General features: G+C 40.4%; 1 protein-coding gene and 1 pseudogene across 1 annotated transcript; both read right to left on the reverse strand.

Moving 5' to 3' along the window:
• Positions 1-2,183: 2,183 nt before the first annotated feature.
• LOC122343039 (gastrula zinc finger protein XlCGF57.1-like) lies at positions 2,184-7,151 on the reverse strand. The gene is made up of 2 exons (XM_043237341.1): positions 7,041-7,151; positions 2,184-4,032 (listed from the first exon to the last, which is right to left on the reverse strand). The coding sequence occupies exons 1-2, from the start codon at positions 7,123-7,125 to the stop codon at positions 2,810-2,812; spliced, it is 1,308 nt and encodes a 435-aa protein (XP_043093276.1). The 5' UTR covers positions 7,126-7,151; the 3' UTR covers positions 2,184-2,809.
• A 14,183-nt stretch (positions 7,152-21,334) lies between these two features.
• LOC122342298 lies at positions 21,335-43,067 on the reverse strand (annotated as a pseudogene).
• Between the last annotated feature and the right edge of the window lie 29,022 nt (positions 43,068-72,089).

A 72,089-nucleotide genomic window follows, 5' to 3' on the forward strand; every position in this document is an offset into this window, starting at 1 on the left:
CACCTTGAGTGAATTAAGCCTCTACCTGACCTCTCTAAGCCACTACCTGACCTGCACTTCCCCTGCAGCACGACGAGGACACCAGTTCCCCCGTTTATTTGGACACTTTCTCCCTTGGACACTTTTTTTGGTACCTTGTTTTGTCAATAAAAAGCCTCTCCGAAGCCTGACGCCACGCACCCTGTGTCTGTCGTTGGCTCCTCCCGTCACACTGGTGGAGAATGCGGGCAAGGCGGAGCTTAGACGTCACAGTTGGGCAACATCTGATGACGTCACCCCCTCTCACTCGTACCCACGCCGGGATGGAGGAATGACGGAGACTTGCTCCCAGCCACCAGAAAGGGTAAGTGACGCTTGCTTTACTGTTATTTTACCCAGTGGTTGGTTGAGCTTGCCGACTAACTCCCGGTTTCTCTGTCCCGGTGCGAGAGGGGAGTTGGCCGGAGAGGAATCAACAAGGACACCAGTTCTCCCTTTTTATTCGGACACTTTTCCCCCTGGACACCTTTTCTTTTAATAAAAAGCCTCTCCGAGGCCTGACGCCACGCCCACTGTGTCTGTCGTTGGCTCCTCCCGTCACAATATTCACAAGTTAGATTTTAACATAGTGTATGATTTTTTTTGTGTTTTGTATGGATAGCTATCAAACTCAAAACTTCCTTGATCCCCACTCTTCCCAGTACATCTCAGAAGAAGAGAGTTTGGACTCGACTTTGTGCCCTTGCATCATTAGGTCTTTCATTGACCAGATTAGCTGCGGTATAAAGAAAGGTCCCCCCAAGACATATTATCATTAACCCTCAAATTCTGGAGGGCTCGCTTCAACAGACGGACTGCTGCTTCTGCTATTCCATTTCTTTGAGAGGAACTTTTGTACTACGTCTGGCTGCTTCCACTTCTAACTTTACTCTGTCTTGTGGATCTTGGAATCTGTGAAGAATTTTAAGAACAGACTTTGCTCCTATGAAATTTGATTCTGAGTCTGACCACAATTTCCTTGAATGTACCCTTAAAGCTGTAAATCTCTGATATGCTAGCAGAAATCCTTCAGTTGAATGATCCACATATCCACATGAACAGCTCTTGGGGCCATACAACACGATTCCCCAAACTTTTAGTTCCACCCTCTTCTTTACCTCATTTTTTACCACATAAGGTCCAAATAAATACAGGGTTGTGAACTCAAATGGTGCAGCTGGCTCTGTCTGCTCTGATGGAAGGCCTTCCATAGCCTGTCGGCACGTTTTGTTTGTGCCTTTCTGGAAGTCACACAGCCATATATGGTCTTCTTTGCTAGCATGCAGCCCCTTGACAATGCTTCTCAATATACTTTCTAAGTTTGGCTGCATAAACGTTACCACACAATTCAGCCTTAACTGCTTCCCCTTTCTGATCCAAAAGGAGTTAATTTGGCCTTAGATTCAACTAGTCTCACCTCAATGTCCTTGTCTGATTCCCACCTGAAATATGCCACAGCTCCATAGGTCTTATCACTTCCATCAGAGAATGTAATTCCCCACGGTCTTCCTTTCCAGCCTGCAAGTGTTGAACCTCTCACGAACGTTACCTTACCAAGTTGCTTATACTCTTCAAAGAACTTGATGACTTCTTCACTGAGGCTTTCAAACAGTAGTTTATCCTATATATCTTTGGTTAAGTTTCCACATCCTGCTTCCTGAAAGGCCTTTCATACAAAGGCCCGTTCCAGCAATTAATTATATCCTCAGTAAGCTTGATTGCTGCTCCTCACTCCGCCATTTCATGGACTTGCCATCCTGACTCCCTCTTAAGCTGCTTTTCTGTTCTCAGAATTGTTAGGCAGAAAATATTCATAGTTCTGGGTCTTTATCTATGATTAGCTCACCTTACCTCTTCTCTGACATGTCTTGGGTTTGAGCAGTATGGGCTGTAAAGAGAATTGATTAGAAACCTCAAGTCTCTGGCTTTGAGTCGTTTTTTCATCAGGAAAGCCCGATAAGCTTTAACCAATGTAGGTTGAGCCAGAAAGAGAATTGATTATTTCATCTCCCGAGTCTTTCAAACTAATTCTAGTAAAGAACCTTTAGGATATTGCATATGCACGAACCGAGACAACTTGTTCTTCCTGAGTCACATTAAAGATTTGCTCAAAATGAACAAATCGCTCAAGAACTGGTCAATATTGTTTGTCAGTTTGACCCTGATTGAGCAGTGTTGCCAACATCTTTTAATGGAAAGTACCTAAAGCCAACTTGAAAAGTCGCTAATTGACAACATATGTTAATTTGCATAAACTTGGAGATAATTCACATAGACGAGATGCAGAAAGAAAATTACTCCGTACCGTTGAATTATTAAAAAAATTAAACACAAGGTGTAACAGCCACTTTGAGTCAATTATTCCTTACTTAATTATCAAGTACATAAATAAGGCAGTGACATATTGTAGTTTAGTTGTAATCTTTCAACTCACTCACATTTATATGTAAAAATTTAACAGACTTGTTTCATTCACTTGACCACAACATGTGAAAGATCCCATGCATTTACTCTTTCCTTGACAAAACTGGGACAGAAGTGGTCGAAAGTGGACAAAAGAGACAGGGATACAGGAACAGTCTGAATTTGAGATCCTATCAATCAAAACACATTTTAAACACAGGTGAAAATAAACCCATGGCTGTTTTGAATTATATCAATGGTGCTTCTGTGAACCTCAAGAGTGTCTTGTTTCTGCAAGTCTTTCCACAATGATGGCAGAGCAAAGGCTTCACTCTGGTGTTATTACAAGACCCATGTCACACTGTTCATTTATCAACACAGTTCTCTCTCATATGTGAAACCTCATGTGGTGATTACATGCTGCTTTATTTTTGAAACTCTTTCCGCAGTGACCACATGTAAATTGCTTCTCTCCATTGTGACGATCTATGTGCCTTTTAAGGCTTCCTTTTTGGCTAAAATGTCTTCCACACTGTTGGCAAGTGAAAGGCTTCTCTCCGGTGTGAGTTCTTATGTGATCTTCCAAGTGTCGTTTATGATTAAACCCCTTTCCGCACTGAGGACATGTGTAGGGTTGCTCTCCAGAGTGAAGTCTCATGTGGTGTTCAAACTGTTGTTTTTGGCAGAAACTCTTTCCACACTCAGAACACATGTAGGGTTTCTCTCTATGAGTTCTCATGTGGACTTCAAGACTTTCATGTTGATCAAAACTCTTTCCACACTGATCACACGTGTGAAGCTGCTCTCCAGTGTGAATTCTCACGTGTCTGGTAAAGATTTCATTTTCAGTAAAACTTATTCCACACTGTTGACAGGTGAAAAGATTTTTTCCAGTGTGAACGGTTATGTGGGAGTTAAGGTTTTCTTTCCGGTTGAAACCTCTTCCACACTGTTGGCAGGTGTAAGGCTTCTCTCCAGTGTGAACACTCATGTGTCTGTCAAGATTTCCTTTTTGGTTGAAACTTCTTCCACACTGTTGGCAAGAAAAAGGCTTCTCTCCTGTGTGGATTCTTATGTGGTCTTCTAAGCGTCCTTTATGACTAAACTTCTTTCCGCACTGAGGACATGTGTAGGATTGCTTTCCAGAGTGTTTTTTCATATGGCTTTCAAAGCGTAGTTTTCGACGGAAACTCTTTCCACAGTGAGGGCATGTGTATAGTTTCTTTGTATGAGTTCTCATGTGGGCTTCAAGGTTTTCATGTTGATCAAAACTTGTTCCACACCGACAGCAGGTGTAAGCATTCTCTCCATAGTGAACTCTCATGTGTCTGTTAAGGTTTCCTTTTAAACTGAAACTCTGTCCACAGTGTTGGCAGATATAAGGCTTCTCTCCAGTGTGAACTCTCATGTGTCTTTTAAAACCCCCTGTTTGACTGAAACTCTTTCCACACTGTTGGCAGGTGAAATGCTGACTTCTTCCTGTCTTTTGAGTCCTTTTCCTTAAAGTCTTTTGAGTCTTTGAACAGCTAAATGTTTCTCCAGTTATTAAATCATGGTCTTTCTCGTCTATTTCATTCAGTACTTCACACTCCTCTTTTAGTGCCATCAGGTCTAAGGAGAAAAAAACACAAATAAATGTTAACCCCACTTTAATAAGAAAAACACAAGACATCAGAACATTAAATTATGTAAAGTGTCAAAGCTAACATACAACTACATCCATTATCCACTAAGAAACTGAAAAGGTGTTGCATGCAATCTGAGAAACTCATATTTTGGATGTCTCATTATTTAAGCTCTTATTATCAAACTGTTGGGTGTTTCTCAAGTAATCCCCTAACCTAAGCCCAAACCTAAAACTCATTATCAGGAAACAGGGTCTGTCTATAAACGCCCTGGTGTAATAACTCCAATTACTTTGTTGCAGAGACCTCCTCGCACGTCCCCACTGACACGGTACTGCCGACATGCACTGTATGATCTTAATTATTGCCAGATTAAAGTTTGGATTTACTTTTCTTGGTTTGTGCTTAAACTAACAGAAAACATTAGATGTATTTCCACTCTGTTTTTGTCAAATTTGTTCAAGTGAAATAATATAATCCAAATTTAAGTTTACCATGGTGAAGTTGGACATTCTGGCAGATATGATAAGAATTATAATTGGTGTTTATATGATTTATGACATCAACATTATGATACTTCCATCGTCAATATACTCACAACTCTTACAAATGACATGCTTTTATCATCTGACCGTGGTTATATCTCATTATTAGTGCTATTAGATCTTAGCGCTGCATGCAAAGCTATCAACCACCACATTCTATTGAATAGAAAACTATGTTGGCATTATATCGCTCATAAGTGAAATATGGAGAATCTCAAGGCTCAATACTAGGCCCTTACTTTTACACTTTACACGTTACCTCTGGGAGATATAATCAGAAGACATGGCTCTAGCTTTCACTATTATGCTGATGCTACATATTTCTTCACGGCCTGGTGATACACACAAAATTGAGCAACTAACAGAAGGCATAGTTGATATAAAAAACCAAACTGGATGATAAGTAACTCAATACCACATTCTGAAAAAACAGGTGCTAATTATTGGACCTAAAAACCCCACATATAATAATCTAGAACACAGTCTAACACTTGATGGCTGCTCTGTTAATTCTTCATCATCAGTTAGGAACCTAGGTGTGCAGTTTGACAGCAATCTTTCCTTTGAAAACTGTTTCTAGCATCTGTAAAACTGTTTTTCCATCTCAAAAATGTATCCAAATTACGATCTATGCTATCAACATCAAATGCAGAAATGTTAATTCCCCACGGTCTTCCTTTCCAGCCTGCAAGTGTTGAACCTCATGACCTTGAGGTTAGAATATTGTAATGCTTTATTGTGGTTGTTCTGCACACTTGATAAACTTTAGCTGCTTGATGAACAAATGCTTGATAAACAAATTTTAGAGTCCTTACTAAAACTAGGAAGTATGACCATATTAGCCTGGTTCTGTGAACACTGCACTGGCTCCCTATTAAAGATCAGGTAAATTGTATAATCTTGTTTATTACGTATTAAGCCTTAAATGGCTTAGCTCCTCAATACTTGAGTGGGCTCTTATCACATTATCGTCTTTAAACCTAATCTAACATAACTGCATTTGAACTAGATCATTGAACTAGAAATTAAGTGATGGTCATCTCACCAGAGGAGAACTGGTGCCAACTAAGCCTGGTTTCTCAGGGTTTTTTTTCTCCATTCTGTATGGATGTGGTTTTGGTTCCTTGCTGCTGACCCCTCTGGCTTGTTTAGTTGGGGACACATAATTTCTAGGGATCGTTGATTTGCAGAGTACCTGGCTTGTACTTTTTGCGGGTCTCTGTGAGGGGTGCTGGAAAGTGCTCCAACCAGAGACTCTGCCGTTCTTCTGGGGGACTTCAGCGCTCACGTTGGTGATGCTAGTGACACCTGGAGGGGCGTGATTGGGAGGAACAGCCACTTGATCTGAACCCGAGTGGTGTTCTGTTGTTGGACTTCTGTGGTAGTCATGGTTTGTCCATAACGAACACCATGTTCAAGCACAAGGGTGTCCTGACCCCTATAAAGTAGATCAACAACTCCCACCTCCTGCAGAGCTTTGACCGGATCCCGAGGGAGGGCTGGAGACATTGAGTCCGAGTGGACTATGTTCTCTGCCTCCATTGTTGACGTGGCTGTTCGGAGCTGTGACTGTAAAGTCTCCTGTCTACTGCCTACTGCCTGTCGTAACAGTAAGCCACGAACCCGGTAGTGAACACCGGAAGTAAAGGATGCCTACTTGTACTGAGGGAATCTGCTGACTTCGACTGGGGATATTGTCAGGTGGTGGAAGACTTCAAGGATCTCCTCAATCCCACCAATGCATCTTCCACTGAGGAAGGCTGCTCCTCCACATTGAGAGAGGCCAACTGGGCCCTAATGCCCAGTTTAGGGACACTAAACACTAACAAAACAAAAAACAAACAAAGCTACAAGCGCTCTCTTGGGTGAAACTATAACAATAACATATCTGGCAATCTCTGTGCATATTTACATTTGTGCTCTGGAGAGCATCGATTGTTTCTGATCAGTGCAGCCAGTCACAGACACATCTACTGAACCAGACTGAGATGAGTGACAGACAGTTTTTTTTAAAACATTTTAAATGTAAGTCACGTGAAGTTTATTTTAGTAAGCCTTTTTCTTCAAGCTTCTGAAAAATGAGCGCATCTTTTTCATAATATTAGCACCCCTTAATCTGTATATAATTCTAAAAGCTATCCGTCCCTTTTTTTTTTTTTGTGCAAACTATCACTTTAAAAGGTCCTACATTTGATATAAAAAATCTACAGATAGCTAGTTATATAATGGTACCATTTGGAATAACATTTTTTTTCTTAAACACTCCTCTTTGGACAGAACTTTTCTGTTGGCCACAAATAAAATAACTGACTTTTACCTCTGTAAATTAGTTTGTCACCAATTTAAAACAGCTGAAATCCTTTACAAAAAGAAAGCTGCAAGAGTGAACAAAAACTTGTGCCAAATAAGAGTTAACTTGGACAGTTCGGCTTTGAGAACAAAAACCAACCTGTTTGTTCTTCAGTTTCTTCATGTTTGTCTCTAAACGTTTCATCGATGCTCACGTCTTCCCTCTCCTCTTTAATAAACGCCATCTTTTAATAGAGTTGTTCTTTGTCCTGTTTAAGGTGAGAATAATTAACAGAAAGAAAAGAAAAGTTACATCTCACATCAGCTCCCTAGTTCAGTAGTTAGTGCACTGGCAAGAGATGACCTGATTAGAAAAACATTTAAAACTTTATTTTGCACTTTTGATTAACATTAGGTGTTTAATGAACAGTATACTACATTTAGTCGCTATTGTACTTTAAGAAATACTTTTTTAAGTATTTTGTGTTTGTTCTTGTTTTAAAGCAGCGATCGACGATTCAAAACAGCGAGTCATTTTGATTCAATTGACTCAGAGTTCCGAATCGGTGTTTACGATGATCTGAATCACTAAACAGAACTAAATCACACGCAGCGTGGATGCGCTTTACTCACGCACAATATTATTACAGAAAATATCACCCAATAATTATAAAGCGTGCCTCGTTTGTAAACCATATAGAATAGCTTTGGACCCGTTTGTATGAATTCAAACACTTTAAATGATGACCACAAACCTTTCTTCAGCTGAAACTCGGGCGCGCGACGCAGCCTTATGACGTCACGCCACCAGATCAAAATAAAAATCCCCAAAGTGTTTGAATATTTACATAAAGAAAATGCACACTCGTTCATTCATTCACGTATTTATGGGGACATCCATTTCCACAATTACTTCCTGTGTTTATTTATACATTTACTTAATTGTCTTATGTGAACATTTATTTTTTTATACCCTTCTTTGTCAGCAAGGGACAAGTTCTGACACCAGATATAATTAATCTGAACATGGAGCACTGTATTCAGGTTTTAAAAGCCCAAACTGAATGCAGTTTTAGGATATAACAGAGTTTTGACCATTTGCTGACCATTTACACCATCGTATAATAAACAGTAATAATAAAGTATTTATTTTTCCCTATGAAACATTTTGACTCGCCAATTTTTGCTCTACCAATCTGCACTAACTGTGAGTAAGTTTTTCTCTTTAGAGCGTTTGAAGGCAACTCAATAAAAACGTTCAAGCCTATCTGGTCTTAGCTAACGTGTGAAAGTGTGGCCACACTTTACCGTTTTTTCAGCGAGCCCTTTGCCTATCTGTATATCCGTGGGTCCCGTATTGCTCAGTGCCTCGGTAGATAAGTTTCCACTCGTTTAGCGAGTTGTGTCTTATACGGTTTTGTGGACCATATCTAACTGGGCCTGGCTAACGTGGTTTTGTTTGGTGTGGTTGTATCATTTTCTGTGATTGCTGTCTTAAACTATTATAAACAGATCCGTTGACATTGGTTATGTTTCACAAGACCTAAAAGTAGCTGCCTTCACTCCAATCCTTAAGGATTTTCAGACTAATTTCAGACCAATATCAAACCTCTCTTTTGTTGCTAAAACACCAGAGAAGGTAGTCTTACTTAGGAAAACATAATCTTTATGTTTCAATCTGGTTATCTTCCCAGAAACAACTGTTGTTAATGATCTCGTTCTGGTTTCTGATTCAGGTGCCCACAGCGTCTGGTTCTCCTTGATCTGAGGGCATCCTTTGGTACTGTCTGCCACACTCTACTTCTTTCTCAACTACCTGCTATAGGTTTTACTGGTGCTGCTCCTCAGTGATTAGGGTTTATATAAAATATCATATATTTTGGATAGACAGCAATTCGTTAGGATAGATAAGAATAGACCTGCACTGTCACTATTTCTTGTGACATTTTAATATTACTTGCACCTAATGTAATGGTCTAGTGACTCTCTCTCTCTCAATAGGTATATTTTAGGTTCGACACTACACGCAGATGTCACAGTTTGGGACATACCGGAGTTCGGAGGTCATGGTTCGATGCAATTTCGGTACAACTGGGAAAAAAACTTAATTTACTATGCTCCGTTTCTTTACTGGATTTTGACATCAAGACTTCAAAAGCTTGTTGCTTTTGTTTAAAGATAGAGACGTACCGTCATGCTCATTTGCATGTTGTTGTGGGTTTAGGAGAAAGAGAAACCAACAGTAACACAGGGAAAGTACTAAATTATTACTACATTACTATAGTAGTAAAGCGTTTATTATTCTCTCAGTGTCAAGTACTTTATCGTTTCATAAAATGTGTGCTCAATCTAAGAAAACCCAACACATGGCAGAAATGGTAGCTATTTTATATATCATATGGGTTCAAGCCATTTCCAAAACAGTTTTTATTTTGTCCATAGCTTGATCATAACAGACGTTATGGCGCTCTGAATTTGGCAGATAGCTATGGGATTTTTGAGAAAAATGGGCTTCCCTTCATGGGTTTAACGAGAGCTGTAGAGCTATACTTCATCATTACACAGATTTTTACAAAAAAACACCTGCAAAGGGAAATGAACTGAGCAATGTACTGCAAAGTTCGCTTTGAGAACGAAAACCAACCTGTTTGTTCCTCATTTTTTTACTCTGAATGTTTCTTTTGATGCTTATGTCTTCTCTCCCGTCTTTGCTTGTTCTTCAATGTCTTCATGTTTGACTCTGAACGTTTCTTCACTCTCCTCTTTAATCAACGCCATCTTTATAAGTGTGTGTGGCGTGGATCGCTTCCCAGCAGCGAGTTTGTCTGTGTGTCTGAACTATCCTGAAAAAGAAAAGAAAGAGATAAATCCTGGATGTGTCTTAATCAGCTCTTATGACACCATTTTACATGTATAATTTTAGAAGTATTATTATATTTTTCCAAATGCATTTATTCATACATTCTTCCCACGTTTATTCATGCATCAAAGGGTTAGCTCACCCATAATAAGCACATAAAGACATTGTGCCAAGAATAGATCCCTGAGGACACCACAAGGAAGGTGAGCTGATGGAGACACAGATCGTCAAAGTTTTATTAGACAGATCAGACCTAATCCAAGATACCAGACGGTTCTGATGAATGGTTCCAAAGCAGCGGCGAGAGGTTTAAAAGCACAAGCATTGCACTAAGAGATCGTTAAATCATTCAAAAGTTCTTACTGTAAAAGCTTTTAAATCATGAAATCACTCTAAAATGCATGCAAATCTTTGCCAGCATTGTACCTCAAAGGACCGTATTGTCCTTGTGGTACAATGTGTTTCTCACGTTTAAAGGGACTCATTTCTCCGATCTCCACCGCTACAGCCACGTGGGACCAAATTCGGCAACCCCTTTAAACTTGTCAACAGTTTGCCCTTGCCTTAGGCGAAAAGATTGAGCAATATTAAGTATTGCTTTTAACCGTCGCCACATAACATTAAAGTTAAGACAGAAGTTGATTTGAACTTGACAGAGTTGAGGTTTTGTTCGAAATCAGAGGGCGATTCATTCAAATGGATCCAAACACAGTGCTACCAGCTTCACTTTATTAAACCAGTTTATTTATTTTTAATGGCTACAAAGGGTTCTTGAAGGATGTACAGGTTCTTAGGTCTTTCAGGCATCTACTTCCTGTTGGAGCGTCAAAATGCACTTGAAAACGATTTGCTCTGAACAGCAGTCTTCTGATGGACCTCACCGAGGCATTCTCTTTCCTCCAACTAGATTAGGACCAGTTTTTACTCCACACATCTTATCGCCTCAACCAACTTAGAAAAACTGATAGTCTCAGGAGATCTAATTAATTCGATTCTTCTTCTGCTCGAGTCTATTTGTGAACACATTTATGCTTATGCTAATTATGTTCATGCTATTGGATAATATCGTGAAAGAAACAGTTGAATTAATGGAAAGCGCAGGCATGTTTAAGGAACGTTCTCCCACTGGTTATGGATTATTTGATTCCTCGTGACCGGTGGAGACAAAGAAAAGGTTTATAAGCATAACGTGTTTTTATTAGCAACTGTATTCTTGTGTATTAAGAATTGTTTTAGTGTATTAAGTACAAAACTAGAAAATAGAGCACTTTAATTACATTACGAAGTGTACTCGTTTTGTTTTTACCTGAAGTGACTTTCAACCAATCAAAACAACTAACATTTAAACATGAAAACCAGACTTTAAACGTTTTAAATCTAAAACCTAGCTGAAATAGTTTTTAAAGAAAGCGGCATACAAAACACCAGCCAAAGGAAAAGGCAGAGTTACAGTTCAGCTTGGAGAAAACCAACCCGTCTCACTTTCTCACGTTTGAGATGTTTCTTCGCTCTCCTCCTTGATGGACACCGTCTTCATCTGCTCCTCAGCATCTTCTTCACCTTTCACCGTTTCTTTGCTCTCCTCCTTGATGAACGCCATCTCTGTAAAACCGCCAGAGGAGATTTTCCGCGCCTTTTGGACACCTTCTCTGAGTCAAAACAAGAAAAGAAAAACTCGACCGCTTGCTCCATAGTCAGCACACTAGCGAGGGGGCGAGAGGAGCGCGAGCTTTAACGTTCACCGTTTTTAAGTGTGGCGATTCAAAACAGCGAGTCATTCTGTGAACTGATAGGTTTTTAATAGACAGAATTAATAATTAAATTAAAATCAGACACAGCGCTTTTTTTCATTTATCAGATAAAATCGTGAATTCTAACGCTTTAAATGAAGACCAAACCTTTCTTGGCTGAAGTGTTGAAATATTTAAAGACATGCAAAATAGCATGTTAAAGGTATTTGAAAAAAAAAAAATATATTGATATTTTATTATTAATAATTTTTATTTAGATTTATTTAAATAAGATTTATTTGCTTTGCTTGTAATTATGCTTGCTTTCAAAGAGGATTTGAAGATCCTCTTTCAGAAACCAACTAATAACCCCATTTTTAAAATGTAGTATTTTAATAGTCTTTAATAGTAATCAATTGCAAACAATTCACTCAACAAATATATAAAATATCACAATGCAATATTATTAAAACATTAAAGTGTCACGAACTCCTGAATTTGTAGTCGTTTTAACTATTAAAACATTGAATAAACCAATTGCTGTGATAAAACACAACAAACTGTGAATATGTTACTTTTAAAAGCTTTTATTCTAGAATCGCATTTCAGTTTATTTAATGTGAACCCAAATTATACCAGTTAAAGTTTAAAAACGATGTTTAATTAGATCCATTTACATTTGTATCTCAACGTTAACATTTAATTATCTAACAAGCGATACAATATGTAAAAGAATATATGTATATGTTTTATCCAGTGTGCCTGTGATTCATTTTAAACAACTTGATGGAAAAAAGTGATACAATGCAGCTTATATTCTCCATTGTGTGTAACTACACGAATCTCTATAGATTCAATAAATTTCAGAAGATTCAATAAATCTCGCTAGTAATCACCCTCACGTCTGTTTATCTATTTTCCTTTAGCTTAAACCTCAATGAAATTCACACATAAACATAACACCTCTGTCATGGTGCCATATGCAGTTTTTGCGTGTTTCAATTGTCGTTTACTAAAGCTTCCAGTGCAGTTTATTTTAATGGCGTAGTCTACGTGCAAGAGGCAGAGCCAAGCTCAAAGGTTGACTTAAAAACCTCTAAAACCTCCACACACACGGTAATAAGCGTGATTGAGGGTGTACAGGAATGCAGAAATTAAAGACTTATTTTGAATAGAATAACAACACAACCCTGTACATATTCAACCAGGTTTATTTGCATTTAATGTGATAAGTGCTTACCGTTACTCAACAAAAGTGCTCACAATGTTTAACTCATAATTATTCAAATAGAATAGAACCTGATCGCTGCTGATCCATCAGTCAATATTGCATGATTGTAATTTTCACATTATGGTTATGATAAACAGATGCATCCCTAATATATATCTATATGTGTGTGTGTGTGTGTGTGTGTGTGTGTGAACAGCATTCCTGTAATGTCTTAGTTTTTACCTGCGATTAAATATTTTCACTCACAGAATCAAATATAATAAAGAAAGTAGTAAACAGAACATTGCATGAAGAAATGGGGACAGAAGCGATACAGAGTCTGTGAAGCTCAAGATTGTCTGGTTTCTGCAAGTCTTTCCACAGGCGAAAGGCTTCTCTTTGTTGTTATTACATGACCCATGTTACACTGACAACATAAAATCAGTTAGGATGGTTTTCAGGGCCTGAAAATGGAGGTGCTACCGAGTGGAAGGAGTAACCCAAGCTCTCAAATGTGATCTGAACTCCCAAACTCCTGGAGGCCAGTTCTGAATCACACCTGCTCAGAGATGTCTAGTAATCCCGAAGAGCTTGATTAACTGGATCAGGTGTGTTTGATTAGGGTTGGAGCTACTATCCAGAGCTGTGACCCTCCAGGAATCAAGTTTGAGACCAGTCTTGGGACAACACGCCCAAATGCACCGCTTGGCTGCATTGAATTATATCAGGGGTGCTTCTGTTAAGCTCAAGATTGTCTAGTTTCTGCAAGTCTTTCCACAGAGCAAAGGCTTCTCTCTGGTGTTATTACATGACCCATGTTACATTGGCAGCATAAAATCAGCTAGGATGGTTTTCAGGGCCTGAAAGGCGTAACCCAAGCTCTCAAATGTGAAACCTCATGTAGTACTTAAGTCCTGCTCTATATCTGAATCTCTTTCACGCAGTGACCACATATGCAGAAGACTTCTCTCCGACGTTGTGAACTCTCATGTGCCTGTCGAGGTTTCCTTTTTGGCTGAAGCATTTCCCACACTGCTGGCAGGTGAAGGCTTCTCTCCGGTGTGAGTTCTTATACTTGGTCCTCAAAGCGTCCTTTGTAGTTAAACCACTTTCCACACTGAGGACAGATGTAGGGCTTCTCTCGCGAGTTCTCATGTGGACGTCGAAAGAACGTCCTGTTGATCAAAACTCTTCTCACACTGATCGTATGTATGCGGCTGCTCTCGGTGTGAATTTTCATGTGGCAGTGAAGGTTTCCTTTCCGGTTGAAACTCCTTCCGCCTCTCACGCAGCGCCATGGAGCTTCTCTCCGGTGTGAGCGCTCATGTGAAGCCAGGCTGTCAGACTGGTGAAACTCCTCCCACACTGCTGACAGGTATGTCAGCTTCTCTCGGTGTGAATCCTCATGTGTCTTTTAAGACTTACTCGATGACTGAAATGCTTTCCACACTGCTGGCAGGCAAAGGCTTCTCTCCGGTGTGAACTCTCATGTGGACTTCAAGGTGTCGATGTTGAGTGAAACTCCTTCCACACTGTTGACAGCGTATAGTTTCTCTCTCCTGTGTGGATACTCACAGACCTGTTAATGCTTTCTGTTTGACTGAAACCCTTTTCAAAAGCGGTTGGCAGGCGATATAACTTCCTCCGTCGTTTTGAGCCATTTTTCTTGAAGTCTTTTCTGTCTGTGAACAGTTAAAGGATTTTCCCCATTCATGAAATCACAATCTTTCTCACAGCAACCATTGAGTTCTTCACTCTTCTCTTCCAGTGCCATCGGGTCTAAGGTAAAAATATAAGTTAACTAGAGTTTCATGACACAGAACAACAGACATCAAAGCATACTAAAGTTTAAAAGGATGTTTTCTCATCCTGTTGTGAACCAAAATGATAATCTCGCCCCACAATTATCTAAGTTAAAGTTGAAGTGAATAACCAGTGTGAAATTGCGCTACTTCTTTCGATGATAAGCCATGAGTGAGGTTAATGAATGATTTTCCTGCCTGATACACCATATACCAAAAACAGTAATGTAGACAACTTTATTTATCTAGCCCTGAGGAACCCCAGTAGCTGGATGACACTCCACCTCTCCAAGATATCTGAGCCTATCAGAGATGTGAGACTCAAACCACTGGAGAAAAGAGTTGAGAGAAGGGTCACAGGATTCCTAGAGTTGAGGATCTGTGATCTGGTGGTTAAAAGCAGTACCCCATTACAACAAGATTTAGTATTGAAGATTAGGAATCCACTGTTGCCAATTGTAGGACAAAAAGTGCAAGGCTGCCTCTGAAATGTTCTGAAGCCAGATTGTTGGTTGTTAAGGAGGTTGTTCTGTGTGAAGCATGAGACTTGAGTTGAACACAGCTCGTTCAAGTGTTTTTGCAATGAAAGGAAGAAGAAACTAGTCGGTCTTAAGTGGTGGGGTTAAGACAACCTGTCTAAATGCTAGGGAAAAACACTTGGTGTGAAGGGGCGAGAGTTAATGATGTGAGTGAAAAGCCATGTTTCTGAATGACAGAACCTAAGCGTAGCCATGTAGACCGAGAAGAGAAGCGGTCGAGGGCCGAGCCCTGAGAACCCCAGTAGCTGGATGACTCTGACACTCACCTCTCCTACATATCCCAGCCTATCTGAGACTCAAACCACTAGAGCGCGGTTCCTGAGATGTCATTTGCCAAAAAGAGCTGACAGGGAGCATCTGGAATCTCTAGAGTAGAGGATCTGGGATCTGATTAATGATGTAGTGAGAGCAGGTACAACTGTAGAAGAAATGGCTTGAATAAGATGAAGAACTTAGCAAAGTAAGCCAGGGATGAGGGCAGAAGAGAGATAAATGTTTTGAAAAGCATGCAAGGATTGTCGTAGCTCATTATTAGCTGTAGGAGGGCAGGCGGTGTATAAAAACTCACACCTAAGGAAAATGAATTAAGAAGAGCGCCTTGAGAAGGAAAACAGACCTGTTTGTTCCTCAGCATCTTCGTGTCTTAATGTTGTTTCTTTTACTCTTCACTTCTTCCTCTTTTTATCGCTCCATCTTTACAACTTGTGGCGTCAGTCGGGTTTTCGTGTTTGAACACTTTGTCCTGTACAAGATAAGAATAATTAACAGAAACTAAAACAAAAGCAGCGAAGACATCTAGTATAGTACACTTAATCGACTACGATTCAATCAAGTGTTTTTTCACATTTCACATTAAAGCACTATACCCTGGCTTGATTTGTTCTGCAAAGCTTGATTTTAGCACACAACCATGTGACTGCTTAGTATTGTGATTCAAATCACGTTAAAAACACTTGATGCAGTTTCAAGTGTCACTAATCTACCTTGAAAGAGGATTCTTTAGCTGAACAAATGTTGAATGTTAGTTATTTTTGTATTTATGTCAATATGGATATGAGGTCCACTTAAAAAGCTAATATTAGGTACTTTTGTAGATATATATATATATATATATATATATATATATATATATATATATATATATATATGTGTGTGTGTGTGTGTAAAACAATGTCTGACATTGTTAAAATGTATTTATATAGACGTATTATCTTCCTTGCTTTTGTTCTTACAGCACAAACCGACTTATTATCTGAAATCGTTTAAAAGGGCTGGGTCGTCTGGGACTCAAACGTTTTTTCCCCTTCTGACCACGTGATGTCGCTACAGTGCGTACCGTGGAAAAACCTCGAGCAATGACCCTTTTCGATGCCTCCGTGCTCCGCAAGCTTCCGTTTGCCCATCACTATAGAATAGTTCAGTACCACAGCGTTTACAGTCGCTCCTTAAACCTCACAAAACGCGCTAAACGCGCGTCCGTGTGAACACAGCTAACCTTCAAACGACAGAGACACACAAACCTTTCTCCAGCTGAGCCGCAGACGCAGGAGGCGCGGCGCGGTCTTCTATAAACATGCACGCCACACCCGATCAAAATAAAGTTCCGTTCGCGTCTACAACGATGCGATATAGGAAATCTATGCGAATAATATAAATCGTCTCAGTGATATTGAGTTTTTTCTTGGTATCAATTATAATAAGAATTTTATTCGTTCATTTATCATTTCCTATTCATTTTTTCATGTTTATTCGCATGCACTTGATGTCTGATTTAGCGTCAACTGTTAGTCAAGATTCGATCAAGAAGCTTGTATAATAATATTTATGTACAAGTTTAGCTTGGAAAGTGGTTGACTCTGACTTGTAGAGTCATTTCAGGTGTGTGTTAGTTAATTAGCCTAAGTTTGATTAAGTTCAATGTTTTGACCTACTATGCCGTACCTTGTGTGTGTTGGAATGCGCCTCATTGTGGATTTGTTCTGGACCGATATTCTTCATCTCCGCATGCGTATTCAATGCTAAGTTTTGTGCACTAAGGTCAGGTAGATCTCTGAGCCATTTCGTTTGCTGGCTGTTCCATGGCAGAAATCACGCCGTATTTTACAACCAACAGGCAACCCGGGTGTCTACTACTAAGGGTACTGGTCTAGAGTCAAGTCAAATAACTGGCTGTAGCACTGTTTTCAGAAAGCAGTGCTGTAAACTTTGCATGTTTTTTTTTAATCCTAATCCGCACTTGTTGTGTTATCTTTGATTGATTAGTCAAAAAAAAAAAACCTTTGAGAAAATGCTTTGCCTGATTTTGAGAAATGATTTTTCAACACGGTGGTCTTTAAAGTTCTGCTTTATTTTTTGAATTCACACAAATGTCTTCAGTTCAACTCTCTCATTCAAAAGTCTCTCAGGATTACTACTTGAGACTGAGATACAGATTTGAAATGTTACACATTATAATGCATGTAATGAATGCAAATCAATTAATAATAGTCCAAACTAATACTGTTCAAGCTTCATTCAGACTATACAATTATATAACCTATGCTGGATAAGCAACATTTTTTAGATTTACTGAACATTTGGCGAGAGGTGAGGTTTCAGTTTTTTCTCTTATGTAATCACAAAGTGCATCCAGTTTTGTAAAGGGACTTCTCAAGTTCAAAAATGCAGGGTGGAGTTTGGCTTTTCAAATCTGGGCTGTTTTCAATCCAGGTATGGTTTCCCAAAATGTACTGCTCGGACTGAAAACAACAGTAAAGAAAAGCTGAGAAACTCATAAAATAAAACAATAATCTCTACATGTGGCCCAGAACACTGAAGCTCAAACCAGAACGACCTAGAAGAGTGTCGCTTTTTTTACATTTTTCTAAAAATCGCCATATTTAGAAACAAATATAATTGAATAGCCTACTAAGCGCGCCTACGCGAGGCAAATCTTGTTGTTTGCAAACACAGTGGGCGCCTACCTTGTATCTAGGTTTTGCATGTCTATATATTGGCCCATGATGAGGTAAGGACTTGTCTTTCTCCAAACCCAAGATTCCTTGCAATCGGGACCAAAAGCCAAAAGGCGGTCTGTTTTCCCTACTTGAACCACGCCAATTGCCTGCAGACAGAACAACGACTAGGAAATAATTCATTTAACACGAATCAGATACTTTTAGATGTTTCCCAGTGATCCAGCGGAGAAACATGGAAAGGATAATGAACCATACAATTCTTTTCAAGACCTGCACTCCACCTTTCATGTCATAGATGTGAATTGTGGGTTTTCAGATCCATCTCCTCCACTTTAACTTTATAAACTGTCAAACAGGTTGCGTTGTATTGTATTATTTGTAGTTAGAGCGGAGTACAGTCTGCTAAGTCATTGTGTATATAAAGATTTTCTGTGATTTGTATTTTAACTGTCAAGAGGATTGTGAATGAGACCCACAGAACTAAATACATTTACCATAATCCATGCCATGTTCACAGGCTTTATCCAAAGCGATCCTTGTCTTTGACATGTTTCCTCCTGGGGAACTGCAACTCCTTCTGTTTAAAATATAAATATACGTTCTTCAGAGGCGGAAAGTTCAGAGGTCAGAGAAACATCCAAAAATTCATCATGTTGAGAATGATATAAATCTCAGCATCATCAAGCGTAAAAGTGCTAAGCTGAGAGCTGGAGGAGAGCAGAATGACAGAAGAGGAAAGAAGAAATACTAAAGCAAAGGTAATGAGAACCAGCAGGATCTACCTCAGATCCGTAAAAACAAACTGGCTGTGACCCATAAAATGACCTGAACCAATTTAGAATAATCCAGGAACACCAACCACGTTTCCAATCGATTAGAAGTAAGCATGTGGTCAACCGTGTGAAGGCTGAACTGAGATCAAGTAGGGCTATTCTTAGGCATTTCTGAGAGGTTTTTTTAAACATGCGGGCGCTGGGTCTGTATTTACTCAAGCTGTAAGTGCTGAGAATTCTACAAAATGTACTCCTACTTTCCAAGCTTAATTGTAAAGAGTCATCAGTTTCCTAAAGCTAGAGAATCACTCTCCCAGAAGTTATTTAAAGGTGACTCGAGAGGGCTTGTGGATTTGCGAGGAAACCGAGATGTACGTGCACAAAGATACGAAGCAGTTAAATCAAATGGATTTATTTCCTCGGTTGTTCAAAACCAGGCAAAGAACATCATGCATTACAAGACATCAAAACCGACACAGTTTACTGCAAGTGTGCTCTTTAAAACAATCAGTTGGACAGCAAGATGTCATGAATCAGCTCTAAGACTGATTTTAATTCTACACTTCACTTAAAGCATGACTGTGATGCTTGATAAACTAACTTTTAGCGCAGTTTTGAGCCAGAATTTACACTTAAGTCCATTGTTAGCAGTGTTTTTGGAAGTAACTCTTAGAGAAGCTTAATAAATATGGCCCTGATCCTTCTCCAAGCAGGTCTTCATTACTAATATCATTTAATTAATCGCCAAAATGTTTCTATTAAATTGAACTCTTTGAGTTGCTTTCTCCTCTGGTGAAATCCAGGCACTGAGTTCACGGCACAGAATAAACAGGACTTTTAGTTTGACTCACTATTCAGACATAATCTAGCTTTCACAAAGTAGTAGTAAAGTAAATAGTATACAGCAGACACTGTCAATCCCAAAAAACAAGAAGATGATTATGGCATCTAGATGTAACATTTAGATCCAACCTCAACAGTCTGTTACAAATTAAGGCTGAGTCTGTTTTTACAAACACTTTAACTAACATTACAAGTGCACAACTTGGGCAATGCAACATACAGGATATTTCCCATTTACATGATTTCATTGCAGTGGTGTTATCTTTTACCATGGCTGTGTACCTTCTGCACCTGGCACAGGTCTTCCCTTACACAATCTGGCCAATATCGCGGCATCTTTCCTTCCGGGTGGTAAGAACTTGTACAGCGTGCATCTGGAACAAACACAGGTTTAATGATGGTGGGGTCAAATGATTAAAAATATATCACTCATCAGGCCATCACACAACCACAACTAATTTTGAGAAAATATGGACAACGCTATTTCGATTATTAAGTTTTCTAGTGTGTTATGTAGCTGCAGGTTACAAAGCTCAAGTCTCACACAAGGATTCATTGCATCTAAGGCAAGGCTGATCCAGACTGGCTTGAAACACCTCATGAAAACATGCCCTGACATGTCTCGTCGAAGAAAGAGCGTCATGGTTTCAATGCTTATGAAGCGGATTTCATTAGTCCTAGTTTGATTTATGGTAGTTGAAAAAGCAATCAAGATGGCACATTTACAATATTATGATTATGGTTAAATGAAGAAAAAAGAAATCAATCAGAATTGAAAGTACTGTTGATAAAGGACATTATTAATAGACTACTGAAGACATTGTTTGTGTCTTGACATCTATTTGAAATTTGAATGTTGTATCAAATCCAGTGTCATTTTTTTAATAGTTTACTTTTACTCATAATGAAGGGATAATTGTAAGCATTTTGTTTGATTAATTCTAACATGTTGAATTAAGTGATAATAGTGCTTGTAATGTTTGAAATGTAATGTTTAGTAAGATCGAGTTCTGAAAATGTTAATTGGTGGGTAATGTGCAGTTTTGTACAATATAAAAATCATTGTCTATAGAAACGTCCCCATGAAACATGTGGAAGCTCTGTTAGTGATGTGCAGCTCACCTGGTGAGTAATATTCATATGTCTGTGTGGCAGGTTGTGAGACCGACATTAAACAGCTTGTGCATTCTGAAGGCAATTTTTCTGCCTTTTATGAAAACAACTTTTGAGAGAATTAAAATGTTCAAAGAAACATACAAAAATGTACATTATGGTAACATTCAGTTTCTTTCTTGTATTATAGCCATAGGTTAGAACTAAGTAATGTGCATAGCAAAAGCCCTGGCAACCACGCCACCTTGGCGTCTATGGGAGTATTAAAGAGAAATGAACGACAGTGTTAAAATGGACAAAGTAATTAAGAGATTCAGTGATTGATGACTAACTATGAAATGATGTTAACTTACACAAATTGCGAAGAAAAGAAGAAAATCACAATCATAAAGTCACCTTTACAGTGATCATTGTTGACTTTGGTTGGAGTTACTCAGCGAATCTCTTAATTACTTTGTTAAGTAAATCTGCTACTCTGTACTCTGAACCTGGTGGTTCATTTTGATACAGAGTTTCGCTGTGTCACAGATGGCTGCAGCATAGATTGCATGGAGTTTTGCACTGCATATTGCCGTCGATCTGTCAGTAATACATAACATCGTTGGGATACATAGTAGCTGGCGTACCTTATCCAAGTAGAGGATGAGGATCTCGCTCTGAGAGCACAGTGTTATTTTCCACTTTCTGAGCGTATCTGTCCTTTCCTGTGAACAGCTGAGTGTAAAATAAGGCGTACGGTTAAATCGTTTATGTGATATTCTTTTCTCTGTATGCATAGGACTTGTTTAGCTTCAGAAACGGAATCGGCAACAGATCGTTCATCGGTTTTATCATCACAGTACCCGATTTAAAATCATTTTGATGCGGTAAATCAGTCGGCATGCCAATATCCAAGAATAGTCATGGTGGCATCGGTTTTGTTGTTGCATTTCTGGAAGATGGAGGACACAATGCAGAACACTCAATGCACACAACTTTATGTTCTGCATTAAAACGTTCAGCCATTTTTAGTGATATTACATACTGAACTAATGAACTAAGTTCTAAATGTTTCTTAACATTAAAACAATGAACCTTTTTTTCTACGTACATGAATTCCATAGTGAGCTTGTAAGTGTCAATGTCTTTCTTTGTTTGCTGAAAGCCAAACAAAGAAGACAAGCATGTTAACTATTCAAATAAACAACCAACACAACAAAGTGTTTTTGGAGGTTTTCCTTAAGCTCTGAATGTACTCTATAGTACCACAGAAGAGCATGGACTTACTCTTAATAGCATCATCTTTCTCCATTTTAAAATTGGAGTCAAAGAATTTACAGTCCGATTTCTTTTCAGTAGGTCTGGGCGTAGTACAGCGACAGAATCTGCACATGGCAGCGTCTCGGGTCAGATTTTTGCGCTTTAATCTTACTGTAGACTCTATAAAAGCTCATGTATGCTCACGATAGAATGGCTTTTTAGGATCGCTGATTTATATTGAGAATTCGTTTATAAGCACCTGTTGTTGAATGCAGGCGTGTTGATCACCAAATCAAATCCATAATATAATAAGCGATACCTGGTGTTGAGATGAGACTACCGATGAAGGCAATGATGAATAACGAACATGAAACTCCCGTTGTATCAACAAAAAGCGTTCAAGAAAGCGAGCAATGAATGTAGTATACAAGATGCTCACCCTGTTTGACAGTGTGATGTGCGTTATGTCTTCTGATAACGTATTTGACTTGTTTTTCTCTTGCCATTGCAAGTCTATTTCCAGACTAAAGTTCTGCCGGTCTTTTACCTGCGTGTGATACTCTGCCAAGGCCTGAAACGCCATGATGGTTGACTAGAAAAGACAGAAAACTACTGAAATCCAGAGTCAATCACAGTAAACGGTGACGTGTTAGCATACAGTACCTGAGTGGAGTCATAACCCCCATAGTGAGACTGTTGTCTGGAAAGCCAGTGCGCTGCCCTTGCTGCTTTGTCAAACTCTTTTGCCTTAATAAGAGCTAGCACAGCGTAAGCCGTTGCCTCTTGCGAGTGATAGCTCCGTTCAGGGACATCCCAGTACAGATCGTCTGTTACAAACACAACGCAGACCGACTGTAAAGCTCAACAAGTCTCTCCGAACCATTTCCATTGGTTTATCACATGGCGAATCTTACCGGTGTAAACCCAAGCATCGGTATTCCTTTGTATATGTAATTTGGCCACATTAGAAATAATATGCGCTAACTCTATTTTTAAATGCAGTGTCTACAAAATGAGACACTGTGTGAAAAAGTGCTTGCTTTTGACGTCACACTAACAGGAGACCGTATATTGTCCTTCAGGATTTTACGGTAGACAGCAGAATTCACGGTTCCATTTATAACAGCAAGTCTTTCAGGTCCTGAAAGCAGCACAACAGCCCCAGATGATTACACTACCACCACCATATTTAACTGTTGGTGTGATGTTCTTTTCTTAAAATGCTGTGCTACTTTTACACCAGATGTAATGGGACACAAAGTATTTTTTCTAAATCTTGAGGATCATCAAGGTGTTTTTGGGCAAAACTGAGACAAGCATTTTTATTCTTTTTGCTCAGCAGTGGTTTTCTTCTTGAACTCCGCCCAGTCTCTTTCTTATGATGGAGCCATGAACACTGACCTTAACTGGAGGCAAGTGAGGCCTGCAGTTCTTTTAGATGTTGTCGTGGGGTCTTTTATGACCTCTTGGATGAGTCGTTGCTGTGCTAATTTTTGGTCCGCTGTACACTTCTGGTAAGATTTACCACTGTTCCATGTTTTCACTATTTGTGGATAATGGCTACTTTCTCATTTGTTTCTGAATCTCAACATGATGTGTAGCTTTTGAGGATCTTTTGGTCTACTTTGTCAGGTGTGGCAGTAATCAGGCCTGGGTTATTGTACTTAAGTGTACTTCATGTGTATCTATACGGTACACCTCATCTAGCTGCATCTAAGTTTGAGTTAACTCATTAGTACACAACTTAAATAATTGTAAGAGATTTCTAATTACATTCAAAATTACGGAGTACACATATATAAACTACTTAAAATAAAGTGTATTAAGGTTGTACTTAAGTGTAAGTAGCTGTGTAACACACTTTGTCTGTTACGTATGTCTAACAGTAGCAGCCTGTTACATCTACATTATGTTTAATAATTTAGTTACATATTTTCTAGTATTATTTCATGCTACAATTAAGTACCTAATCAGATAATTACTCTTTATTAAGACTCTGTGTTATGAAAACATCAGTGAGTATTAAAAACCATACTAAAGAGTTGACTCTGAACGCGGTTACTTCACAAGACAGCAAAACGATACTTTCTAGAAAGAAACAATTGTTACCCAGAATGGATTTTTTTTTACTGTTGTAATGGAGGTTACTGTCAAAATCTAGCATTTTTACAGCAATTTTTACAGCGTAGGATTTTCAGAAGGGGAGAAATCCACCCTCAGTATACCCATAATGTGTTTATGTTTCCTCTCAACATTATGCAAAAAAAAAATTCCTCTTGGACTTATTTTTAATGACTTGACTGACCTTTTTCTTGGGTAGAATGTTGAATCAGGATCTCTTTATTGAGTTTGTTCTCATTGGCCATGGCGTAGGACGTCAATGCCACCACATAAGGATCGGTCAGCTTTGAAATTCGATCTTCTAAGAAGGCAACAGCCGTACTGATGTTTTGACGCAGACTCTAAAAAAGTGCGTATAAAAAATAAAACCAATGATTTTGGTAAATAAAGTGGTGAAAGCGCTATACTTACGTTGGCTTTTTCAGCACATATTTCTTTTCCCTCTTGCATGGCGATCACAACAAAGGCCGTCAACAAGGCGTCAGCGTCATCACCCTGTACGTCACAGTGGAACAAAGCACTGAAAATGTGTTTTGCTATTGAGCTATCTTCACACAAATACATAGTGCAAATAAAATTATAAAAATAAATTAATTAAAATTAATTAAAAACTGCATCTATCGCTGGTCGCATAATATTGAGTTGCGCAACGGGCCGTAATACATACAGGTTGCTTCCAGACAACATACTTTTTTATCTTCTCTGAGCATAACTTAGTACGATTCAATGTAAATTTACCAGATTTTAGCAGAAAATAATATATTTGATCAATGTAGGGTTGGGTTAGGTCACTGTATTCATCGCGTGACCTCTCGTGTTGACTGGGATGCCAGCGCTTTCTCTGAAAAATAATGCCATAGCCTGTATTTTTACTGCACTTTTACTGCTAGCTGCCATTACCGTTTCCTTCCACGGATGAGTTCGTCATAGTGATATTTACCGTCATCGCACTATGAATTAAAGCCGCTTCCTCTTTAAAAGAGCCAACTGGTGTTTGTTTGTGGTGAATCAACCATTTGATGGCGCTGCAGAGCGTAACTTCTACACCTTTCTCTTTATTATCATTTAGAGCATCAAGTTTACTGGCCATGGCAAAGACTTTGGACACATATGCTGTCAGCCTATAACAGACAGAAACACATGGAAATCAGTTACAAGTAATAATCAGCGCTGTAAAGAGTACTGAAAAGATATGCTCAAGTAAAAGTATCGTTTCCTTCGAAAAATGTAGTGCGAGTTGGCTAAAAGTACACGCTCAAAAGAAACTGCTAAAGTAAGAGTAAAAGAAAAGTACTCATGAATGAGTAGTGAGTAGTGTGTACATTCTATAGTTCACATTCTTTTGTTTGTGATAAAAATAATGAAATATCTATCATCCAGCAGTTTTAATTTTAACATTTAATTTTAAAATTAAAACAGCACAGCAACGGTATTCAGTTGGAGAAAGATTACATTTATTCTCAGTGCAATCGTCCCCGTATTAGAGTTCTTCGTCAAACAAAGATTTTGGTTTGGACATAGACATTTACGGAGACATATGAAGATCTTGAGGTATTGAGGGCTGTACGGTAAGGTGGTCTTTCAAAGCCAGTGAGTGCACAAGTAGTCCAGTTTTCCTATACTGTCTTTCTAAAAAGCAATCTGGGTGCCACCAATCCAAACAATGGCTCCCATCATGCATCGCTGCACTGATTAAATTATGAGCTGAATCATTTTTTAGTAGCTTGTTTTGTGATGTTCAGCTGTTCAGATTCACACACCGACTCTCGATAGTATTCGTTAGTATTTTTTTTCCAAGTTTATTTTTTTCATGCTATCTTACTACTAATTTCTAATGGTTAATTGTAAGCATTTGGTTTTGATTAATTCTAGTTCATTCTAATTTGTTGAATTAATAATATTGCTTGTAATATTTTGAAACAATTGTATTGATTTAATATAGTGAATATTTTTTTACAGTGCTGGTAAGAACTTGCTACCAATAATCTTTAAAAATATTAAGGATAATAAAATAAGAAATTTAAATACCATGTGCTCCGGTTTTCTCTATATGAAGCATAGGATCCGTCAGGTTTCTGGGAAAACCAGCTGCCGCTGATAACCTTAATACAAATCGAATACAGAAGGAAAATTTATTTGTTTATTATTTATATACAGGTGCTGGTCATATAATTAGAATATCATCAAAAAGTTGATTTATTTCACTAATTCCATTCAAAAAGTTAAACTTTTATATTATATTCATTCATTACACACAGACTGTTATATTTCAAATGTTTATTTCTTTTATTTTTGATGATTATAACTGACAACTAATAAAACCCCAAATTCAGTATCTTTGGCGAACTTAAAAGTATGAGCACGTGACGGCACTCAATACTTTGTTGGAGCTCCTTTGCCTGAATTACTGCAGCAATGTGGCGTGGAGTCGATCAGTCTGTGGGACTGCTCAGGTGTTATGAGAGCCCAGGTTGATCTGATAGTGGCCTTCAGCTCTTCTTCCCTTCACAATATCCCATAGATTTTCTATGGGGTTACGGTCAGGCGACTTTGCTGGCCAACTAAGAACAGGGATGCCATGTTCCTTAAACCAGGTACTGGTAGCTTTGGCACTGTGTGCAGGTGCCAAGTCTTGTTGGAAAATTAAATCTGCATCTCCATAAAGTTGGTCTGCAGCAGGAAGCATGAAGTGCTCTAAAACTTTGTGGTATACGGCTACCAGCCTCCTTTGCAATGACCTTTTGTGTTTGTCTTCCTTGTGCAAGGCGTCAATGTTCATCTTTTGACAACTGTCAAGTCAGCAGTCTTCCTCATTATTGTGTATCTACAGAACTAGACTGAGAGACCATTTAAAGGCCTTTGCAGGTGTTTTTGAGTTAATGATCTGATTTTGAGTGTGGCACCAGGTGTCTTCAATATTCAACCTTGTAAAATTTCTGAGGTACTGAATTTGGGGTATTCATTAGCCCAGTATGTACGTTTTTATCTTTGAGAGTACTTTAATATTATAGTCAGATTCCTGTTATTCCTGCTGACCTGTGTTGATATGATTGATGGCTTCATTACGGCGCCCATGCCAACAGTCTCCCATTGATTGGTGCTGTCCAGATAATTAATGGCAGTGACAAGTAGGGTCATACTGAAACATGTTCTGCTCTCCACATCCACTGGGTTGGACAAGAAGACTACCCATATAATTTCCATTGATGGCCTGTTTGATTGTCTGAGCAATGTCTTCACCTGGAGAGATAAAATAATTTTTTTATAACGTTTCTTATGAGCTGTCATTTATGCAACATATGGTGAGAACAAAGACATACCAAAAAACTAGGGGTGTAAGAAAAATATAGTTACTGGGAGAGGAATTGTGCAACCAAATAATTTTTCTTTGTTAGACAAATATAGACACATATATTTAAAAGTATACACAAAATATACACTCCTCCATTGGCAGTGTAAATTTTGCCATTGGGAAAATTGTAAATGATGAACAATTGCTCCTTATTCATGTTTGAACATAAGTGCGCAATACAGGACTGATTACTTTCAGTGTTACTTTATATGTTATGTTGTGAAACAACAGTGATTGGCATGTTGTTCCAGGATCAGCAAGGATGTTAATCCAAGAACACGTTGTACTTGGTAAAATAACGTTTGTTGTCTTGGTTGAGCAATTTTGAGTCTTGCCCACTGAATGCCTATGAAATTCTTCAGCAGGGTTTCTTGATCTTCACTTATGAATTTTAGAACGAATACCATAATTGAAGTATAGTTAGTGTAGCAAAACCATGGTGTAACTATTAACTCATCTCACAAATTATAGAATATCTCTTACCTTAAAAAAAAACACACATACGACTTCAAATATTCATGAAATTAACCATGATATGTATTTTTCCTTACCAATAATTGAGATGTATGTGTAAGCATCTGTGTCTGGAAGACGATGAGCTGGTGTGTTGTATTTAAAAACCAACGTTTTTTCCCCTAAACCATTTGGGAAGAGAAACAGAAGAACAGTAAGACATAGGAAGAGTCACAAGTCTCATGAAGCTTTATCTGGTCATAACTAGTTCTGATTATATTTAAATGACTTGTTGTTGTGTGCTTCACAGTAAATCTCACCATTCTTAACAGGATTGAGCTCCACATTTTTTCTATGTATCGAGTCAGCACACCTTCAGACTGAAACACGGACAGCATTAAATCCTTGTGGTGTTTCCTGTTCTTGTATTGATTGTAATGCTAAAAATGACTTTTTAGACATACCACCACCTTCAACGGCTTTTTCACTCCATCAGTGTAATCATATGCTGAAGCTTTGACCTCAATCGTGTAAACTCCCAGTTTCATGGGAATAATCACGTATGAAATGAGGCACGCTGGAACCTTTTTAACATTTACTTTCATTCTAGATTTGCCTTTCTTGCTTGCGGAGCTGCAAACATCTTCTGTCTCCATAAGCTCCACACGCACCTTGTGAAAACAGGATAACTGACACAAAACTGCAGCTTTGCATTATTGGGCTGAAACGGTACGGTTCCAGCTGTGATTCCATGGCATGGCACAATTACAAGAGATACGAGAGATACTCGGCTTTATTCTCTTTAGTCTGTCTTTTGGCATCGAAACCTTCGACTGAATCTGATTCTTCAGGAGAAAGACAGTAAACACGGCATCGTCTAAATTGTTTTTAGTTTTAGTCGAACCACGCAGCAGATTTGTTCTGAATTATTCTTATCTCAAATCGTCCCACTCTAACATTTTCATCTCGTTTTTTTTTTTTTTTGACAAAAATGGCAATAGATTTTTATTCAAACATCTTGAAATGGTTTTCGTGCACTGTGCGCATGTCAAAAGATCAAATATAATTGTGTCACATAAACAGGCACATCAATCTGATTACTTTACTCAGTGTTTGAAAATCTACCTTGAGGTCCATTCTCGAGTAGTTGTGAATAATGGCCTTGATTTCCAGTTGTTCGCCTCGCATCGACTGAGTAAGGCATCTTTAGGTCAATGAAAAGCTCTTAAAAACAACTATCTCCTTAGGTTCTGCCACACAGATGCCTTTAAGGAGGAACACAGACACGCGGGAGGATTTAAAGCAGCAGATTCTGGATGATGATGTTTTTCGGAGCATGTATTCTGGGTTTGCAGCTTCATCTTACCGAGTGTTGGTGACAGACTCACAGCCAAGATCTGCCAGGTAGTGATAGAGTCTTTTAGGAAGAACCGTTCTGTGACTGATGTTTCTGCACTGGAAAGTAAATGTAATAACTTTTTAAGTACTCTTTTACTGTTTGTTATCATTACAGAGTTTATAGCAGGGATGGGATACATTTCCTCCAGGAATCATTAATTCAGTCACAACAATAAAGCAAATAATGCAGTGGCTTCATTCAGTTAATGTTGGCATCTGATAGTATCAAATATGTTTTGAAGATTTTACTTACCATTTCTCACAAGTGGGTAGATCAATCACCTTCCAAAACCAACTCTCAGGGAAATGCGTGCACGGACGCGTAATCTCTTCAGAGTCTGTATAATAATCTTCATCATCCGCGCCTGTTTTAACAGATAAAATAATTAATTAATGAAATAATAGACCCTTTAAAGCAAGAGAACATGTACATGTTGGATAACTAATTCAAATCCAATCAAAAAAACAATATAAATAGCTTCAAACAGGAATCAGAGATAATGAATTTTGATGAACTGTTACACAAAATTAAGTCATGTTGACACCAATATTCTTTGGACATAATTAAAATTTTGTGACAAACTGCGAGTCAGAATCAGCTCTTCCTCTTCAATCATCATGTTCTTGTTCATCGTTTTAATCCGGTCGCAGCAGTAAAGGAAGGCGTTGACGCAGCCTTCTCCTTCGACAATGTACGTGGCTCTTTGTTCACAGGTGTAGCCGAGTATATTTTCCCTCATCCCATCAACGCAGCACTGCTTCAGTTCACCAGAGTATTCATCGGCTGAGAAAACAACCCAGTAACACGAGAGGTCATGCAATGATTACAGCGACGTCATACCATCCTCATCCTCATCCTTATTAATTACCTATAAAGCCCTGAATGGTTTAGCTCCTCAATACTTGAGCAAGCTCTTATCACATTATAGTCCTGCCTGGTCGTTTGATAATACCTAGAATATCAAAATCAACCGCGGGCGGCAGATCCTTTTCCTATCTAGCACCTAAACTCTGGAACAATCTCCCTAACCCTGTTCGGGAGGCAGACACACTCTGTCAGTTTAAATCTAGATTAAAGACATATCTTGGTTTTCATCAAAATATCTTAACTTGTATTCAGGATATTTAACACAGAATCATCTCACCCAGTGTACTAGTGATCTGCAGGAGACTGTCAGCTCTTCGTTTTCTCTTTGCATGGACGGTACATTCAGGCACTAGAGGACATTTCGTTTGAAAACATTAGTTTACTTTAAAAATAAAATTAAAGAACACACACAGTTAACTTGATTTAGTAAACCTAATCCAATAAGTTCCAAAAAACGAGCAACTAAAACAACAGGAAACTCACAACAAACAGCATTGATCATTCATAAAAACACATAACACTTTCTATGTAAGTAATCAATATAAGTTGGACCTGTTCTGGGGCTGGTTCCTCCTGCAGTGTTGGATTCAAACATCAGACCTGCATCAGTGAAAACCCCCATGCCGTCCCTTCCTCCTCCTGCTGTACATGCAATGTCATGCTTCTCTATGACGTCCCAGATCTACAGATGAACACGATCGCGTGTTATACATACTCATACTTTTAAAAGCTAAAACAACAAATGTGTAAGTGTTCTAATGTCTTATATTGGTTTTAGGATTATTCACGAAATTTTATAACTCGCTATATTTTTTAGAATTCATTATGCGCTCGTTATAACGCCTTGAGAATGACCTTACGATGTAATATAAGTACAGGATTCATAGAAAGTGTTACTGATGATTGTGCCATAACATCTCAAAAAGACTCTTCACCTGAGTCTGACTTAGTCTGTTCTTGTTGAGGACATGCACAGCCTTATCAACCACCACCAGACCAACTTTAGATCCAGGATCTCCAGTTATTTGCAGCTTGACTTCATCTCCTGTGCCATATGTGTCCTCCGTCTTGTCCTTTAACTTAAGGTTGAGCTGTAATAATAATAATAAATGACACTGCACTCTTAGGGACCACGGAGGTACAATTTTGTTCCTATGGGAACAAAACATTTAATTGTATCCTAAGGACCTATTGCATACATATAAAGGTCCCATATTGTACACCTTCTTGGAGTTTTATATTAGGTGTTGATGTCCTAAAGAATCTATATTGCCCTAGACCTAATTTATGATGAAATATGGGGCCCTTTAAAGGTACCATTATGTACCCACAATGTGTTTTAAAAGCAGAGGTGGTAAATCCAGGTTCAGGTTTTGTTCCAATCATCAGGATTTGCTAATAAACAGATGTGCGACCAAGTCATTCCTTTCAAGTCACAAGCAAGTCTCAAGTCAAATCCCAGTCTTTAAAGTCTTGTTTCTCATTAGTCATTAACTAATGTTAATGATATAATTAAGAGACAAATTAAATGACGATTGTGGATTAGTGAGGAATACCTTCTGTTTACAATGAGCATCAGTGAAGAAGAGAGGAAATCAACTGAAATAGATAAATAAAAAGCACCAGCGATACGATATTTGCAGATACCGATACTGATTCGATTATTTTGATGCTACATGCCTAGTTTACATGAGCAGTTATATTTTTTAACTACATTGCCAACAAAATGCATTTAATTTTTAAATTGCATTTATAATAAAAATCTTACCAAAACATTATTCTTTTTAAATAAAAGAAAAGTAAATAGGGGAAAATAAATAATGTCACAGTCGAAGCCTTCAGTATTTACTGCCAAACACATCTAACATTTGCTCTGTCACAGATCTAACAGTTAAATTTCCTTGAAAAATCAATTGATCAACGTTTTCAACATTGGCAAATGCAAAATATTAAAAGGACATGGGAAGTGTCAAAATAAAGGTATCGCATACCAATTTTTACATGTGGCGTCAATGCAATTTAGTGGATATCGATTTTGAGGTATTGTTACACCCCTAATGATAATTGTGTCATCATATTAAAATATATAATATATATATATATATATATATATATATATATATATATATATATAAAACCACTAATCAGTTCAGTAATCTCTGTTTTTCAACAGCTTGGGTATTGCTACAGACCGAGACCTAACAGAGGAGTCAGGAGCTCAGCTAAAACAAACACTGATCTCTATGATGGTGATATCATTTTAAACAATAAAACATCAACATCTTATCCTCTGTAATTCTCAGTAACAGCAGGTCTTCATTACTAATGCACAAGCATTGTTTAATTAATTATCTCATTAACTTCAACTCTTTGAGGACTCAGGATTTGACTCGAGACCAGCTTGTGACTTTAAAGGAATGACTGGTTAAATCAGCGGCTGAGTTTATGGCTAGAATAAAAATATGACTTCTACTTCCTGACCTCTGCTTAAAGGAACAACTAGAGATACAAAACTGTACCCTTCAGGGGACCACACCAGTGACGGCCACTTGTACCATAAAAGGTACCGATTTGTACCTTTATTCTGAGAGTAGTTCTTTGGCACTTCATCAATTTTTTGTGATTGTTGACCCACCGTTTCCATGCACGTGTCTGTCACATCGAGCCTGACTGAATCAGACACCACCTCATTCCAGCCCACATGATAATATGCCAAAAAGCGAAACAGCGGCACCATGTCTTTGGTTACAAGCAGAGACAAAGACACTAGAGACTGTTCTTCCCTCTTATACCTGTTTACTTGAACGATCTGACCTTTACTCAAGATCTGAAAATGAAGGAGAAATGAAAAGATGCTATATGGTTTCAAACACAAGCTATCAAATAATGAGATAGAAACAAAGAACTGAAATGTTTCTGGTGCAGCAAACTAAGAAATAGCCAATCTTTACCATGTAGGTGAAATCTTGACCACTGACTCCTGTGTTTAAACTGACTTTCACTGAATCTCCAATTTTACGGTCTGCAGTATCAATGCCGATGTGCAGGTAGTCGTTGGAGCCATCTTTGGTTATGTAGGCATGGGCTGTCATCTTCTTCACTGCCTGCTGTTCATCACCTAATGTTAGATCTTTGGTTTTTGCCTGGGAAAGGAATAAAGGCATTGGTTTCTGATGTTCTTTGTTCAGGTCCACTGCTTGCTCAACAGCTGTTAACTTATCTATTTTGTACTTAATCAACAGTGATGGCAGGTCTTACAGTAATCTCCAGTGTAGAAGATCCTCCTTGGTGTTGATAGTAAACTTTGCAATGCCGTTGGCATTTGTTGGATTTCTGTACACTTCAGAGTTGTTCTTAACTTCCACTTCGACATCCACCTTTGCAGCAGGTGTTTGATCAGGATTTGTTACATAAACCTTTTTTAGAAAAAAAAAAACAGAACAGTAATTTCTGTTAATATACTGATGCGATTGTTTCTACATCATTTTAGGTTCCAAACTTTCTGGCTAACAATTGCTCTGAATTGAAATAAATTCAGATTCTGGAAGATATTATAAATTTATGGTTTTATACTAGTAGGGATAACTGAGCATGTAACAGGTGTGGGCGTGCCAAAAGGTTTCTCATTGGTGAAAGGAGTTATACTGTGTTGGCCAATCAGCGTTAGGCCGGGCATACACTGTGTGATCATGGTCCGATTTTGAGCCAAATTTTGACTCTGCAAATTTCATCTTAATTTAATTCATGTTGCTGTCTGTTTATTCCAGTGCAGGGATCCTCCTATTCAATTGAGTCTTTCTGCTCATGGTTAAGATTATATGACACATTGGCATTCATCAGTTCATTTTAATAACCGAATAAAAAGGTTTGAACAATTATTCTTTGAGCCAGAGAACAAGCTTGTCAAAACTATTCACAAGCTTCTTTGTTAACTGGCGAAAAACATGGATATTTCAAGCAGCAGCTCTAACTCATTAATTTCAGAAAACAACTGGACCAGCGGCTCTACATTCATTTTGCATATTACATTTTAGCAGGTTGTTTCTTGATTGCCAACTACTGACCTGGCATGCATATAGTATTCTTTAATGTGTGTGTATTTGTTTATACATCTATAATTAATTGGGGAGGAGTGGCATATGCATTGCTTATTGCATATTGTGTATTTTTCCAAAAACAGCTAACCTGAAAGTATTATAGTAATATTCAGAATTCAACATGTACATTTCAAGAACGTTCTTTACCAAGGCGTCGAAGGGTCTCCCAGGTTTGAAGTACTGTGATGTTTTTCTGAAGTGGATGGTGTGCAGCGACGTCACAATCTGAATGCCTCTCCTTTCTGCTTTCACCATTTCACTTCCTGAAACACACAGTTAGCTTCTCACATAAAAACCTTTTACACACGCATGTAAACATATGCATATGGACCTGTTGAGTCTTACCGCTGTGTGTTAGCAGACTGACTGAAACATAGATCATTTGTCCAACCAGCTGGGTAATGTTCAAACAGCTCTTAGAGATAGTCTGATTGGTCAGTTTTACAGTACCCTCGCCTTGCACAATCTATTCATATAAGAGAAAAACAGTAACATCAGTTCACAAGACACAGTGAAAAGCTAATTAGGCTGGTTTTAGCTGGTCTCCCAGCCTGGTCTTGGCCAGTTTAAGCTGGTCAGCAGGCTTTAGAGGGTTTTGTCCACATTGTCAGGCTGGTCGACCAGCTAAAACCAGCTACTTTCAGCTTAAACCAACTAGGACCAGCCTGTTTTTTTCAGCAGAGTAGGTGAGGAAAAGTTTTTTTTTAGTGTCTAAGATGTCTAATGTGTCTAACCTGAACTCTTTCCAGAGATGTAGGAATACTTGTTTTCTTCTCACCGTCCATCACACCAAACACCACAAATGCTTCTCCTTCCACCTTAGGTCCAAACAGATACCTGCAAAAGCATATTTAGTTTCTGCTTTATAATATGCTTTATATCCTTTACATTCATTGTTATCTGACTTAAAAAGCAGCTTGGAATGTTTGCGTTTCATAAAATAACAAATGGTTATTTGTGTCCACAGAAGATCAAAATTGCAACAAAGAATTCACTCTCCAGCATGACTTAAAGCGAAGACTCAGTGACATTTCACCCACGAGGCCCAATATAAATAGGCAGGTAAATTAGATCACATGACTAACACATCTGACAATAATCAGGCAATCAAAAATGGCGGGAAAATGCAGTGTAGGGCAAGGACAAAAACAGAGACATCACAGAAAAAGCACAATAGCGGCCACTAGGGACCCAAAACAGAATAAACTCCTAACAGGACCCTCCCCTCTAGGAGCGTCTCCTGACGATCTTTGGACAGTTCGGGTGAGTACGATGGAATTCCTCACAAAGTTTTTTGTCCAAAATGTCACGAGCAGGAACCCATGACCGCTCCTCGGGTCCATAGCCCTCCCAGTCAACAAGATACTGAATTCCACCCCGCACACAGCGGGAATTGAGCAAAGCGGTGGATGGTGAATACAGTCTCTCCATTGATGAACCGGGGGGAGGAGGGGGCTTTAGGGGCAGGGGCATGTGGAGACAACAGCACAGGGCGCAACAGAGAAACATGAAAAGTGGGGTTTATCTTAAGGGATCGGGGCAACAGGAGCCGATAAGTCACAGAGTTGATCCTGCGAAGCACAGTAAAAGGGCCTACATAGCGAGGGGCGAGCTTACGAGACTCAACCCGCAGGGGAAGATCTTTGGAAGACAGCCAGACCCTTTGGCCTGGGCAGAAATGTTGAGCTGGTCTCCTGTGACGATTGGCCTGGGACTGGTTGGACCTGGATGTCTGCAGTAATGCCCTGCGGGTTTTACTCCAAATTCTCCTACAGCGCCTGATGAAGTGTTGTACTGAGGGAACCCCAGTGTCCTCCTCCTGTTCTGGAAACAGGGGGGGTTGGAAACCAAATTGGCACTGAAAGGGAGAAACCTTGGTAGCAGAGGACTGGAGGGTGTTGTGAGCATATTCTGCCCACGGCAACCAGGTGCTCCATGAAGATGGGTTGTCCATAGCCAGGCTCCTCAAGGTGGCCTCCAGTTCTTGGTTGAGCCTCTCCGTCTGCCCGTTGGACTGGGGATGGAAGGCGGAGGTGAGACTGGCAGTGGCACCGAGGAGTCTGCAGAATGCTCGCCACACCCAGGAGGAGAAGTGGGGCCCTCGGTCCGAAACAATGTCCTGAGGAAGACCAAACACTCGGAAGACATGATTGAACATTAGTTTGGCAGTCTCAAGGGCCGAAGGAAGCTTCAATAAAGGAATAAATCGACAAGCCTTAGAGAACCTGTCAACTACAACTAAAATAACTGTGTTACCTTTCGGATTCTGGGAGCCCAGTGATGAAGTCTGCCGACACATGGGACCAGGGGCGCTTTGGGATAGGAAGAGGGTGAAGCAGACCTTGAGGGCGCTGACGTGGGTTCTTACTCTGGGTGCACACTGAACAGGCCAACACAAAGGTCTTAACGTCCTTTCCCATGCCTGGCCACCAGAAATGTCTCTGCAGGAATTCCAAAGTTCTTTGGGACCCCGGGTGTGCAGTAAGGTGGGAGGAGTGACCCCACTGGAGAACCTTAGATCGTACCTGGCGAGGTACATACAAAAGACCAGGTGGACCTGTTCCAGGGTCTGGGTCTTGATGTTGGGCATTCCTAACAGCTGCCTCAACACCCCACCGGATAGGGGCAACAATACGGGAGGGTGCTGACTTCACTCACTTTACCAGTAGGAGAAAACTGCCTAGACAAGGCATCTGGCTTAGTGTTCTTTGAGCCTGGGCGATATGACAGGGTGAAGTCAAAGCGGCTGAAAAACATAGCCCACCGAGCCTGGCGAGGGTTAATGGCGTTTTGCTTGCTGGAGGTACTCCAAGTTCTTGTGGTCTGTCAAAACCAGAAACGGGTGTTGTGCTCCCTCCAGCCAGTGTCTCCATTCATCAAGAGCCTTCTTCACTGCAAGCAGCTCACGATCTCCTACATCATACCGTGATTCAGTTGGGTTGAGACGGTGAGATAAGTAGGCACAGGGGTGCAGTCTACCATTAGACCGCTGAGAGAGGACTGCTCCTATGCCAGCGTCCGATGCATCAACTTCAACAATAAAGGGCTGCCCTGGATCAGGGAGGACCAGTATGGGCGCTGAGGAAAAGCGGAGCTTGAGGTCTTGAAATGCTTCCTCTGCCTTGGAAGTCCACTCAAAAGAAGCTCCATTCTTCTTGGTGAGTGCAGAGATAGGTGCTGCCACTGAGCTGAAGTTCCGGATAAACTTGCAATAGAAGTTTGCAAATCCAAGGAATTGCTGGACCTCTTTCAACGATTTAGGAGTGGACCACTTCCGTACAGCTTCAGTTTTTGACGGTCCATCTGGACCTGCCCTTCCCTCAAGACAAATCCAAGAAATGAGACCTCTGAGACATGGAATTCGCACTTTTTGTGGTTTAACAAAAGGTGGTTCTTCAAAAGTCGTTGAAGGACCCTCCGTACATGAACCCGGTGCTCCTGTAGTGACTTAGAGAAAATGAGTATATCATCAAGATAGACAAACACAAAATGATTTATCATATCTCTAAGCACATCATTAATAAGAGCCTGAAAGACTGCATGTGCATTAGTAAGACCAAAAGGCATCACCTGGTATTCATAGTGTCCTGAGGGGGTATTGAAGGCGGTTTTCCATTCATCCTTGCCTAATACGGATAAGGTGGTGGGCATGGCGCAGGTCAATTTAGTGAAAACAGTGGCACCCTGGAGCACGTCAAAGGCTGTGGACATCAGCGGAAGTGGGTATCTATTACGGATAGTCATCTTATTCAATCCACGGTAATCAATACAAGGTCGGAGCCCACCGTCCTTCTTGCTGACAAAAAAAAATCCGGCCCCAGCAGGCGAAGTGGATGGTCGAATAAATCCAGAGGCCAAGGCGTCCTTGATGTAGTCATCCATGGCCTTGCGTTCTGGCAGAGAGAGGGAAAAATTCGTCCACGTGGAGGACTGGTGCCAGGGGAGAGATCAATTGCACAGGCACTCAATAGGCAAAACTAGAGGACTGGAAAAGAGGCAGGTAAGCGTGACAAGTAGGACCCCACTCAATGACACGGCCAGTCACCCAATCAATGTGGGGTTGTGTGGGTAAGCCATGGGATGCCAAGAATTACTGGAAATTTGGGTGAATGGATGAGATGCAAGGAAATCTCTTCTCGATGGGCTTCAGACTGGAGGCGCAAGAGAGGTTACTTGAGTGAACCTTGCCATCACCCAATGCTTGGCCGTCTAGAGCAGAAACTGACAGAGGAACGTTAAGAGGAATAAGTGGAATTTTGAACTTGAGGGCAAAGTTTGTGTCCATAAAATTACCGGTTGCCCCTGAGTCCACCAGGGCCATACAAGAATGAACAGACTCACCCCAGGAGATGGAAATGGGAAGGTAGACTCCTTGGCCAGGAAACTCGGGAGACAGAGTAGCTCCGTCACAACCCTCCCTCGGCTGGGACGGATCTGCTCTTTTCCCAAGAGCTCTGGGCATGAAACTCGAAAGTGGCCTGGTTTGCCACAGAAGATGCAGCACCTTTCTCTTCTTCGGCGCTCTCTTTCAGCTGCTGACAAGCGGGTGCGGCCAATCTGCATAGGTTCTGGGGAATCAACTGACAATGATGAAGGGTTCCAGAATTCGATTATCCAGGCGAATGGCATGTGAAATCAAGGAGTCCAGGTCACTGGGAAATTCCAGAGAGGCCAATCCATCCTTAACAGCATCTGATAGACCATGATGGAATGCAGAGACCAGGGCAGGCTCATTCCACCCACTAACAGCTGCAAGGGTCCGGAATGAAATGGCATAGTCAGCAACACTGTTTCTTCCCTGCTGGATTGACATTAGTCGTTTAGCAGCATCCTGGCTGAGACTCAAAGCATATCTTCTGAAAACCTCTTGAAATCAGAGCACTGCCTTTGCCAGATGGAGGTTGACCATGCCCGGGCTTTATCAATTAGCAGGGTTATCACATATGCAATCTTAGATCGGTCAGTAGGATAGGATGCAGGCTGTAGCTCAAATGTAAGCTCGCACTGAGTTAGGAAGCCGGCACTCACCCTGCTTGCCATCATACCTCTGTGGTGCTGAGGTACCTCAGTTCCATGAGCAGGAGGCATTGGCTGTGCTGGGAGCTGGGGAAATCAGGCTCTGAAGAGTCGTTCCAATTTGCTGGAGCATGGCATCATGGGCGCCAGAATCTCCTGTTGGTTGGTCAGTGCTTGGCCATGTGTATCCATGGTGGATCCGAAGCTGGTGATAGCCGCCATGAGTTTCTCAAACTCTGTAGCAGGAACACTGTGCGCAGCCTCTGCTGAGTCAGTCATGACTGAGTCTTCTGTCAAGAATCAAACCCGGGTCGCTGGTGTGAAAGGTAAAGTTCAATCAAAGTGAGCTACTCAGGAGACTCAAGTGCAGAGGTGTAAAAGTCTTCTCAGAGTTTATTTCAAGAACTTAGAATCCACAGAAGATCAAAATTGCAACAAAGAATTCAAAAAATAGAAATGATAAAGTCCAATAAACAGCACAGGGCAGAACTGAGAAAATCATGAAAACTTAACTTAACATCCACAGTGGAAATCCAAGAATGCAAGGCAAAACAAAAAACAAAACTTAAAGGATAATCACAAAAACTTAACTTTCTGGCTTAAGGACAGAGATAAAGACTAGAAAAACAGGTCACTCCAGCATGACTTAAAGCGAAGACTCAGTGACATTTCACCCACAAGGCCCAATATAAATAGGCAGGTAACTTAGATCACATGACTAACACATCTGACAATAATCAGGCAATCAAAAATGGCGGGAAAATGCAGTGTAGGGCAAGGACAAAAACAGAGACATCACAGAAAAAGCACAATAGCGGCCACTAGGGACCCAAAACAGAATAAACTCCTAACATTTAGTGAATACATCTGAAATCAGTTAACTCTAACTGTAAATGCAATTGCAATAATGGTGAGGTCGCTAAAGCGTTCTGTTAATTCACCAAAGATTTTGACAGAAATAACAAAATAAAGTTTAGTTTGGCTGCATGATGATGCGTTATTTTGTAGCAGATTCAGTTTTTTTTCTTACTTGGCTTCAATGTCGACTGTCAGACTCTCATCATCCACATGGAAGAATGACTTACTGGGCTTTAATTTGACTTCAAACGTTGGAAGCACTAAAAACGAACCAGACAAAAGACACCCGATGTGACAAGTTTACTTTTGACATTCCTGTTTGTAGACATGTGACTTACCGTAATCTTTGACCTCAAAGTCTTCAGTGAACGTCTTCTGAGGAGTGTTAGAAATGAGCGACCACCTTCCAGATCCCAGACCTGAGACAAACAGAACACCTCCAGAATCATACACGTCTTCATGACATCAAAACAGATGACAACAGACTATGAACAGCTGGATTCTGCTGCTATTTGTTAAATATTTATCAGACATTGACCTTAAGCATATGTTTGGTTAAATAGCTTCAGTCCTGATAGACTTTTACTCACCAGGCAACATTAGGGATATGATACGTTCCAGACTTTATTCCATTTAATGTATGTATATTATATGATTCAACTGTGATGCCTTGTGGATTCTTCAAAAACAAGACAGATAGATCATCAAATGCTCACAACACTAAAAAACATTATTCACTGTTTTTACTCAATTAAAATTGTTTTAAAAGACGGGCGATAAGGAATCTTGCTCCACCTATGTACATATCGCTTCACCTCTTTCATCTTTCACTCAGTCCATCAAAATAGACAGACCAAAGCAAGATGGCGATGCTGAAGAGCTCAGGAAAAGTAGCTTAAAAATGGTGGCAATAATCATAATTTATGAACTTATTCATTAAAAACACAAGCTTTACACGATAAACATGATTTCTGTATTGTCTCCATGCAATCAACCAAAACGCCATGCTGTCTTATTTATTTTTGATGGTTAATTGTAAGCATTTAATTTGGCTAATTCTAGTGAATTCTAATGTGTTGAATTAATAATACTGCTTGTAATATTGTGAAACAATTTTATTGAATAAATCATTGTTTTACAGTGTGCAGTTGTTTGTGTGTGTGTGTGAAGTAACCATTATTTCCACTTTGATTGCAGTATTGTTAAATGGTTTCAGGTTGGGCATCAGAGAGAAGATCCTGTAAAGAACTGCAAAAGAATGTTTTAAAACATAATTTTTATGCATTTTAGACTTGTACGCATACACATCGTCAAGTGTGAACTTTAAGGCCCAAGTATAGAACGTTATTTTGCATAAAGCGACAAATCTCTGTAATGACAAATTGTGTGCCGTAAAAAAATAAAACTGACATTATTTATATATATATATATATATATATATATATATATATATATATATATATATATATATACAATGAAAAATTCCAAGGAGTGGCATTAGGGAGCCATATTTAAGGTACTCTTTCGTTGAAGCGCTGTATGTTTTTAGCACTTAATCATACCTGTGCTATCAGGCGTGTAGATGGGTTTGTCTGTTTGGATAAAGATATATCCGGTCTGAAATGAGAGCATAACCACTTTCTCCAGAATGACGGATGGAAACCTAGCTTGTAGATACACATACTGCTTCTCCAGCGGATCATCAGAGAACAGATTCCTATCAGCAGGATCTAAATACAAGAAAATATTTACATTCAGTCATTGATTTTGGACCATTACTCTTGGTCCTAAAATCTGATTAGTCTATCCAGCCACAGGATATTCATCAACTGTTTGTATCGCTCTGCTTACATCAGTTCTCACAACGGTTGTTATGGTTGATCCACTACTTTTATAAATATCATTGTGTCACTGAATGTCGTCGTTAGGCAAGAAAGGGCACTGTAAAAAGTTGTTGCTTTAACGAGGTACTTCTATCTGATAGTACGAATACTACAATTTTGTTGTTGTAACCTAGTTCAGTCAAGTTTATGCAACAGAAAACATGTCATTTCAACTTAAATTCATTATATTGACCCAACATACAACTTCCAGTGAATCAGCACATGGTCACTGTCTAGGGGCCTTGTTTTCAAGTGCGCCTTCTCTGTTCTTCTGCTGGTGGTTCTCAAACAGCGTGTGACCCTGGCAACACGATTGCTGAAATATGATTGGATAAAAGCTCTAATATAAACATACACTACTGGAAGCAGCGCAACCAAGAGAAATGCTATAGCTAATAGACAATTCTAATACACATTCAGAGGAAATAAAGTAAAACAAAGTCAGGGATTCATTTATATATATATATATATATATATATATATATACACACACACTTTAGACAGACACACAACAATGAACTGATGTGTGCAAAATAAAACTCTGGAACATCAAAAGTGCAAAACAGACACACTCTCATATTCAAATAAATTATTATATAAAATGTTAATTATACAGCCACAGCAGCATTTTACATTTAACGCATTAAGTAAAAGTGTGAAAAGTGGCATCACCTTTATATCTGTAAGGTTCTGGAAATTGTTGTCCTTAGTCAGTGTCACTGATTTGACAGTATTTCTGTGTTCTTTTAGGTGGTTCATTACTGTGATCTTCACTTGAAAGGGATCTCAGAGTAATCCTGAGCCTCCACAAACACGTTCTCTGAGGAACCCACTCTCAGCAAATTAGAAGCTAACAGAACGTATCTGAGGAGATCGAACCAGAATGTTTGAGGACGAATCTGTTAGTAACTCCATGAAGAAACGGCCGCGTTTGATACTCACAGAGGTTCACATAATGTGAGGAGCGGCGAGGAGAGAAGAGCAACAGTCAGAAACAGCAGCTTCACGTCCATCCTGATTGTTTGAGCGTCTCTTCCTGTGAGCATCTGTGAACTTAAACCCCCCTCCGCCAGCCTCAGAGTCCAGACTGATCGCTCTCAGTCGTTCTGTTTGCATTTGATAATGTTTTATCAAACTGGGGTTTTTTTTGTAATAATATGCTGCTTCAGTTTACAGATGTACAATTTAAAAACACCAAGTACTATTCAGGCAACAAACTGGTTGTGTTTTCATTTTTATCATTTTTCCCATTGTTTCCTATCTTCCAGAATCAAACACACAAGAATCTAGAAGAAAATGTTGTTGTTTTTGGTCTTCTGTTATCTGATATCAACTCTGTTACCATCAATGTCAACCCTGTTTGTTTACAGCTTTGCGTTAAAAATGATAATTTTGCGTGTTTTTTGTTAACAAATTGATTGGGAGCTAATTGACCGAAATAGCACTACTACTACGTGAAATTGTAAAGAATTTCATTCATTTTTAAAGCTATGTTTAGAGAAAATATATACCATGTTGGCAACTTTTTGGTTAAATGGGTTGGATTTGGCTTTTGGACTCTAAAACAAAAGTCTGCATCATATTAGGTTTAAAGTTGAATTAACGGTTTGAAACACAAGCGTTCTTTTAAGGAGGGCATGGTTTTAAATTGTTAGAATTGTTAGTTTATATGTTTGACCCATTTTTTTCTTTAACAGGGTTGACAGGTTGTTCTGTTAGTACACTGATTATTAGAATAAATGTTTAAAATGTTACAAGTTTAAGATATAAAACATTTGAAGTGTATTCTATGAAAATAAAACGCACCTGCACCTGCAATTCTAGAATAAGTACAATGTAAATACATTATATTACAACATACTTGCTAAAGTATATAGCATTAATACTGTAAGTATTTCATGACTAAAGTGCATCGTACCAAAAACTTAATATTATTGTAGGCGTTGAGACAGCTTAACATAAAATGGGACCGATGTAAATAAAGCTCTTGGCAGTAAAAATCAATGCAGTTTTATAAACCAAACAAGCCATTCTATAGAGTTAAAGTTCACTGCAGTCCAGCAGAGATTTCCTGTAAATGACCTGCAGAGTGGGGTTGTGTAAATTCAACCTTCGGGACGTCGGCAGCTGCTCTGTTGATCTTATAGGGCCTACCGCAAATATAGCCAAGAAAAATGTGCGTAAATGAGGTTTAAATGTTGGATTATAGATTATAAAGCCAACGACAATAAATGTCCATAACTGAGAATGTGATTTTTAATCTGTGTCAGTAAACTCATTTATTATCTCAATTTACCTTACCACAAAATGCATTAACATTTCTTTAAGTATACTTGACGTATACCTATAAAAGGTCTAAGTATATTTAAGCATGCATTTAAGTTGAAAACGTATTTAACTGTGCTCCTAGAACCTGTGTTATCATTCCTATGCTGTAGGGGCACTAGCACATATTTTCTGTATAGAATTACAAAAAAACAAAACAAACACAACTAAAGAAGAAACAATAAGAACAATAGATGCCTCACATGCAATCTAACACAATCATCAGACAATCATCAAAATTGTAATGTTATGAAACAAAATGTCACCAAGAAGGTAGTCTTTTTCAGCTTTGTTCAAAACGCTGTTAATTTCTTATTATTTTTGTTGTATTTATAAAACTTACCCAGATTCAGCTGTTTAAAAGTTCATAAATCAGTGTTAAATGATGAAAGCACTGAAACAACAGTTTAACTAAGATTACTAGTTCTGTTTTTACTTTGAATGAAATGGCATGGATGTTTTATGAAAAAATATAATAAAATCGATCGGACAAACACATTATTTTATTAATAATGTATAAATTATATATTAAAATATAGGGGTGGGGTTACTGCTCTCTTTAAAGATGTCTTTCAGTGCAGACAAGTGTCATTTGGTCAGTACTTGTCATTTGAATATCTAGGGATTGTGTTGAAAGGTGCTCCACGCATCCTGTTTATCATTATTTACAGGCCTCCAAAATATTCACCAGCCTTTGTTGAAGAGTTCACAGAATTGTTATCAATGATTTGTTCAGAGTTTGACTGTTTTGTGATTGCAGGGATTTTAATATCCACATAGAAAATGCAGATATCAAAACTACAAAAGAATTTGTAACTGTTTTAAACACTTTTGAGCTGATTCAGCATGTGCATGGACCTACACATCACCATGGGCACACGCCTAGATTTACTCATCAGTAAGGGTTTACAGCTTTCGTCCATTGTTATCAAGGATGTAGCACTGTCTGATCACTTCTGTATTTTCTTTGATATATTGATCTCTGCTACCACTGAATCCAAAACTGTCACTGTCAGAAGAGATGCATTAATGAGAACACAAGTGTGCTATTTATGAAGGCTGTTTCTTCAATGCCAAGCATTTCTGCCGACTGCGTTGATCTTCTCCTAGAGTCCTTTGACTCAAAAGTTAAGAATGTCATGGATGATATTGCACCTGTGAAAGTCAGTAAGAAGACTGGCAGACAAAAAAGTCATGTTGGAGAAAATCAACAGCAGTGCAGATCATGAAAAGGCAATGCAGAAAGGCTGAGCGGACGTGGCGAAAGACAAAACTTGAAATCCACTATAGCATCTATAAAGACAGCCTGCATGCTTTTAATGTGGAATTAGCCACAGCACGACGTTTTTCTCAAACCTTATAAATAGTAACCTGAACAACACCCGCACTCTTTTGCTACGGTTGAGAGACTGACAAACCCCAAGTCAGATTCCCAGTGAAATGCTTTCTGACAGCAAATGCAATGAGTTTGCCTCATTCTTTTCTGAGAAGATCGAAAATATCAGAAAGGCAATTAAAACATCAGATAATTTAGAGATATGTCAGATTCAACCACAATCTCAAAAAGGAGTCACTATGTGTGTTTTGAAGCAATTGATAGCAAAACTTTGGAGGAAGTAGTACAGCACCTAAAATCCTCAACCTGCTGTCTTGACACACTTCCCACATCCTTTCTTTAAAAGCGTGTTTGACTGTTTAAAAGCTGACATCTTAGAAGTGGTGAACACATCACTTTTTCTGGGACTTTTCCAAACGCCTGAAAACTGCGGTTGTTAAGCCCCTCCTGAAAAAGAGAAATCTTGATAACAGTATATTGAGTAACTATAGACCGATATCAAATCTTCCGGTCATAGGCAAGATCATTGAAAAGGTAGTTCTGAATCAGCTGAACAGCTACTTGAACTCAAATGGTTATCTGGATAATTTTCAATCTGGTTTCAGACGCGCACCACAGCACAGAGACAGCGTTGGTTAAGATAATAAATGATATTCGCCTAAACTCTGATTCTGGTAAAATATCAGTGCTGGTACTACTAGATCTTAGTGCTGCGTTTGACACTGTCGATCATAACATTCTTCTAGACAGACTGGGAAAACTGGGTCGGGCTTTCTGGAATGGCTCTAAACTGGTTCAGGTCATATTTAGAGGAGGGGTTATTATGTGAGTATAGGAGAGCATAAGTCTAAGTGGACGTCCATGACATGCGGAGTCCCACAAGGCTCAATTCTTGCACCGCTCTTGTTTAGCCTGTATATGCTCCCACTAAGTCAAATAATGAGAAAGAATCAAATTGCCTATCACAGCTATGCTGACGACACGCAATTTACCTAGCCTTATCACCAAATGACTACAGCCCCATTGACTCACTCTGCCAATGCATTGATGAAATCAACAGTTGGATGTGCCAAAATTTTCTTCAGTTAAACAAGGAGAAAACTGAGGTCATTGCATTTGGAAATAAAGATGAAGTTCACAAGGTGAATGCATATCTTGACTCAAGGGTCAAACAACCAAAAGGCAAGTCAAGAATCTTGGTGTGATTCTAGAGACCGACCTTAGTTTCAGCTATCATGTCAAAGCAGTGACTAAATCAGCGTACTATCACCTAAAAAATATTGCAAGAATCAGATGCTTTGTGCCCAGGCAAGACCTGGAGAAACTAGTCCATGCCTTCATCACCAGCAGGGTGGACTATTGTAATGGTCTCCTCACTGGCCTTCCCAAAAGACCATCAGACAGCTGCAGCTCATCCAGAACGCTGCTGCCAGGATGCTGACTCGAACCAGAAAATCAGAGCACATCACACCAGTCCTCAGGTCCTTACACTGGCTTCCAGTGACATTTAGAATTGATTTTAAAGCACTTTTACTCGTTTATAAATCACTCAATGGACTAGGACCTAAATACATTGCAGATATGATCACTATTTATACACCTAATAGACCACTCAGATCACTAGGATCAAGTCAGTTAGAAATACCAAAAGGTTCACACCAAACAAGGAGAATCTGCCTTTAGTTATTATGCTGCTCGCATCTGGAACCAGCTTCCTGAAGAGATCAGATGTGCTGAAACATTAGTCACTTTTAAATCCAGACTCAAAACTCATCTGTTTAGTTGTGCATTTACAGAATGAGCACTGTGCTGCGTCCGAACTGTGCTACTTTGCTTCTTTTATTTTAAACTGTTTTAAATCAATCTCCTTTTGCTTTAAATTCAATTTATCTTAAATCAGTGTTTTTATTTTATTTTAATTTCTTTTATTGTTATTTAAATCTTGTAATTATTTTATTTCCTCTTTTGTAAAGCACTTTGAATTACCATTGTGTATGAAATGTGCTATATAAATAAACTTGCCTTGCCTTGCCTTGCCTAAAATATGTAATTATTGCATTTTCAAAATAAAAACAATTGCAAAACATAATTCTGTCAGATTTGTAGAAATCATTATTATAATCTTGTATTTTATATTAGAAGTGTAAATTCATTCATTATAACTGACAGGTGTGATGATCAGTGGGCTTGAGTTTTTACCTCCATAGTTTAACATTGGGCTAAAATATGGATAGAGTTTTTTCAGTGAAAGACTGATCGGTGAAAGAGTACATATGAGAGCTGGACTCCACATCATAAAAGGAGACCAGACCTCGTCATAATCCACAAACACACCGACCGCCATGGCTTCACTCTGCTCCAGCTCAATGTTTCTCATCTTTAGCTCAGAGATCTCCTGCTTCAGCTCTTCAATCAGATCTCGCTCTTGTTTCTCTGCTGCTTTCTGCTGCTCCTCCATCATCTCCAGTAGTTCGGTCTGAAGTCTCTCAATGGAGCAGATCAGTTCAGTGAAGAGCTCGACACGGGCTGCTTTCTCCTGTGTTTCTCTGCTCAACCAGGACAGTCAAGACATTATTAGAAGAATCTGTGTCACTATTAATCATACTTTTTCTTTTTCACATACAGATGTTTTTAGGGGTTTCAGAATCCTTCAACTGAAGTATAAACTATCCTCCATCATTTCCGCTGAATAATTCCTCAAATCATGTGTTTTTCAGTCATGCAATGACAGCCATGTTGATATTTAGTCCATCAGTGTGATTGCAAAAGTACAACAATACAATAAATAAGCAGCTGATTTTAAGAAATTTACATTATAGACATATATTTGTATTTGCACTGACCCCGAATATACTAGTTTTAAACAAAGCTGTAACAAGCTGTAGAAGTATCATATATTACACTTCTTAAATCATATATTACACATTTCTCCTTCTTTTGAAAGTGTGGGAGGGACACAAGAATGCACAAATAAGAAACGAGAAGCATCTGATAAATTTTGCATGATGTATTTTTCTCCAAAGAGTACTTAAGAACAATCATGGCCTCCATATTGAAGAATCACACAACATTTCAACAAATTGGGCTATTCAAAGGAAAGATTAGGTGATGATGAAAACGTTTAACTGATTCTCTCTGCATGTTTAATTTCTAAAGCAGATGTTGCAAGAGCACTCTAAGTAATAGTTGTTATTTGTTTTTGGACACTTCCACAATGCATATATACAGTGCCTTGTGAAAGTATTAGGCCCCCTTGAACTTTGTGACCTTTTGCCACATTTCAGGCTTCAAACATAAATGTCACGTTTAGCGGTTCGACGGGAAGGAGAAAAACATAAACTTAAACTGATTTAATTCCTTTTAATGGACAAAATAAACATAGGCAGGCAGGCGGAACAAAAACCACGTGAGGGACCTCGACGATCGGACAGACTGAATACAAACACACAGGACTAAATACACAGGAAATTGACTAAATTAGCAGGGAACAGGTGAAAACAATTATACAATTAACACGAAGGAAGGCAGGGCACAGAGCACGTGGAACGAGACAAAAACAAACACAGTGTCCAAGGGCGTGACATTACCCCCTCCCCTAAAGTAACATCAAAGGACAAAAAAAACAAAACTAGGAATTGGGGATACCGGATCTTGGGAGGAGGTTCTGGTGGAGGACGGGTCCCCAGGAGGGGAAGGCAGAAGGCAGAAGGGTCGAAGGAGGTGCAGATGAGAGGAGGAGCCAGGGAGGAGCCAGGAGGAGTCTGGAGCAGGAGGAGATCCAGAGCCCAACCATGATGGTCAATGGTGGAGCCAACGGAAGGAGGAGCCATGGAGGAGGAGCGGCCATTGACTCCATGGGTGGTGGAGAGACTGAGGCAGAGGGTCAAGAGCCAGACACAGAGGCGATGGAGGGCCAGGGCGCGCGCCGCAGGCTTCAGCGACCAATGCAGAGACGGGGGACGAGAAGGACGCGCAGCCCCTTTACTTTCAGTGCAGCAAACTCTCTCCAGAAGTTCAGTGAGGATCTCTGAATGATCCAGTGTTGACCCAAATGACTAATGATGATGAATAGAATCTACCTGTCTGTAATCAAGTCTCCGTATAAATGCACCTGCACTGTGATAGTCTCAGAGATTCGTTTAAAGCGCAGAGAGCACCATGAAGAACAAGAAACACACCAGGCAGGTCCGAGATACTGTTGTGGGAAAAGTTTAAAGCTGGATTTGGATACAAAAAGATTTCCCAAGCTCTAAACATCCCAAGGAGCACTGTGCAAGCGATAATATTGAAATGGAAGGAGTATCAGACCACTGCAAATCTACCAAGACCTGGCCGTCCTTCTAAACTTTCAGCTCATACAAGGAGAAGACTGATCAGAGTTGCAGCCAAGAGGCCCATGATCACTCTGGATGAACTGCAGAGATCTACAGCTGAGGTGGGGAGACTCTGTCCATAGGACAACAATCAGGCGTATACTGCACAAATCTGGCCTTCATGGAAGAGTGGCAAGAAGAAAGCCATTTCTTAAAGATATCCATAAAAGTGTCGTTTAAAAGTTTGCTACAAGCCACCTGGGAGACACACCAAACATGTGGAAGAAGATGCTCTGGTCAGATGAGACCAAAATCGAACATTTTGGCAACAACGCAAAGCTTTGGCGTAAAATGTTTTTTGCGTAAAAGCAATACAGCTCATCATTCCTGAACACACCATCCCCACTGTCAAACATGGTGGTGGCAGCATCATGGTTTGGGCCTGCTTTTCTTCAGCAGGGACAGGGAAGATGGTTAAAACTGATGGGAAGATGGATGGAGCCAAATATAGGACCATTCTGGAAGAAAACCTGATGGAGTCTGCAAAAGACCTGAGACTGGGACGGAGATTTGTCTTCCAACAAGACAATGATCCAAAACATAAAGCAAAATCTACAATGGAATGGTTCACAAATAAACATATCCAGGTGTTAGAATGGCCAAGTCAAAGTCCAGACCTGAATCCAGTCGAGAATCTGTGGAAAGAACTGAAAACTGCTGTTCACAAACGTTCCACTTCATGATTGTGTCTCACTTGTTGTTGATTCTTCACAAAAATTACAGTCTTATAGCTTTATGTTTGAAGCCTGAAATGTGGCAAAAGGTCACAAAGTTCAAGGGGGCGAATACTTTCACAAGGCACTGTGTATATATATATATATATATATATATATATATATATATATATATATATATATATATATATATATATATATGTAGGGACCCCAAGAAATATATCCTGTGTTTAATACTATGTAAGAAATAATACCAAGTATTAATGTATTTTATTTTTTTATTTGGGAAAATAGCAAATAACGAACATAGTTGTGTTCAGGTTGTGTCCAATAGAAAAGTGTGTTCCCTTTCAGTCGGTCACTCCGAGTCACGTCGGATGACCGGCGAATTGAGATCTCGCTTGAGAGACCAATCTACTTCGAGTGTATCTAAACAAGCCAATTGAAGATTGGCATGCGCTAATCGCATCCAGCTGCCGCTGATCACAGCGCGTGTATAAATAAGCAGCGGTGCAGCGCATATTCAGCTTTTTCGCCGAGCTGAGCTTGACTGTTCTGCTCAAAGACGATCTACGAGTGTTAGTCACGGCGTTTCAGCGGAGAGTCGTTTTCCTGCGTCGAGTGGATTGCCACAATCAGGCTGCACTACCCCTGTTTGTGTGCAAAACGGCTATCCCTGTTGCCTCAGCACTAAAAGAGCATTCAGCGGGTGCGTCTTTTAAAAGACGACGTTACGTCTGGCAAACTCGGCGCGTCTTGGAAGATAGCGTGGGTCTTGCTTCAGACTACGTACACCCGTGTGTTTCTGGATGCGGTTGTTACCTGGTGTTAGGTGATGGTCACAATCGTTGCCTCGTGTGCCTGGGCTTAGCACGCTGAGGTGGCGGTTGTGGATGAATCATTTCTCGCGGGGAGATGGTCATCTCGGAGTGATGGGCGGGCTCTGTCGCCTTGAAAAAAGGAGGCGGAGCTTGTGTTTGCTCGACTTGGTTCTCATTCTGGCTGCAGACAGGTGGGCTCCATTTCGTTGTGACACAAAGCTTAAACTCTGCAACCAGTGGAGCTGCAAAAGGGGCAGTCTGGACCCTCACGTGGGGTATCAGCTGTACCCTCTTGGGCTCCCCTGATGTTCAGAAGTCAATCGCTGCATCGGAAGGTGAGCCAGACATTTCTGGAAGTGAAGATCCGGTTGCTCTGCGTCTACCAGGCGTTGAATGTACTGGATACAGATCTAGAAATGGTGGCTATGCTTGCCCAGGCCGCCGAGGTGATCGGGATCAAGTGGAAACCTCCACTGCTTCCCGGGCCCTCGAGGCTGGACGATTGGTATTTAAGGGTGGCTCGCGCTGGTTCTCAGGGCCCCACCCTGGTACCTTTCTTCCCGGAAGTGCATGAGGAGCTTACTGGGATGTGGAAAGCACCTTTCACTGCCAGAAACTGCCCCAGTGGCTCCTCCTCCTTCACCACCCTTGACAGCGGCACAGCCAGGGAGTTACGGTGATCGCCCCCCCAGTGGAGCGGTCAGTTGGGATGCAGCTGTGTCCCAATGCCGTTTCCGCTTAGTGCGGTGATCCTGTGCTCTCCTCCGGGCCTGCAGGTACGTGGCGGCTCTGAACGGCAGTGCCTTGTGCGACCTGTGGACAAGCTGCGTCTGCAGTACACGCTTTGGCGTTGTTGCAGGTTCATCAGGCCAAGGCACTGAAGGATCTGCACAGGGGTGGTCATGACCGGAAGTTCTAAAAAGAACTCTGTATCGTGATGGACCTCGCGCCACGAGCGACGAAGGTCACAACGCGGTCTCTGGGTTGTGCGATGGCCACTACGGTGGTCCAGAAACGCCATCTGTGGCTGTGTCTGGTCGACATGGGCGAGGTAGACAAGACACGTTCCTTGAATGCCCCGTGTCCCAGACCCGGCACGCCCGGCGACGCAGTGGAGAACTTTGCCCAGCAGTTCTCCGCTGCCCAGAAAGCAGACTGAGGTAAGAAACATCCTGCCTCGGCGTGCAGCTGCTGCCTTCACCCAGCCGCCCGACGGCCCACCTCAGCCAGCTCGTCGCCGAGGGTGCCCCCTGCTGCCGCCATCGGCTCCGTGCAGCCAACGCAGCAGCCCCATCTAGGCAGCACCGTGGAGCTGGCAGCAGGGCAGCCACCCAGCCTGTCCAGGCTCCTGCCAAACCTGGAGGAAAGTGCAGGTGCAAGAGGCCCTCAGATCCGGGATGGAGGGAGCTGCTCTGCCAGGCAGAGAATGTTGCCGCTACCTAAAACCTCGACAAGGGCGGTTCCTCTGTCTCTGGGTCCCCAGGAGAGTGAGGAGTTGAGCGGGCCAGTTCCCGCGCCACTCGCGCTCTCCTTGGGCTAATATGCAGCAGTGGGAAGACTGGGAGGACGAACCAACGGCCTACCCGCCTCACTTCTGCGCGGGGATGCAGGTAAGAGTATCGCACACACTCAGACCCCGCTTCGGACCGCCACGAGACGCCCGAGCGCGGGTCCCTGCACTCCCCCTCGCTGCCCCATCGCCTGCACGTCGGTGGTTCCGCTCGAGCCGCTTAGTTCCGTCTCTGGATGCCTGGTTGAATCTTCCCAGGCTATCCGGTGGCTCCTGCGTAATCCCTTCGACTCGGCTATATGATTCAGTTCGTCCGCGCCCCCAAGTTCAGTGGGATCTGCTATCGTCAGTGAACAATGCACGTGCCCCTGTCTTGTGGGCGGAGATTGCTGTCCTTCTAGTGAAGGCACGATAAAGCCGGTTCCTCCAGCCGATATGAGGTCGGAGCTTACAGCCCATACTTCATGCAGTGCCCAAGAAAGGCGGTGGGTTACGACCAATCTTGGATCTGCGAGTCCTGAATCGAGCACTCCCGTTCAGGATGTTGACACTGAAACGCCTATTCAGTGCGTCCGTCCCCAGGATTGGTTGCAGCGATCGACCTGAAGGACACGTACTTTCATGTGTCGATTCTTCCGCGCCACAGGCCATTCCTGAGGTTCGCGTTCAAGGTCGAGCATATCAGTACAAGTCCTACCCTTCCGTGCTCTCCCTGTCGCCACGCGTCTTCATGCAAGTCGCGGAAGCAGCCCTTGCTCCACTGAGAGAGTAAGGCGTTCGCATTCTCAACCAACTGGATGACTGGCTCAGTCCCTGGCTCCAGTTGTGCGAACACAGGGATCTGGTGCTACAGCACCTCAGCCAGTTGGGGTTCAGGTCAACCAGGAGAAGAGCAAACTCTGTCCGACGCAGAGGATCTCTTTTCTTGGGATGGAGCTGGATTCGATCGATCAGATGGCACACATCACAGAGGAGCGTGCCAATTCGGTGTTGAACTGCTTCAATATGTTCAAGAGCAGGATGGCGGTCCCACTGAAATATTTTCAGAGGCTCCTGGGGCATATGGCAGCGCGCGCCACAGTGATGCCGCTGGGACTAGTCCATATGAGACCGCTTCAACATTGTCTACGATCGATCGAGTCCCGAGGTGGGCGTGGCAAAGTGGCACTCACCGGGTTCAAATAACACCGACCTGCCGCCAAACCTTCACCCGTGGTCAGACTCCTCTCGTTCCTTCGGGCGGAGTGCCCTGGAGAAGGTCTCCAGGTATGCTGTGGTTTCACGGATGCCTCCACCACCGGCTGAGGGGCCACGCATAACGGGCATGCAGTGTCAGGGGTTTGGACGGGCCCTCAACTGCAATGGCACATCAACTGCCTAAAGTTGCTGGCAGTACATCTCGCCCCTAGGCAGTCTCGAGAACTGCCCTCGAGGCCAGCATGTACTAGTCCGCACAGACAACATACTGACCGTTGCGTACATCAACCAACAAGGTGGTCTACGCCCCGTCGTATGTCGCAACTAGCCCACCACCTCCTCCTCCTATGGAGTCGGAAGTTCTGAGGTCGCGCCGCCATTCACATTCCAGGAGTGTGCAACCAGGCAGCCGACGAGCTGTCACGAGCTGCACTACCCGGAGAATGGAGACTCCATCCCGAGGCGGTTCAGCTGATTTGGGAACGCTTCCGAGCCACTCCAGGTAGACCTGTTTGCCTCTCCAGAGACTTCCCATTGCCCACTGGCACACAGCTGGCTGCGGGGCCTTTGCAAGTATGTATTCCCCAGTGAGCCTTCTTACACAGACACTGTGCAAGGTCAGGGAGGACAAGGAGCAGGTCTTGCTAGTAGCACCCTACTGGTGAAGACTTGGTTCCCAGAACTTGTGCTCCTCGCGACAGCCCCTCCTTGGCCGATCCCTCTGAGGAAGGATCTTCTGACTCAGAGGCGGGCACCCCTGGCACCCGCGTCCAGACCTCTGGAAACTCCATGTCTGGTCCCTGGATGGGATGCAGAGGCTCTAGGTGACCTACCTCAATGGGTAGTTGACACCATTTCTTCGGCTAGAGTGCCGTCCACGAGACAGGCCTATGCCTTGAAGTAGAGCCTGTTCGTCGAGTGGTGTTCTTCTCAGGTGAAGACCCCCGAATTGCCCTATCATTCGTGTGCTTATCTTCTTGCAGCAAGGGTTGGAGAAGGCTGTCTCCCTCCACCCTTAAAGTCTAGGTGGCTGCAATCGCTGCAAATCATGACCCCATAGATGGGAGGTCTGTGGGTAAGCATGGACTGATTATCAGGTTCCTGAGGAAGCCAGGAGGTTGAATCCTCCATGGCTCCCAACAGTACCCTCTTGGGACCTGTCTGTAGTGCTGACAGCACTGCAGTAGGCTCCGTCGGACCCTTGCCAGCAGTTGTGCTAAAGTTCTTTATCTATGAAGACGTGGCTCCTGCTCGCATTGGCCTCCATCAAGAGGGTAGGGGACCTGCAGGCTTTTTCGGTCGGCGATTACGTGCCTACAGTTTGGGCTCGCGGATTCCCAAGTAACACTGAGGCCACGGCCGGCTACGTGCCCAAGGTTCCCACTACCCCTTCAGAGACCAGGTGGTGAACCTTCAATCGCTGCCCCTGGAGGAGGCAGACCCAGCCCTGATGTTTTGCTTGTCCCGTCCGAGCACTAAGATGCTACGTTGACCGGACACAAAGCTTCAGGACCTCAGTTCAGCTCTCGTTTGTCACCGAGGCTGGCAGAAGGGGAGTGCCGCCTCCAAGCAGAGGATGGCTCACTGGATAGTGGACGCCATTACCCTAGCCTACCAAGCACAGGGTATGCCCTGCCCCCTCAGGTTGCGGGCACACTCAGCAAGTGTTGCATCGCCTGGGCGGTGGCCTGTGGCACCTCGCTGACAGATTGTAGAGCTGCGGGCTGGGCGACCCGAACACGATTGCTAGATTCTATAGCCTACGTGTGGAACTGTATCCTCCTGTGTTCTCACCTCAAACGGGTAGAAGCACTGAGAGGCCCGGTTTCGGGGTCGGCTTGTTAACCGCTCCAGAGCGTCCATACAGTAGACCCTGTCGAGCTCCTCCATTCCCCTCGGCAGCCAGATGTTGCGGAGCATCCGGCGCCAGGCCCTCTCGATGAATCCGTGAGAACCGGTGAGGGCTGGGAGCCATGTAAAAAGTACCCCAAGAGGACTTTATGTGTGTATTTCCACGGCATAGCCTTAGAGCCCCGTGTTTCCCGGCAGACCTCTGCCCGTCTAAGAGGGTTCAATCACCTCCAATTTTCCATAGGCAAACTGAAATACTGTCCATATGCGTATTCGTTCCGAGACCTCCTACGGGAAGGCTGGACTTCGCGACGTCCCTGTTCACTAGAACGTGGGACGTTTCCCAATGTTCCAGTCTTACGAATGGGTAGTGTTACAAAAGTAGCTGGCTTCTTGTGGTTGAGCCCGGCCTACGCCGATAGACTGAGGGGCTTGTGGGCTCCCACAGGACACTGGAAGAGGCAGCGTCCATGGCGTTTTGGTAGGGATCCCAATTGCGTCGGTCATCCGGCGTGATTCGGAGTGACCGACTGAAAGGGAACGTCTCGGATTACGTATGTAACCCCTCGTTCCCTGAAGAAGGGAACGGAGACGCCACGCCCCCGCCGCCACGGTGCTGCACCTCTGCTGAAGGGGCCGGGTCACTAGCTCGCTCCTCAGCGAAAACCTGAATATGCGCTGCACCGCTGCTTATTTATACACGCGCGCTGTGATCAGCGGCAGCTGGATGCGATTAGCGCATGCCAATCTTCAATTGGCTTGTTTAGATACACTCGAAGTAGATTGGTCTCTCGGCGAGATCCCATTCGTCGGGTCATCCGACGTGACGTCTCCGTTCCTTCTTCAGGGAACGAGGGTTGCATACGTAACCGGAGACGTTCAATGTAGGTATGCTAAAGCCAGCTGAAGTTTAATGTTACGTTGTGGTGTGAGTAACGTAATGAGGAAAAGTTATCACACATGGTGTGAGTGTGGGCTTCCGTCAAGACCTGTTGTCGGGGAAAAGTTAAGTAATTAGTTTGAAGACTGTTATATTTACCAAAATATAAGGCCCAAAAGCGTTTTTATGACGATTCTTGTTTTGTTTTGTGTTATTATTTAAAGTATATCTAATTTTATTTGAGTTTTTGTTTTGGTCCCGCAAGTCATCACTTCAACATGCCGTGTGTGACGTTGGCCTAGCGCCATAGAGACCGTTAAACTCAGGAACTCTTTATGAATCAACCAAAGCGTCTTGGTGCATGAGGGACTGAGGAGAGTTGCGTGCTTCATCGCTGGAAGTGGATCGTTGCGTTCATCTCGTGTTCCGGCGGATCGTGACAGGGCGTGGAGTGCGTGAGGAACATAAGATTGTTTCACTAATTCTCATTGGAAGAACGTAAGTGTCTTGTTTCCGTGAAGGATTATTTTGAATTCATCGCTTGTTTTAAGTGCACCAACGAACTGGGCCCCAAAGTTTACGATCGATCGGACATTTCCATAGTTTGAGTATGAGAAGCTATTGTGCATATAATACTGACATACTGTACTTGATTGAGTTTTCTCAAGGGTGATCGGGAAAGAGTTTTTGCGTACTTTGTTTTTGGTATTTGGTTCAGAACACAGAAAGGGGGTTGTTTTGGTTTTATTTGTTGTCTGATTATTATTATTATTATTATTATTATTATTTTATTTTATTTTTTATTTTTTTGTATTGCGTGTATGTAGAACAATAAATCTTTGTTATTCTTTTTCTTTACTCTTTGCAAATTAGTATTTTATTGAATCTGGCAAGATAATATATTGGCGAATCGAAAACTGAGTTTATATAAATTAAAACAAAGGGAAAGAGGAAAATCTGGCCTAATTCACCATCTTATTGATGGTGATCCTCATCCAGGATTCTTCTGGGATGTGTGTGTGTATGTATGTATATGTATGTATGTATATATATGTATGTATGTATGTATATATATGTATGTATGTATATATATATATATATATATATATATATATATATATATATGTATATGTGACAAGCATCCAGAAGTTCCTATGGTGTCAGCTTTGAAATGGATGAGTAGCACCTGGAAAGGATCATTACAGGCTAATCGGCACCAGCTGCAGCTCGTTAAGCCTCACATGCCTTGCCATTGACTGAGAAACCTCTCCATGAAAGAAAGACAAGAGACTCTCACTGAGATCTCCTTGTTGTGAAATTTTTACCCTGTGACACAAGTGGAGACTGAATTTGGATGAAAGCTTATGAAGGCAAACTAATATTTTGTGGATTTCTCACCCCAAAAATTTCAACGTGAGCTAATCAAATAAATACAGTTCAGTATTGATTTCATGATTATATCCCACGTGGAGCTTAGAGGTTATAAATACCTTGTGTTTTGATCTGATTTTATCTAAAGAAGATCTAACAACGGGATTGTTTATTACGCCGCTTTTAGTCAATGACTGGGAGACTTGAATGTTTTATTGAAAGTTTATGTACATTTTGAATAACAGAAACTGGTAAACTTTTCCCCGTGACGGCTCTAGTGATTTTTGCACCCTTAAAATTTCATATTTTCAAAAGTGTCCTGTCCTCACAAACCCTACATCAATGGAAATCTTATTTCTTCACGTGAATAAATCTCAATTTATTTATGACAGGTTTTGTTGGGAGTCGATGTATTGAAAATGTATTTAAAATGATAAACAAGTAATCAAGCAATAAATCTAATCATATAGCGCTTATTTTTCTTCTCTTGCAGACACCCGTGACCAGCAGCTCTTTCATTCATCAACATCCTGCAGACGTTCCTCCTCAATACACTGAAAGCAATATGAATAAGTGTTCCTCAAAAAAATAAGGGAACGTACAGGACATGTTCAAAAATACATTTCCATACATGGGAAACTATACTGAAGTATATTCATGGACCAAGTATGAATATAATTTGAGGAATTTAAAAGTACATGTCAAACCTGCAGTACATTTTTACAAGAAACAGCTAAATTTAAAAACTCCTTGTTTCTCCTTGTTTTATATAGCTGAAAACATACATAAACATTTCTATCACTTTGTAATATATATATATATATATATATATATATATATATATATATATATATTTTCTAGGCTGTGTGTGTATACACTTCAAACTATCATACTGTATCAAATCTACATATTATAAATACATTATATAAGTAAATATATATTTGCTCTCGTCCGCTCTGATACACATTAAAGGGATAGTTCACCAAAAAGGAATATTCTGTCATTAATTACTCGTCTTCATGTCGTTCAAAACCCAGAAGGTCTTTGTTGATCTTCAGAACACAACAGGGCCTTTCACACCACAGGAACCTTTTCATAGACCCTGAACTAATGGTGGAGCTACCCACGTTTTAGCACGTTCACGGGAACTAGGAACAGTTTTAGTTCCAGGGCTCAACTAAATTAGCTCTGGAATCATACACCTTGATACCGATAAACCTAGTGAGTCAATAAACATCTGAGCTAGCTGGGATAGAAACGCTTTTATCCAAAGCGATCCTCAAATGATGACAATAGAAGCAATCGAAAGCAACTTCTACTGTTTTAAAAGCAGAAGGGACTGAGGACAGATTATAAATAAGATCAGACTATTAGACAAATAAAAAGGACTAGAAGCAACACTTCTTATATTTTGGCATTTGGTCCAACAGGAAAAGTACTTTTTAAAAGATGCTGATATTTGATATTGTTAAGGTATTAATACCGTATGTACACGCTCCAGTGCTACTGTAACATGTAACAGGTTCTAGTGCGTACTAACAATAAGATCCCTTCAGGTACAAAAGTGCATCTTTTGAAACAGTTCCGTTCCAGTGACAGCTTTTGTACCTTTTTTTCTGAGAGCATGGAAGCATGACATCATAAAAGAAACATTAGAATGTTCAGAGTCTGACTCAAAACCCAATCTGTTCAGTTGAATGTCGATTAGCTCTGCTCGTTTAATAATAAAAACTGTTGATTATTTATCAGAAGACTTCATCTGGTTCTCAGCAAAACCCAATCATGCTGATCACGAGTCTGTTGCTGATGTGGTGGTATTCCACCAGAATGAAGAAAGATAAAAGAAAACTGCTTTTAATATAACTTTTATTTACCCTTTGTTGAAATGGAAACATTAAAGCAGATACAGAGTTATAAAATCCATCTTTGTTTACTTTTTAAAATAATATATCACTGATACTTCAATCATTTTTCATTGTCACAGAATTTATTCAGAATTCATCATTAAAAATATATATTCCAGTTATTCAATGTGCAATTAAAACCTTAAAATAAAAATTTCAATCCCATTATCTGTTATACTGGTAAGATTGAAGTAGATTTAACTTATAATATTTCATGCCTTTTTTCTTTTTGCCACAGTATCTGAGACCGCCGAAGTCTCTGAGGCCGCCAAGTCTTTGAGACCACCGTAGTCTTTGAGACCGCCCGAAGTCTTTGAGACCGCCGAAGTCTCTCCTGCCGAAGCCTCTGAGACTGCTGGTGCCTTCAGGACCGCTACTTTCTCTCAGACTGGCACTACTTCTGAGATGACACTGCCTCTGAGACTGACAGTACCTCTCAGACTGACACTGCCCCTGAAACTGATGCTGCCTGATAGACCTGCACTGTCTCTGAGACCGGCACAGACTTTCAGACCAGAACTGCCTATGAAGCTAACTCTGTCTCTGAGACTGACACTCTCTAAAACTGACGCTGCCTCATAGACCAGCACTGCCTCTCAGACGGACACTGCAACTCAGACTGACACTACAACTCAGTCCGACACTGCCTCAGTCTGACTTCACCTCCAATGCTTCTCAGACTGCCATTGTCTCAGAGATTGCGTCAGAAACTGCCGACAACTCCAAGACAGTGGTTGCAATGGAAACCGCTAAAACAGAAACGGCTAAAACCTCTCTGATCGCGGAGGCCTCTGAGACTGCTGGTGCCTTCAGGAGCGCCACTTACTCTCCGACTGCCATTGTCTCAGAGACAGTCATTAAACAGAAACTGCCGCTGTCTCTGAGGCAGCCCCTGAACATCAGACTGTCTCTAAACTGCCATTGATCTGATACAGTTACTGCTTCTCAGCCATCCACTGTCTCTAAGACTACCCCTTCCTGAAGACCTGAGCTGCATTTAACTTCCACCATTTGTCCTACTGTCTGCATAATGCATTTAAAAAATTACAAAAAATACATATATTACAAATACTTTGTACTGTTCTCTGTGGGAGTGGGGCAGTGAAGTGCACAGCAGGAGCAATGCTAAATACAATACAATAGCGTTAAAGTGATTCCACAGTGAATAGCAATGCTTTGTTATTTTATGTATATTCTTTTGAAAATACGGTTCACGGATTTGCTTTTTATGATTTTTTTTGCACCAAAATTAAATCAGCTCAATTACATTACCTTCCAACTGTTTGACGTTCACTCCATGCTAAGCACTTTTTTGAATTTCCTATTAGTTACATGGCTGTTATTAGCTTTTTGAATCTCAAGCTTTTGTTGGACAATACGTGTCACTCCACAAACAAATCAGACAGGAGAATAGATTACCTTCAGAAGACTTAAACGTATATTATATTGTGTGTGCTGATGTTTTTCTGCAGTAGTTCTAACATTAGTTTTGGTGCCAAAAGAGGGTTTGAGCTGTTAGTAAAACTGAACTGTTTATGGTCTCTTAAAATATTAACAGTCAACTGTAGTGGTCATTAATTGGCCGTATAACCAAATCCAGTAGAAGCAAACTAATGACAATGTCAGTGAAGCATTCACCTATAGGCAAACATTATTTTGCAGTTTAAATAAATCATATATTACACTTCTGATGAACTCTTTTCTTCATGTTAAATTTCTAAAGTAGATGTTTCAGGTGCGTTCTAAGGAATTGTTTTTGTTTTTTTTGGTCCCCTACACCATAGATATTTATAAGAAGATGCTTTATCAACAACTGTTTCTATGGGGTGTGATATGTAAGCCGTATAAATCACTGAATATTCAAAAGATGTCACAATCCTGCACAGAATGACTCAACAGCTCTGTATGGATCTACGCAGACCTGGGCAAACCACACCGCGGGCCACATCCGGCCCTTTGTACGTTGGTTTCCGGCCCGCGCAAGGTCAAATATAATTACCATAAATTAAACTAAATTCTTTTACTTTTATTTTGAGAAGCGTTACGTCACTAATTAAACGAACATATGCACGTAAGTGGGTGACGGTTAACAACTACAAATGATACGAGCTGGTTAACCCTCAAGATATCGGCTCACGCTAAGAAAAGAAAAGTTGATAAAGAATGAGCAGTGTTCTTAATCTGTGGTACACTGTGTTTAAATAGTATAAGTTGAATCGCCATTACACGACCAAGAATGAAGATAAATACAAAAATCTGTCCGATGAAGAGCGTGCAAGGGAGTCTGATGCAGTGCTTGCAAAACTACAAACCCAACAGGAATCTTTTACTAAACTTCCGCTGCCAGAGATGCAGCCATCAGTACAAGTTATGTCATTTCTTACAAAATCACCCAAAAAGTAAGTACATGTTTATTGGACTCTGCTGCGCTGATATGCCCGGAGAAAAGGGACGCATTTGAGAGCGTTTCAGTCTCCCGACACACTGTAACAAGGCGGATAGAGGACATCACTGGAAACTTAGAGCTTCAGCTGAGGAAGCGCCTGATTTGACTTTTTTTCTCTGGCTTTGGATGAGAGCTGCGATGTACATGACACCGCCCAGCTACTCATCTTCTTACGTGGAATAACTTCAGACTTTCAAATCACAGAGAGTTGGCAGCCATGCAGTCATTAAAAGGCACAACTACTGGTAATGATTTATTTAGAGAGGTAAATGCATGTTTGAACATTTTAGGTTTGAAATGGGACAAGCTTGCAGGTGTGACAACAGATAGTTGTCCAAATCTGACAGGGAAAAATGTTGGACTTTTAAAGAGAATGCAGGATAAAGTCACAGAAATGAACCCTGTTCAGAAATTGACATTTTTGCATTGTATCATACATCGGGAAGTGTTGTGTAAGACAGTGTTAAAAATGAAACATGTAGTTGATGCTGTCAGTAAAACAGTTAACTTCATCAGAGCAAGGGCTTTAAATCACAGACAATTTGTTGTATTGTTGGAGGAAAATGAGATTGAACATGGCGACATAAGCTATCACTGTACTGTTAGGTGGCTCAACCTTGGCAAGGTATTGAAAAGTGTCTGGGACCTGAAAGACCAGATTCAGGACTTCTGTGTTAAGAAAGGCCATGACGTCCCAGAAATTTCAGATAAACACTGGGTGGCAGACCTCGGATTCGCTGTGGATGTGACTGCACTAATGAACGAACTAAATATCAAACTGCAGTGCAAAGGCCTTTTTGTGCATGTGATGTACAATGCAGTGAAGGCTTTTATGAGAAAACTGCAACTTCTCTCAAGCCAAGTGAAAGACAACATTCTGACTCAATTCCCAACACTTAAGGAAGCCAAAAGACCAGGTGATCACCTCCAAAAGTACTCAACCATGTTAGAAACATTGCATGAAGAGTTTTCAAAGTGATTTCAAGATTTCAAAACTCTTGAGAGTGAAATGCAAATGGTTTCTTCTGCCTTCAACTGTAGTGTGGATGATGCACCAAGTGAAGTTCAGATGGAACTCATTGATCTGCAGTCTGACTCACTTCTGGCAGATCACTTTAGATCAGTCTCACTCCTGGACTTTTACTCTTCCCTCAAAGAGGAGAACTTTCCACACCTGAGGAGGCATGCTCAGAGCATCCTAGTCCTCTTTGGATCTACCTATCATTGTGAACAGACATTTTTGGTGATGAAGTTCAATAAATCCAAGCACAGATCCTCTATGACTGATGACTGTAAAATAATGCACGATACCGACACAGTGCTCTCAAGTGTTCCGTGCGACTTTATTTCAAGAACTGTTCCTCGTGCCCCGGAGTGAGGCGGAGCTTATGCAAAACAAATGCGGAGTCCAGAGAGTTTCTTAAAGACACACTGTCAAAATGACAATACATTACAATGACCACCTCTCAGCTGTTCTTCGCATAGCAACTTCAGACATTCCACCAGATTTCAATGCCCTTGTTCAAGCCCAGAACAGACTTATTAACAGATTATTCACACTGAAGTGGTAACGTGAGGTGGAAAACATTACAATTTATTTTTCATGGGCATTAACAAGTTAAAAATAAATTGCACTGATTCAAAAATGATTTTGTTTTCTTTTTTAACCTATACACCATAATTTCACATAACCTAATATAAATATTTACAAAGTGTGTTAATCTTCTGATTATCAGTACGTTATTCAAAATATTTAATTTAGAGCATTTTACAATGAAAAAAGTTAGTGGCCCTCGACACAATTCTAGTTTCTCATGTGGCCCCTGATTGAAATGAATTGCCCACCTCTGATCTACAGTATAGTGAATGAAGTCAAGTTAACTGTTCCAACATGGCGGATGTATCTACATGCCTGGAGCAGACCAATGGGGCGCCTATATATGTCTATGCCCTACACCCTTTATTCCTTTAAAGCTGTTACTCTGAACTAAACTAATGTGACTAAATGATATATATGTATGGTTATTACAATATTTAAAACTCACTTTTCTGGTTTCTGCTGAGTGTTTGATGTCTTGAATCTTCTTGATTTTCTTCTGGATCATCTGCTGCACGTCTTTCTGTGTCTTCATCAGTTCAGTCTGTAGAAACTCGATTATCATAACACAGATTAAACTTACAATATGTTTTCATGATGAACTTTTATTTTAGCAGCCCTTCAGAAGTATAATAACTTCTATCTTCTTCTCTGCGCTCTCATCTTCTATAGGAACAGTGTTGTGGTTCTTGTGGTCTGTAGCAGTACAGACTGAACACACACACATCTGATCATCTCTACAGAACAGATCCAGAGGTCTTTCATGTTTCTGACAAATATAGTCCTCCAGATTACTCACAGGATCCATCAGTTTGTGTTTCTTCAAAGCTGCCACTCTGAAATGACGCTCCAGATGAGTTTGACAGTAAGAGCTCTGACACATCACACACGACTTCAGGGCTTTCAGCTTTATCTCCTCACAGAAGTCACACAGAACATCAGATGTTTTCAGGACTCTTTTGTTTATAGTGATCTCATGAGCTCTCGGAGTGTCTAAAGAAAAATAGTAATGACTTTGAAGAAATGCAAATATGTACAAGATTGTGTAGAGCCAGCTTGTCATTAATGCAAAATGAACCCAGAAATATTGAGTTAAAGCTGAAGCTATTTAATTATCTGCTGCATTTATTAAATATTACTTGAAAAGAGTAAAAGACAAACTTACTGTTTTTATTTACTTACATGGAGGTACATTTTCATTACTCTGTCTCCTGGTTTTTCTTGCTTTTGTTGATGTTGGTGAAGATTCTGCCATTGTTTTTGATCTCTTAAAGACATTAAGAAAAAAAAATATGTTGTATTATTTTCTCTCTTTGACTTTAAACTTTGTATCACAACCATTTATTTCTGGTGACTGGGAGGACTTCTTCAATTCACTTAGTTTAGTTGTGGCCACGACATGTTAAGTCTTAAATCAATGTTTACAATTAATGCATAAACAAACCTGTGACCATAGCAACCTGGGATTATCAAAGATGGATAAACATTTTTATTAACATTAAACCTTTAATATTTGTATATTATTATTATTATTATTATTATCATCATCATTATTAAATTAACTTGTTAGGGCTATATTTGTTATATTTATTTCCTACGATAGTATTTGCTACCGTATATTTTGGAAATACTCCAACCGGCTGACAATTATGCCAGTAATTTATGATTGTAGGCTATTTATATTTTATAAATGGATGCATGCAGTCTGGTAGGATCTCAGCTCCTCCAGCAACAGGTTTCTGTATGTTTTCACACTTCGCCCTGTTTAAGGTGAGAATAATTAAGAAAACCATGAATAAATGCAATCTACTTTGAGTCGGGTTGATAGTTAATGGCCTTAAATCACACACACACAGTTCCTTTATGGTTCCCTAAAATAACTAAAAACATTCAAGGAATGTTTCTGAGTGATGACAAGCAGAGAGATTACTCTAATGCCGAAGTGCAGCATTTTTCATAAACTACCAATAATTCATGTCTGAAATAAGATTTGAATGAAGTGTAATAATTAGAGAAATCAGAAGTATGTATTCTTATAGTATATATGTATTACTACAAATAAAAATTACAATGCATCAAAACGACAATTTTCTGAAGAGAAAAATTAAAATAACTGGGAAAAAAGTGCAAAAATGAGAGAATTACAAATGCCCAAATCTGATCCGACACTTAATTTTAGTGGATCCACCCCACAATGAAAGAAGTTCATGGTGTACAGGGGTTGGGTGATGAAACTGAAATGCCTGGTTTTGGTGGAGGGCCTCCTTTGCCGCCAAACAGAAACTGTGACACTCCCGTGAGACTTCCATAGGAACCGAGTAAAGTAACAGAGTAAAGCGTGCACATGGAGCGGTCATTAATTCCAATCAACCAATAGTTCCAGCATCGAAGCCCAATTGTTACAGTGATTCTCAAGCCGCACTCGCCAGAAAGTTCAAGAAAATTGCAGCAGTTTTGGGCATTTTAATGAAGAATGTCTTACGTGTTACTTTGCACTTTCTTCATGTTTTCTTTTGATGCATTTATTATTCGACAACATTCTGTTTAGAGCCCTGTGATATTTTCTAACCCTTTATATTTTAGTTTTGACTTTAATTTGATTCACTTTGTCTGAGATGCAAGGAGTCAGGTCTGATGCCATGTTGATGCCGTGAAACGACAGAAGAGGCGAAACGGGAAGTTCTGACGTCACAACTTCCTTCTTTTGCCGGGTCTTCAGCTGTGGAGCAGAAAGGCACTTTCTTTTTCATGTAAGTAAACATTAAATACTATCTTAATCATGAAACACTAATAAAAACATAATTAACATGATTTATAAGACTGTATCGTGTTTCACTATAATGTTCCGTGAACACTTTTTTTTACACGTTTATAATCTAAACAGTGTAACTGAAAGTATCCAGCTCTACCACATAGTTTTTAACGGCTGTAATAAGGTCGTGTTACACTTTCACTGTTCATATGAAATGTAATAAATGCATTTCAAATATTACTCGCCAGAGATAAAAGCCAAAGTGATGTGCGGGAATATTATGCAGATTTCCTACAGGATTTTTCCCAGAGGAATACCTGCAGAAATTAAGGAAATTATGTCCTCCAGGAATTATAATCCTACAGGTCTATTTAAAAAAACTGTTTCAGCAGGATCATTGTGTGAAAAGATATATAGCCATGCAGGAGTTATAGATTGTCTTCTGCAACACATGCAGGAGAAATAACTTTACAACGAATTTACATTACTTCATTTTGTGAAAACTATTAAAGCAGAGGCAAATTTACAGCAGGTGGCATCTAGTCCATTTCCTGAAAAGAAAGAATGCAAGGATGTTTTGAAATATGGTGTGAGTGGTTGTAAAATAATTAACAATCTTTTTACGGTCCCAATGTTCTCGTGAGAATACCTCTAGATTAATTCTCGATCTCATAGGGTGTTAGGGCCGGGAGCAAGAAAACACACAGAGATGTATATATCCTTACTCCAAAGTTTATTCCCAAATACAATGGTTATATAGACATCTTCAGAGTGGACTTTTACCCTCTAGCCAATGAAACAAAAGAGGGCACATGTTGTATACGTGCCAAAAGATATGTACTTATATAAGATAGAGATATGAAAAGGAAGTTAAAAACATCTGCTCACCAAAGCATATTGAGACGATACAAGGGTATTCATAGCACGGCAGTAATCAGAAATCTAATAAATGGGATAATACAGCACACAATAAAAGCAAGAAATTAATAAAATCACTCCTATAGGAATAAAAACAATTACCAGAAACTCACCTTGTCTACTTCCTACATCTCTTGCCTGTATCCTTGTGCAATTCTAGATATATTCATCAGAATTCATATATCAAATGTTCATCAGCATCATTATCTGGAATATACTTTTACACAAACTCCACCTCTCGGCAGTAAGTTGATCCAAAACTAGTCTATTTTGAGTAGTTAATCGCAGACCTCTTAATTCTTCTTTAATAGCCCCAAAAGTCCTTTTGGTTATGTTAATGAATTTAAGCAGTTCATACTTTATGACCTCGGTTTTAATCTGTAGGTGGGCCACACCTACTCCGTGAATTAAGGCTTCAAAGAATCTTTCAGTACCTGTCCATAAGCGATGTTCTTTAGGTACAGGGTTGCCTCTGGCTACCGCCAGAGTTTTATTACGATCAGCTAAAGAACGTTTACTTCTCTTTCCTAACTCATCCTTCTGATCCGGATGTTCTTCCATGCTCACCAGAGCACATCTCCCACTCCAATCTTCGGGGAGCGAGGTGTACACTGCATGACCACAGAGCCATACCCAATCTCTCAATGCCCTAGTTCCACTTCGGTTTGGAATGTACATGTGACATCTTGATCGCCTCCATAAGCACAAAAATCACACTTTCTCTTACAGTCGCATTACTCCATCCATAGCCAACCACTGTGGTTATAGGAAGTGGCTTCCTATTAGCACACTTTGCTACATCAACTTCTCCTCCAGACAAAAGACATAATCATGACAGCAAGTGATACTTTTCATTGACAATACTGATATACATGAGTACAATTACTAAGACGTAATTTTATTTTTGTATTTTTATGCCCGCCTTCCGATCTTTCGACACAGAATAGCGAATCTGGGATTGCACTCACGGTTGTAAGCCCACAAACACTTGAGGTATAAACCACACCGCCTTATTTTGTCTACACTCCATTCTCCAGAAGTCCTTAAAGCTGGAATCAACCCTGCAATACTAATAAAAGAAATGCATTCCCATTCTTCGGGAGGCGGTGCCTCAATAATTATACGTGGTCTAGTAGCACTGTGTGGCTGTCACCAAGCCAGCAGAGGGAGCTCTTACCTCTGGGTGATCTGCGATCACTCCCTCTGCTGCTACTTCCTGTCAGTGGACTATAAATACTGCAGCAAGCCACCCAACTGCAGGTTGCATTGTTTCGCCTGTTTCTTTGTTAGATCGCTCGTGGATTATTGTTTCTGGTTTCCCTGGTTTTGACCCTGCCTGTCTTTGGATATTCTGATTGTTTGCCGCCTGACCTGACCTTTGCCTGTTCTTGGATTTTTGTGTTTGCCTCATCTCTGATACTCCTGTTTGCCCTGTTTGACGCCTGCCTGTTTTGACCATGCCTTCATTTAATAAAGCCTGCATATGGATCCGCACGCCTCAGACCGCTTCTTTCGTGACAGTGGCATTTGGGTACATACATAAAAAGATACCTTTTTCCTTCAGCTCTAGCAGTAGCATATGCATATGCAAGGGGTTGGGAAAGGTCACTGAGGGGACATTCGTGTTTCTGTTAAAACAACAGGCAACACGTCAACCCATTTTCGACCACTATCCATACAAGCCTTCATAACACGATTTGTTATAGTCTGATTCATCCGCTCCACATTTGACGAGATTGTGATGGTAGGGAATGTGGATGTGCCAATTAATATTAAGCTCTTTAGCTAATAGCTGTGTCACTTTAGAGGCAAATGGTGTGCCATTGTCACTCTCAGTAACTGACGGTATACCAAACATGGTATAATTTCTTTAACCAAAATTTTTACTACAGTCTGTGTGCGTTTTCTTTTCCACACGGGAAAGCCTCTGGCCATTTTTGAAAACGATCCACTATCACAAGTAGATATTTGTGATTCCTACACGGAGTCATGTGTGTGAAATCTATTTGGAAATGTTGAAACGGCAATTCCAGGTGTGGAAAGAGAATGTTTGCTGGCTTTGTGTTTGTTTGTTGTTTAGTACATACCAAACTAGCATCTAGTAATAACAGGGTATTTTTATGACATTTTCTATAATGATATGATCGATTCAAATTTTTTTATTACTTTCTTTTAAAATGTGCCATGATAATGTCTACATAGCATGACAACAGCGGATGCTGGCAGTGCAATCCTGCCCTGCTTGTCTCTCAAAATACCTGTGTGATCCAGTTTCACCTCATTTGCTGCCCAATGTGTCAAACCAGCTTGTGTAGGGTTAGCCTGTAACAGCTTAATATCCAAATCATCAGCTAACACTAAAGACATCATAGGCACATCCATGCCTGCTTTGTCTACATGTGGACTTACTATGACTTCTTTGGCTGCCCACTTTGCTACTTCATCTGCCAATCTGTTTCCTTTTGCCTCATCTGAATCTCTCCGTGCATGTCCAACTACCTTTATCACAGCCAATTTGGATGGTAGCTGAGCTGCATGGATTAATCTCGACACCACACTATGGTGTGATATTGGCTTTCTTCAGAGGTTTTAAAATTCCTTTCCAGCCATAATTTCAGCCATGCATGATTAAATGTGCGTATTTTGAATCAGTGTATATATTAATACACTGACCTTTGCCAGTACACAGAAAAATTTGATATATAAATGTGCTATAAGTGCTATAGGCTAGGCTATTGATTATCATTATTGACATAACTAGTGAATCACAGCAATTTAATCACCGCTGTCTGAATATGACTTGAGATTGAGATGAACGACATGAGAATAGTATAAACATGAATTTAAATGATGATGTTATCTCGTTTCAGAAAGACTAAGTAATTGATTCTTTATAAAACAGAACAACTTAAAATGTTTAATATAATGACTTATAATAATATAAGAAGTTTAATTGTTTAGTGTAGTTTTTGTGATTGTTTGTCATTTCCATCTAGAGTCAGGTTGGAGATCAAACTGTTCAGATCCATCATGAATGAAACACAAACATCTGGAGATGAAGAGTATTCTCCAGCCTGCAGGTACTTTTGAGGAACACAATAAAGCTTTTCTCTTATAGAAATAAAACCATGAGCACTTCAAGCTTTTTTTTTTTATCAAAATAAATTTATATTAAGTATAATATAAAGTATATTAAGATAATTGTCTTGTAATATATTCAGATGATTCTGATTATAAAAGATAACATCTGTTCTCTTTTAGCTTAGTTCATGAGAAGAGATCAGAAGCAGAGCCCAGCTGTGTGTCTATGAAGAGTGACTGGTCTATGATTGAGCCAATGAAGTTTAAGAGTGATTCACAGCCTGGACTCAGGTATGACACTTATATGATGTTTTGATATATGATATTATAATATATTATCAAATTTAAGTAAATAGTTTTTATACATACATTGTATGAAATTACATCAATATTTATCGATTTGAAAATAATAGCTTATTTTTGATTAAGTTGAATCTCTCTCTGTTTTAGTTCAGTTCATCAGAAGAGATCAGAAGCAGAGTCCAGCTGTGTGTCTATTAAGAGAGAGACATCTTTGATTCAGTCTTTAGATTTTAAGAGAGGAGATACACGGCCTGTTCTCAGGTATAACATTTCTGTAAGAGATATAATTTGAAGATGTCAAACAGAATACATAAAGCGTTATGCTTATTGGTTTTATTTTACAGTCATGAAGTCCTCAACACATTTAGATCAAATCTGCAGAAGAGGTTTGAGTGTCTGTGTGAGGGAACAGCGACGCAGAGAAACCCAACACTGCTGAATGAGATCTACACAGAGCTCTACATCACAGAGAGTGAGAGAGGAGAGATCAATAATGAGCATGAGGTGAGACAGATTGAGACACAATCCAGGAGAGAAGCAACAGAGGACAGAGCCATAAAATGCAGTGACATCTTCAGACCTTTACCTGGACAAGACAAAGACATCAGAACTGTGCTGACAAAGGGACTCGCTGGCATTGGAAAAACAGTCTCTGTGCAGAAGTTCATCCTCGACTGGGCCAAGGAAAGAGAATCAGGATGTCCAGCTCTTATTTCCACTTCCTTTCAGAGAAATCAACTTGATGAAGGACAAAACAC

Source organism: Puntigrus tetrazona, chromosome 4, assembly GCF_018831695.1.
Source record: "Puntigrus tetrazona isolate hp1 chromosome 4, ASM1883169v1, whole genome shotgun sequence".
In the NCBI taxonomy this organism is placed as follows: domain Eukaryota; kingdom Metazoa; phylum Chordata; class Actinopteri; order Cypriniformes; family Cyprinidae; genus Puntigrus; species Puntigrus tetrazona.

Excerpts from the sequence above, each read along its gene's own strand:
- LOC122343039 (XM_043237341.1), bottom strand. The coding sequence starts at position 7,125 with ATGGCGTTTATTAAAGAGGAGAGGGAAGACGTGAGCATCGATGAAACG. Across the intron at positions 4,033-7,040 it reads AGAAACTGAAGAACAAACAG|ACCTGATGGCACTAAAAGAG; the intron begins GTTGGTTTTTGT and ends TTTTCTCCTTAG.